General features: G+C 47.5%; 1 protein-coding gene, 2 long non-coding RNA genes and 7 other non-coding genes across 10 annotated transcripts; all 10 read right to left on the minus strand.

The window, feature by feature from the left end:
• Positions 1-22704: 22704 nt before the first annotated feature.
• MIR450B (microRNA mir-450b) lies at positions 22705-22762 on the minus strand. The gene has a single exon (NR_162648.1). It is a non-coding gene; the product is annotated as a microRNA mir-450b (primary transcript).
• A 107-nt stretch (positions 22763-22869) lies between these two features.
• MIR450A-1 (microRNA mir-450a-1) lies at positions 22870-22926 on the minus strand. The gene has a single exon (NR_162646.1). It is a non-coding gene; the product is annotated as a microRNA mir-450a-1 (primary transcript).
• Positions 22927-23039: 113 nt separating this feature from the next.
• MIR450A-2 (microRNA mir-450a-2) lies at positions 23040-23096 on the minus strand. Its single transcript, NR_162647.1, has one exon. It is a non-coding gene; the product is annotated as a microRNA mir-450a-2 (primary transcript).
• A 475-nt stretch (positions 23097-23571) lies between these two features.
• On the minus strand, positions 23572-23630 carry MIR542 (microRNA mir-542). The gene has a single exon (NR_162681.1). It is a non-coding gene; the product is annotated as a microRNA mir-542 (primary transcript).
• Positions 23631-26539: 2909 nt separating this feature from the next.
• Positions 26540-27242, minus strand: LOC127484907 (uncharacterized). Its single transcript, XR_011385487.1, has 2 exons — positions 26811-27242; positions 26540-26606 (listed from the first exon to the last, which is right to left on the minus strand). It is a non-coding gene; the product is annotated as an uncharacterized lncRNA (long non-coding RNA).
• An 11-nt stretch (positions 27243-27253) lies between these two features.
• Positions 27254-27310, minus strand: MIR12092 (microRNA mir-12092). Its single transcript, NR_162730.1, has one exon. It is a non-coding gene; the product is annotated as a microRNA mir-12092 (primary transcript).
• A 1153-nt stretch (positions 27311-28463) lies between these two features.
• Positions 28464-28527, minus strand: MIR503 (microRNA mir-503). The gene has a single exon (NR_162668.1). It is a non-coding gene; the product is annotated as a microRNA mir-503 (primary transcript).
• Positions 28528-28796: 269 nt separating this feature from the next.
• On the minus strand, positions 28797-28855 carry MIR424 (microRNA mir-424). The gene has a single exon (NR_162639.1). It is a non-coding gene; the product is annotated as a microRNA mir-424 (primary transcript).
• Positions 28856-28997: 142 nt separating this feature from the next.
• Positions 28998-31821, minus strand: LOC108178768 (uncharacterized). Its single transcript, XR_011385488.1, has 3 exons — positions 31343-31821; positions 30582-30631; positions 28998-30247 (listed from the first exon to the last, which is right to left on the minus strand). It is a non-coding gene; the product is annotated as an uncharacterized lncRNA (long non-coding RNA).
• An 18531-nt stretch (positions 31822-50352) lies between these two features.
• On the minus strand, positions 50353-54627 carry PLAC1 (placenta enriched 1). The gene is made up of 2 exons (XM_002720396.5): positions 54542-54627; positions 50353-51193 (listed from the first exon to the last, which is right to left on the minus strand). The coding sequence occupies exon 2, from the start codon at positions 51132-51134 to the stop codon at positions 50508-50510; it is 627 nt and encodes a 208-aa protein (XP_002720442.1). The 5' UTR covers positions 51135-51193; positions 54542-54627; the 3' UTR covers positions 50353-50507.
• Between the last annotated feature and the right edge of the window lie 15483 nt (positions 54628-70110).

A 70110-nucleotide genomic window follows, 5' to 3' on the forward strand; every position in this document is an offset into this window, starting at 1 on the left:
GGAGAAAAGTGCTTCTCTGAATATATATACATATATGTGTATATATATATTTATATAGCTCTGACATTCAGATTGAACTTGGTGTTTTATATGCTAGGATGAAGGGGAGGGAGGGAGGAAATGGAAGGGCAGGAAAAAGGAAAGGAAAGTATGTGTGGGAACTCTGTTGAATACAAACAACGAATGAACCAACCCAGGTAACTTTGGAACACAGTATTGAGACTGCATGGATAGAGACAAAAAAAGAATTCCAAATAGATTATAGATTTTTAACTCATTATACTAGTTCAAACTAGTTTAGAACTAGTCTGATTAGACTTTTTTTTTGTTTGCAGAGGCACAGCTTAGCACTTCTGAAATATTTTCTGTACATTACAGGGTTGGTTATGTGGACAAAGGGAGCCATGTTTCGTACTGCTAGAGAGAGGAGCTACAATCATGAAAAAAGGAGGTAGGATGAGACTAACCCTGTGACATTGGATTGGAATAGGAGATAGCACTGTGCACTCCTCATTTTTAGTAAATGTAGACAGCTGTATGTATAAGTAGAAATGGATGTGTGTGTGGATGTTTTACTTATTTATTTATTTATTTGAAAGGCAGAGAGAGAGGTCTTCCATCTGCTGGTTCACTCCCCAGATGGCTGCAACGGCCGGAGCTGTGCTGATCCGAAGCCAGGAGCCAGGAGCTTCTTCAGGTCTCCCACGTGAGCGCAGGGGCCCAAGGACTTGGGCCATCTTCTGCTGCTTTCTCGGGCCATAGCAGAGAGCTGGATGGGAAGAGGAGCAGCGGGGACTCGAACCGGCACCCGGATGATATGCTGGCACTGCAGGCGGCGGCTTTACGCACTGCGCCACAGCACCGGCCCGTGTGTGGATATTTGTGAAGCATGTGTGTGTGCACACATTTATATATATCTTTTCTAGCTCTGTCCTCTGAGAAGGCCGGGAATCACTGACTGCAGTAGCACATGAAGCAGACAACTAGCCCCCAGATGCTGGTTCTAGATATGATTCGCTGTTAAGAGGAACCTGAGTTCCTTACAGAAATGCTGTGATTAGCTGTAGGGCAAGGAAAAATACAACGTGAGCAGGAAAAGTCTTGTGGTTTCAGAAAGTAAGCAAGTGCTTAAAGAATAGGGAAATGGCGGCCAGCGCCGCAGCTCACTAGGCTAATCCTCCGCCTAGCGGCGCCGGCACACCGGGTTCTAGTCCCTGTCGGGGCGCCGGATTCTGTCCCGGTTGCTCCTCTTCCAGGCCAGCTCTCTGCTGTGGCCAGGGAGTGCAGTGGAGGATGGCCCAGGTGCTTGGGCCCTGCACCCCATGGGAGACCAGGAGAAGCTCCTGGCTCCTGCCATCAGATCAGCGCAGCGCACCAGCCGTGGCGGCTGTTGGAGGGTGAACCAACGGCAAAAGGAAGACCTTTCTCTCTGTCTCTCTCTCTCTCTCTCTCTCTCACTGTCCACTCTGCCTGTAAAAAAAAAAAAAATAGGGAAATGGCAAGGAGACATAAGAGGTAGCTTAAAGAGGCTTCCAGTGGCCAAATCAGACCATTTGGGTATAAAGCAATGATAATGAAGGATTATAACTGAGCCCATTAAATGAACTGAGCCCATGAATTTGTGCTAAAGCAAAAGAACAGAGAAGAGAAAGATCTTTCTGTCGCTCCCCCTCTTCGTGGAGGAACGACACTAAACCCTGCCTAGGCTTCATATCCGAGTCACGGCACCATTATGTCATTCCCCCTCTTCGCGGAGGAACGACACAGGACCCAGCATTGTTCTTTCGTCTGCTCGGCCCTCCCCGGGTTTGCTGCTGGTTCTTCCCGGGTTGGCGGTTCCCCCTAGCCACTTTCCCCACTTCCACGGGGGAGTGGCATACCACCGGCCTGCTCTCTCGGGGGCTGCACAGGTGTTCCTCTTAGATGTTCCTGGTGCATGTTGTCTCTCTCCTCCTTTATAGTCCTCTTCCACCAATCCCAACTCTGCTACCCACACGCTGAGTACACTGCTCTCCTCCAATCAGGAGCAAGATCAGCTCCTGCAGCTCAGTCAATCAAATTGGCGAGAGGCAGCTGCGTAGAAGTTGTTACTCCCTTCTCAGCGCCATATTGTGGGAGAGCAGATGCATAGAATAAGTCTTAATTCCAGTAACAGTCTAGTCCGAGTTGCTCCCCACACTTTCTTACAGTAGAAAATTGATCAAAATGTGTAAAAGAAATGATGGAATTAGAAACTCACTATTTGGCAACCATCATAGTAATAACTGATTTTGGCATGAATCATCATTGGGTGCTCAAAGTAATAGGTGAGGGGTTGGCGCTGTGGTGTAGTGGGTAAAGTCACCTCCTGCAGTGCCGGCATACCCTATGGGCACCAGTTCAAGTCCCAGCTGTTCCTCTTCCGATCCAGCTCTCTGCTATGGCCTGGGAAAGCAGTAGAAGATGACCCAAGTCCTTGGGCCCCTGCACCCACGTGGGAGACCTGGAAGAAGCTCCTGGCTCCTGGCTTCAGATCAGCGCAGCTCCAGCCATTGCAGCCATCTGGGGAGTGAATCAGTGGATGGAAGACTTCTCTCTCTATCTCTGCCACTGCCTCTCCATAACTCTGCCTTTCAAATAAATAAATAAATCTTTAAAAAAAGAAAAGAATCCAGTGGGATGGAAGATGGATTGGGTAAGCATAGAAGAAACTAGGATGCGCATGTGCTTTGCAGTGGGTGTGTTATACTGCACACTCTCACTTCTATGTGTGTTTGAAAATTCCCAAAACACAAATTTGTATTAATTTTTTTAAAAAAGTTTAAATTTATATTCATTTGAAATTCAGACACAGAGAGAGAGGGAGAGAGGAAGGGAGGAAGGGAGGGAGGAAGAGAGAGAGAATCTTCTGTCCACTGGTTCGGTCTCCAAATGACTGCAACAGTCAGAGCTGGACCAGGCTGAAGTCAGGAGCTGGGAGCTCAACCTGAGTCACCCACGTGAGTGGCGGGGATGCAAGCACTTGACCATCACCTGCTGCCTCCCGGGGTAAGCACTGGAATGAAGCTGGATCGCAGGCGGAGTAGCTGGGGCTCAAACTGGTCACTCTGATATGGGATGTGAGTGTCCTGAGTGATGACTTAACCCTACACTAAATGCCTGCCTCCAAAAAAACTTTTAAAGGGCAGAATATTATGAAGACTTCATAGAAATAAATTCAAAAATTGTAAACTTACCAAATTAAACCAAGAAAACAGAAAATATGAAAAAATGCAGTAATCATTAAAGAGATTGGATTGATATTTGAAAATCTGTCCCCACAAAAGATCTTCTATTATGACTGGTGCCTTTGCCATACATGAGATCAAATGCATTGTTCAGTATAGTCCAAGCTTGCACACCTCATTTAGTCATTCAACAAGCACCTAATGAATACCAACTACGGGTCAGGCACTGTTCTACGTAGTAGGAATACATCTGTGAGCAACAACAGCGAAAATCCAAAGTGTCTACTCTTGTGGGGCTTACAGTGTAGAATAAACGCAAATAAATTTCACAGTATGTTAGAAGGAGAATAGTACTATGGGAAAGTGGAGCAGCATGAAAGGGAGACTGAGAGGCAGAAGGGACAGGCTCTCACTTGAAATAGGGCATGCAAGGCCCAGATTTTGACCTTGAAACACTGTTTCTCACTGAAAGGAGCAGGGCTCCTTGGAGAAACGGGTAATTCAAGGTCTGGGTCAAGAAGTATACAAGGAGATCCTGGAACATTCTGTTGTAACAAAAGGATAAAACAAAAAAGGGACAAAACTCAGTGAATTAGTTACTGTTGGAGGATGCTAGCAAACCAGTTTATTATTGATTTTTAAAAAGGTAAATATAAGGAAACATAAAAAGAACTAAGCATTTATGCTGTTTTTTATATGAACTGTACCACTGACTACTCAACTAGTACATGAGGGGATAATTCTTTTTGTAGAAGTGTCCTGGATAATAAATAAGAAAATAATAATTCTATTTTTAAGATTCACTTTATATGAAGAAAGTTGAACGTCTTTTCATTTGATTATTGTCTATAGCCCTTGCCTACATTCCTGCTGGATTATGTATGGTCTTTTTACCTTTTATTTGTCAAACTCTTTATTTAATAGAGCCATGAAGCCTTTGACTACAATGTAAATTAAAAATACATTATCTCAAAGTTAAAAAAATTATGATGTCACAAATGATTCTAAGCAATGAAATAAGTAAGAGAGTCTACAACATTTTGATTTTACCCCTGATGACCAGCTTGCTATATAAAAAGATTAAAAAGTAAAACAACTATTGAATCAATCATCAATGCCTTACTGCATCACAGAAAGACAAACAAGCTGAGCTTAGGGACTTCGTGATGAAAAACATACCTCAGTCCTTATTTGTCCCCCAGAGCTGCCGTAACGAAGAATCAGAAGTGGGACATCTTTAATTCTTCAGAGTTGTGCAGGCTGGAAGTCCAAGTGCAGGTGTCCAGCAGGGCCAGACTCCTCACAAAGGCTCTAGGGGAGGATGCTTCCTTGGCCCTGCCTAGCTGGGTGCTGGCAGTCTTTAATGCTCCTGGACTTACAGCAGCAGAATTCAGTCTCTGCATGCATTTTCGCATGGCTGTCTTTCCACCGTATGTTTTTGGATCCGAATTTCCCTCTTATAAGGACACCAGTCATACTGGTATTGGGTTAGGGTCCAGGGTCACCTCATCTCAGCTTGATTACATCTGCAAAGACCCTAGATTCATGACTTTTGGGGGACACTTCAATCCAGTATAACACTATCCAATCCAGTATGCAAAAAAAAATCACCCTTGAATCTATTCAAGCCTCTAGAGTCAACTAAAAGTTTACAGTAAATGCAGGGGACCACCTAACATGTTAAATGGCATCGCTAGGATGCAATTAGCCAACTCCAGACTGTGGTGAACTCTATAGGACAAACAACCTGGTATCTTCAACAAATGACAAGAAAAAAAGACTTGAAGGAAGCGCCTGTAGGTAAAAGAGACTTAAAGAAATATCAACCACTAGTGATGACTGGATCTCATCTGGATCTGAATGTGTCCCCCAAATTCATATGTTGGATATTTAATCCCCAATGTGGGGGCTGGCACTGTGGTGTAGCGGGTAATGTTGCTGTCTCCAGTGCCGGCATCCCATATGGGAGCCGGTTCTAGTCCCAGCTGCTCCACTTCCGATCCAGCTCTCTGCTATGGCCTGGGAAAGCAGTGGAAGATGGCCCAAGTCCTTGGGCCCCTGCGCTCACGTGGGAGACCTGGAAGAAACTTCTGGCTCCTGGCTTCAGATGAGCTCAGCTCCAGCTGTTGCTGCTATCTGGGGTGTGAACCAGCGAATGGAAGATCTCTCTCTGTGTCTCTACTTCTGCCTCTCTCTCTGCCTTTGTCTTTCAAAGAAATAAATAAATCTTTTTTAAAAAATCCCAATGTAACAGTGTTGGGAGGCAGAGCCTTTGGGAGGTGCTTAGATGGTGAGGGTTCTGCCCTCGTGACTTGTCGCTCCCCCATTCGCAGAGGAACGACACAGGACCCTGCGCTGTTCTTTTGTCTGCTCGGCCCTTCCCGGGTTTGCTGCTGGTCCTTCCCGGGTTGGCTACCGACCCCTCCACCTCCGTGGAAGGGCGGTTCCCCCTGGCCACTTTCCCCACTTCCGCGGGGGAGCGGCACACCGCTGGCCGGCTCTCTCGGGGGCTGCACAGGTGTTCCTTCAGATAGATGTTCCTGGTGCATGTTGTCTCTCTCCTCCTTTATAGTCCTCTTCCACCAATCCCAACTCTGCTACCCACACGCCGAGCACGCTGCTCTCCTCCAATCAGGAGCAGGATCAGCTCCTGCAGCTTGTCAAACTGATAAGGCAGCTGCGTAGAGGTTGTTTGGTCTCTTTCTCTCAGCGCCATATTGTGGGAGAGCAGATGCATAGAATAAGTCTTAATTCCAGTAACTTAGTCTGGTCTCAGTTGCTCCCCACAGTGACTGGACAAATGCCATTATAAAAAGAACTTCAGGTTACTCTCTCCTGCCATTCTGCCTTCTGGAATGTGAACATGAAGAAAGAAGGCACAAACCAGATGCCAACACCTTCATTTCTGAGTTCCCACCCACAAGAATCATGAGAAAACAAATGTCTGGTCTTCAGAAATTACCCAGTCTCGTGCAGACTGTTGAAATCTTTACTTAGTATATACTAAGTTGATCTTCTGTATATAAAGGTAATTGAAAATGAATCCAGATGAAGAATGGGATGAGTGAGGGAGCGGGAGATGGGATGGTTGTGGGTGGGAGGGAGGTTATAGGGGGAAAAGCCACTATAATTCAAAAGTTGTACTTTGGAAATTTATATTTATTAAATAAAAGTTGAAAGAAATACAAAAAAGTCAGTGGGAAAAAAAAGAAATTACACAGTCTCAGGTATTCAGTTATTGCAGCACAAAACAGATAAAGACAGGAAGTCTTCGGGTTTAGACGGCATCATGAGGATGGAGCTCCATGATGGGATTCATGCCCATGCAAGAAGACATTGAGTGCTCTCTCGCTCTCTCTGCAAACACCAAGGAAGACCATGTGAGGACTGAACCCAGAAGAGAGCGGTCACTAACAACCCAGCCTAGCTTTACCCTGCTCGTGGACCTCCAGCATTTAGAACTGTCAGAAATGAGTTATTTAGGGGCCGGCGCTGTGGCATAATGGGTAAGGCCGCTGCCTGCAATGCTGGCATCCCATATGGGTGCCAGTTCGAGTCCCGACTGCTCCAGTTCCAATCCGATCTGCTATGGCCTGGGAAACCAGGAGAAGATGGCCTAAGACCTTGACCCCCTGCACCCACGTTGGGGACCTGGAGGAAGCTCCTGGCTCCAGGCTTTGGATCGGCACAGCTCCGGCCGTTGTGGCCAGATGATGGCGTGAACAAGCGGATGGAAGATCTCTCTCTCTCTCTACCTCTCCTTCTCTCTCTGTGTAACTCAGACTTTCAAATAAATAAATAAATCTTTAAAAATAAAAAAGAAATGAGTTATTTAACCTACCCTGTCAATGGTATTTGCTGATAGCAGCTCCAACAGACTGAGACCATGCGTGCCTTAAATCTATATGCTTGATCATCTTTGACTATGTGTTGAGCATTAGGATTTTTCTTTATAAAATTTCTTTTATTTCTTGGGGCTAACACTGTGGTGTGGTGGGTAAAGCTGCCACCTGCAGTGCTGGCATCCCTCATGGGTGCCAGTTTGAGTCTCGGCTGCCCCACTTCCAATCCAGCTCTCTGCTGTGGTCTGGGAAAGTAGTGGAAGATGACCCAAGTCCTTGGGTCCCTGCACCCACGTGGGAGACCCGGAAGAAACTCCTGGTTCCTGGCTTCGGATCGGCCCAGCTCTGGCCATTGTGGCCATTTAGGAAATGACCCAGTGGTTGGAAGATTCTCTCTCTCTCTCTTTGCCTCTGCCTCTCTGTAACTCTGCCTTTCAAATAAATAAATAAATCTTTAAGAATTATTTTGTTATTGTCCTTTTTTTCCTCATTTTTCTTTTCACTATCTCCTTAAAAAAAGAGAGAGAGAGACTTATTTATTTATTTGAAAGGCAGAGTTACAGGGCGGGGACAAGGGTGGGGAGATTCACTCTCCAGATGACCATAATGGCCAGCTCTGGGCCAGGCAGAAGCCAGGAACCAGGAGCTTCATCTGGGTCTCCCACGTGGGTTGCAGGAGTCCAAGCACTGGGCCATCTTCTGCTGCTTTTCCCTGGCCATTAGCAGGGAGCTGCATCGGGAGTAGAGCAGTCAGGACATGAATTGGTGTCCATATGGGATGCGGGTGTTGAAGGCGTCAGTTTTTCCCATTGCACCACAATGCTGGCCTCTATTATCTCCTTTTTACAAGCCCTTGTGTCAAGGATTGGTTTTCTTTTTTTCTTAAAGATTTATTTTATTTATTTGAAAGACAGAGTTACAGAGAAAGGTAGAGACACAGTTCACTGGTTCACTCCTCAGATGGCCGCAACGGCTGGAGCTGCGCCGATCCGAAGCCAGGAGCTTCTTCCGGGTCTCCCATGTGGGTGCAGGGACCCAAGGACTTGAGCCATCTTCTACTGCTTTCCCAGGCCATAGCAGAGAGCTGGATCAAAAGAGGAGCAGTTGGGACTCGAACTGGCGCCCAGTCCAGGGCTTTAGCCCGCTGCACCACAGCGCCAGCCCCAAAGATTGGTTTTCAATATATCGTGTGAGTTGTCCTGCTATGTATGAAATTCCAACCCAGAAGCAGTTCCTTTACAAATGATTCAGCATCAGATTCCCCATAAACATGCATTGTGATGTGAACATTTGTGTTTTTTTAAAGATTTATTTATTTATTTGAAAGATTTACACAGAGAGAAGGAGAGGCAGAGAGACAGAGAGAGAGGTCTCCCATCTGCTGGTTCACTCCTTAGTTGGCTGCAACGGCCAGAGCTGTACTGAAGCCAGTTAGCCAGAAGCTTCTCCTGGGTCTCCCACATGGGTGCAGGGATCCAAGCACTTGGGCCACCTTCCACTGCTTTCTCAGGCCATAGCAGAGAGCTGGATTGGAAGTGGAGCAGTCGGGACTCAAATCGGTGCCCATATGGGATGCCAGCACTGCAGGTGGTGGCTTTACTGCTATGCCACAACACCGGCCCCAACGTTGGGTTTTAATGTAAAGAAATATGGTCACGTGCTGCAGAATAATATTCCAGGCAATGTCAGTCCACATATGTGATGATAGTCTCCTACGATTATGCCACCAATGACTTTACAACTGCCTTAAACTAGCGTGTGCACTCTGTGATGTTTGCACACTGACAAAACTGCCTAAGGATGCATTTGTCTGATCGTATCCCTGTCATGAACTGATGCATGACTGTGATGGGAAGCCTGGGTAGAATTCTATTCCTCCTAAGATTTTTATTTGTTTTCTCCAGGTGCCTGGGCTGCTAGCTATCTGCAATGAACTTAACCCAATTTCAAGGGATGAGATTTTCTGGGTTACTCAGATGCATGGAAGGTGGCTGCATTGCATGGGAGAGCCAGTTTACTCCAAAGGCACCCTTAATTCCTGGGATAAAGCCTTTCAGGAAAGCACCCCCGAAGCAGGGGATGACTTATCACAGTCTCCATTTTTGGCTGATGCTGGGTGCTGCCTTCTGTTTCCTATTCCTGGGAGGCTACAAAACAAATAAACAAACAAACAACAACAACAACAAAAAAAAAACAACTCAGGCTTTCAGTTTTCTCTTCCAAAAAATTCTCCCTCAGCAAAAGTGGCCCCAAGATTTAGGCGCCTCTTTCTGGCTTATTGTCCTGTCTTGGATCTTGGTTCGGTACTTTTTTTTATTTAATGAATGTATTTTTTTCATAGCAACAACTTCAGGAATACACTGGTTCTTTCCTCCATACCCCACCCCCCAACTCCCATCCCACCTCCCTCTCCCTCTCCCATCTCCTTCATTATGGTTCATTTTTAGTTTGACTTTATATACAGAGGACCAACTCCATGCTAAGCATAGACTTCAACAATTTGCACCCACGCACACACACACAACATATAGAGTAGAGTTTGGGAACAAAATTTGCAGTCAATTCTCATAGTACAACTCATTATGGATGGAGGTCCTATATGGGGAGTAAGTGCACAGTGACTTCTACTTGTTCCTTTAATAATTAACACTCTTGTTTATGACGTCAGTGATCACCCGAGGCACTTGCCATGGGCTGCCAAGGCTGTGGAAGCCTTCTGTGGCCATAGACTCCATCGGTATTTGGACACCACCATAAGCAAAGTGGATGCTCTCTCCTCCCTTCAGAGAGAGTACATCCTTTTTTGAGGACTCTTTTTTCCGCTGAGGTCTCACGGGGATCCTCTGTGTAGGATATTTTTGGTTCAGTACTTTCTATCTTGTTAAGTAATTCATACTTTTGAGAATATTTTCAAATGATTTTGACCCTCCTTTGATGTTTTCCGCAGGAGTGTTCATTTCACTTATATAGCTTGCCATTGACAGTAGCTGAAGTCTTTCCCCCTTTGGTGGCGAATGTACCACCGCACCACCAAAAAGCTCCCACACCAGAGTGCCAGTAGCTTCCTGAGAAAGCGTGCAGAAGAAGTAATTTTTGAGGACTTGAATGTCTGAAAATGTTTATATTCTGTCCTTACATTTAATCAGTACTTTTGCTGCATATAGGATCGTTGGTTGGATATTAATTTCCTTTCACAATGTTGACAGCATTGCTTCCTTAACTACTAACTGTCAGTTTGTCTCTGGAAGAATCTGAAGTTATGCTGGTCCTTTATATGTAATAGAGGTTTTCTCCTGGAAGCTCTTAGAATCTTCTCTTTATCCTTGTTTTTGAAATTGGCACCATTAGGTGATTTGATATGGGTTTGTCTTATTCCCCATGCTAAGCGTGAATTGCATTTATTCTTTCTTTTTGTTGTTGTTGTTGTTAAAGGTTTATTTATTTATTTGAAAGGCAGAGTTACAGAGAGGCAGAGGCGGGGTCGAGAGAGAGAGAGAGAGAGAGAGAGGTCTCCCATCCGCTGGTTCACTCCCCAATTGGCAGCAATGACCGGAGCTGTGCTGATCTGAAGCCAGGAGCCAGGAGCTTCTTCTGGGTCTCCCCACACAGATGTAGGGGCCAAAGCACTTGGGTCATCTTCCACTGCTTTCCCAGGCCATAGCAGAGAGCTGGATCGGAAGTGGAGCAGCCGGAACTCGAACCAGCACTCAAATGGGATGCTGACACTGCAGGCTTTACCGGCTACACCACAGTGCCAGCCTCCTGAATTTATTATTTCAAACTGTACATTCAACTTCAACTCAGGGTCTTGCGGTGGATTATGTCTTTGATGATATTCTCTTGCCTTTTTTCCTGGCCTTTTCTGTGCTCATATTATTAGTCGCATTAGAACAATCCTTTAGCATCCCTTTCTTTTCTGTTCTACTTTCCCGATGTCTTTTTTTCTTTCTGGTCTGTTTTCCTTCTCTGAACTTTTGTCCTATTCATTAAGAGATCCTGAACATTTAATTTCTGAAAGTTTTTTTTTTTTAAGATTTATTTATTTGAAGGCAGAGTTACAGAGAGAGAGAGAGAGACAGACAGAGAAAGATCTTCCATCCACTGGTTCACTCCTCAAATGACCACAACAGCCAGAGCTGGGCCAGGAGCCAGGAGCTTCTTCCGGGTGCAGGGGCCCAAGCACTTGGGTCATCCTCTGCTACTTTTCACGGGCCATTAGCAGGAAACTGGATCAGAAGTGGAGCAGTCGGGACTCGAACTGGTGCCTGTTCGCCCACTTCACCTACTACACCACAGTACCAGCCCTGAGAGTTGTTGTTTTCTTGAAAGCTCCCATGTTCCTTTCAAAACACACAGGTTATCTTATGTCCCAGAGGCTATTCTGGACTTTTTGCTGTTGTTTTTGTGTGTTTGCACTGTTTCTCTTGCATTTGAGTTTCCTTTTTCTATTGGTTTGCTTTAATAGTAGAGGGATTTGGGTAATGGCTTGGCCAGGCAAGGGCCAAGGATGAGGCAAGCAAGGAATCCAGGATGCAGAATGTGTACAGGCCCTCCCTCCCAGCACTTACCTGGCCTGAGGGCCCCTGGGTCCTGATCTTGGCTGTCCACCTGTCGGGCTGAGGAAGTGGAGTGCTGAGTGCTGATTGTAAGCTCTGTGGCGTGGGTGGGCCCTATCTACCGGCTTCTCTCTGAGATGACTGGACCAGGTCACAGCCATTTCTTTCAGGCATCTCCAAACGTAGAGTTGCTTAATTTGGGTTCCTTTTTTTTTTTTTTTTTTTTTTTTTTTTTTTGACAGGCAGAGTGGACAGTGAGAGAGAGAGACAGAGAGAAAGGTCTTCCTTTTTGCCGTTGGTTCACCCTCCAATGGCCGCCACGGCTGGCGCGCTACAGCCAGCACACCGCACTGATCCGAAGCCAGGAGCCAGGTGCTTCTCCTGGTCTCTCATGCGGGTGCAGGGCCCAAGGACTTGGGCCATCCTCCACTGCACTCCCGGGCCATAGCAGAGAGCTGGCCTGGAAGAGGGGCAACCAGGACAGAATCCAGCACCCCAACCGGGACTAGAACCCCGGGTGCCGGTGCCGCAAGGTGGAGGATTAGCCTAGTGAGCCGCGGTGCCAGCCTAATTTGGGTTCCTTCTAAAGTGCAGGCTCAGGGCAGGAGTTTGGCGTAGCAGCTAAGATGCCCATGTCCCACATCAGATCGCCTGGGTCTGACTCCTGATTCTGCTAGAGCAGGTAGTTTATTTCAGTGTTGTTCCCACAGTTGGAGTGAGGGAGCCAAGACACCGACACAGGGAAAGGAGAAAAGGCAATACAAAAGTGCCTTATTAAGGTCACCGCTGCGGGAAGCAGGGATTTGACTGTAGCAGGGCCTCCTTGGAAGCCTCCCAGGACTGTCCATGGAAGAACAGGAAGGTAGATCATTTATTTAAAGCCCAGCTCCCATGCCGCCGCGTGGTGGAGGAGCCACCCTGGGGCGGTAACCAACCACTCTTGCAGCCTGCACACAGCGCGGTAGGCTCCCATAGCTTTGAAACTGAAAGTGGAGAGACCTAACCCTCGCTAGAGGTCAAGTGCTGCCACCAAGAGGTCACACCGATCTTGTGCTCAGCGGTGCAGTGCGCCTAGGCAGTTGGAATCAGCAGTGTCCCCAGGGGGAAGTGACAGGAAGTGGTGACTGCCTGGAGTAAAATCTAATCTCCCTGTGGGGATGTAAGGTGGGCTTCTTGGAGCTGGGGGCTGGGGGGACAGAAGCTCCAGTGGCGATGGGAAGTTATCTCTCCTTTAGGCTTTCTTTGAATTGTTCCTCTTTGACTTAGGCTGACATCACTCCCATCCCGAGCTATGTTAGGTCAACACCTGAAGACTCCATCCATAGATCATGCCAGTCCTTCTCCTGCGTATTGGTGCCATCTTCAACCCACCTGGGCCAAGACTCGGGCCATGCCACACTGCCCTCGCCATGTATGCCCTCTGAATTCTGCTCGGGCTCTGAAGTAGTGCTCTGGGCCACCCACTGAACAGATGCCCTGTTACGCACTCTGCTCAGGCTCTGACACCCTAGGCCAGGCCATCAGCACACACGGACAACCTCCTGACACCACCCAAGGTCTCGTACCCCAGACCGGGCCCCTTTCTTCCCCTCCTAGCCTGCCTGGCTTCTGACAGCCCACACTGGGCCTTCCGGGACATGGCTGCCTTCCTCAATCCACCCAGCCCCAGACGGTCCTGCCCCATCTGCCTCAGTCCTTGAAACAGTATGGAGGCTACTCCCCCCGCCCCGGGTGAACCCCCCACCCCCGACTCTGGGCTCTGGCTTCTCATGCCAAGCCACCTGGGCTGGATGCTCTCACGTGCTTGCCTTACCCAGTTTGGCTGCTGATTCCCCAGGACAGCCTGGTCCCATGTGGACAATTGACTTACTCCACTCGGACTCCAGCTGCCTCTCGCTGGCCGCCCCTGCATGGGTGCCTTCCTCATCCTGCTGCAGTTCTCACGCCTCCCACCAGGCTGCCCAGCCACATGAGCACCCTCGTTTCCCTACTTTGACTCGGATGACACCACCAGACCATCCTGGGTGGACACCCTTTTCTCATGGGTGGGCATCAGTGTGCCACACTGAGCCTTTCTCTCGCCCTGGACACCATTCCAAACGTTCTAGGAGTCCAGCATCCTGGCCCAGGCTGCCACCACCTGTGGACGCCCTCCTCGGGCTCTGCTACTCCACGTGGATGACGTCACTCTCAGCTCCAAGTCATTCCCCTGGGGGGCCAAGGTCATCAGCCTATTCAGGTTCAGCCTCCCTGTGATGGACAGACTCCTCCCCACCCTCGCGCACTCAGAACTCCCCCCTCACGTTGTTTGGGTGCCAGATGGCACCCCTGCTGTGCAAGCCTTCCACACCTCACGTGGCTCTGCCACTCAGTGCCCCCTCACCCCCTGATCTTGCTTTAACTCCCCCAGCCAGGTCAACCTACTGCACGGATGCCCCCTCCTGCATGGATCCCCTTGCTTGGGACCCCCAGGTGTAGATGGTATAGATGCTGTCCTCACCTACTGGACTTCAGCCTCACCACAACTGGCCAACCCCATCCCTGCTCAGACTTCTCTTCTTTTCTTTTCTTTTCTTTTCTTTTCTTTTCTTTTCTTTTCTTTTCTTTTCTTTTCTTTTCTTTTCTTTTCTTTTCTTTTCTTTTTTCTTTTCTTCCTTCCTTCCTTCCTTAGATTTATTTATTTATTTGAAAGTCAGAGTTACAGAGAGGCAGAAGCAGAGGGAGAGAGGGAGGTCTTCCATCCACTGGTTCACTCCACAAATGGCCACAATGGCCAGAGCTGGGCCAATCCAAAGCCAGGAGCCAAGTGCTTCTTCCGGGTCTCCTACGTGGGTGCAGGGGCCCAAGGCCTTGGGCCATCTTCTACTGCTTTCCCAGGCCACAGCAGAGATCTGGATCAGAAGTGGAGCAGCCGGGTCTTGAACCGGTGCCCATATGGGATGCTGGCGCTGCAGGTGGCTGCTTTACCCGCTAGGCCACATCGCCAGCCCCTCAGACACCATTTTCATTGAGTAGGCTCTGACAATCCACAGGATGCTTCTCTGACAAGACCCAGTTCACACTGTCGAGCCTGATTCCTACTGTCGGAACATCTCATGTGGATGACTTGCTCTTCCTGGCTGGGCTTTGACTCCCCATGGGGGCCCTTCCCCCATTGCGGGTGACTCCCTAGTAGGGGCATCCCTGTGCAGGGACCTCCCTCCTCACCCCCCCCAGATTCCTATGCCCTCCACTCCAGGTGTTCCTTTCTGTGAACTTCCTCTGTGTTCACTTGGATTCCATCTCTCCACATTGGGCATCACTCTCCGTGCATACCCTCCGCACCTCACTTCGGATCTCACACCCAGTGCTCAACGAACACTGTGCGTGTGTGCGTGTGTGCGTGTGTGTGTGTGTGTGCGTGCATTCCTCACCCTGGTTGGGCTATGGAACCAGTCAGGAGGCCACTTGCCTGCCTGGATAGCTTCTTGCTTATAGCTGTGCTCTGGCGTCTTGTGCCATTTGTGCCATGCTCCTGTGGCTCCCTGCTCTTCCTGCCCAGGCTCTGTCAGCCTGCCTTGTGCGCGCCTCCTGCAGGGATGTGCCACACAGCTCAGTGTCCCACAGCGTGCAGTTCGCCAGGCTGCTGAGAGAACAGCCGCCTCCCGCTCTGTGGCCTCTGGCACTCTACCCACACTGCTCCCTGAAGTGCCCTCTTCTGGCTTGTGATGGCTCAGATCATTTAGACGAAAGCGCGACATCCGAATCCGCTCTACTTAACTAAACATATTGCCCACTATAGCAACCTGTTTGAGACACTCCAGACAAATACATCCTTAGAATCAGTGTGCATTGACTGATTGCTGTTTAGTCCCTAGAAAAAGGGCGATATACCAGTGGTGAGGAACTGTTCGAGTATCATCTAGGTTGTTATTCACTTAATATTTTTTCTTTAAATGAATTGACTTTCCAATACATATTTCTGTTTCCCCATTTCTTCTTTGGTGATTTTATATACATATATATATATCTTATAAACTTGACCATTTTAACCATTTTTAAATATTTATTTGATTTATTTGAAAGACAGACTTACAGAGAGAGAGGTAGAGACAGAGAAAGAGGTCTTCCATCCGCAGGTTCACTCCCCAGATGGCCACAATGGCCAGAGCTGCGCCGATCCAAAGCCAGGAGCCAGGAGCTTCTTCCAGGTCTCCCACGTGAGTGCAGAGGCCCAAGGACTCCAGCCATCTTCTACTGCTTTCCCAGACCATAGCAGAGAGCTGGATCAGAAGAGGAGCAGCCAAGACTAGAACCAGCACCCACATGGGATGCCAGCGCTTCAGGCCAGGATGTTAACCTGCTGCACCACAGTGCTGGCCCCCATTTTAACCATTTTTAAGTGCGCACTTCACTGGCATTGAAGCACATTCACATTGTTGTGCAATCATTACCACCAACCATCTCCAGAACTCTTTCTTTACCCCAAATGAAAACTCTGTGTACCAAACACTGACTCCTCTCTCCCTCCGACCCCTGTTCCCTGGCAAGCAGCATTCTACTTTCTGTCTCTGATTTTTTTAAGATTTATTTATTTATTTGAAAGGCAGAGTTACAGATGCAGAGAGAGAAAGGGGGGGTGAGAGAGAGAGAGAGAGATCAATTTTCCATCTGTTGGTTCACTCCCCAAATGGTCACAACGGCCCATCTGAAGCCAGGAGTCAGGAGCTTCTTCCTGGTCTCCCACACGGGTGCACAAGGACTTGGGCCATCTTCTACTGCTTTTCCAGGCCATAGCAGAGAGCTGGATCGGAAGTGGAGCAGCTGGGACTCGAACCGGTGCCCATATGGGATGTCGGCACTGCAAGCGGCAGCAGCTTTACCCGCTACACCACAGCGTCAGACCCATGTCTCTGATTTTTGACTACTCATAATCAAGGATAAATTCGAGAAGTAGAATCATACAATATTTGTCCTTTTCTGTCTGGCTTATGTCTTCAAATTTCGTCTGTGTTGTAGCATGTATCAGAATTTCTTTTTTCTTTTCTTTTCTTTTCTTTTCTTTTCTTTTTTTTTTTGACAGGCAGAGTGGATAGTGAGAGAGTGAGAGAGAGAGAGACAGAGAGAAAGGTCTTCCTTTGCCATTGGTTCACTCTCCAATGGCCGCCGCGGCCAGCGCACTGTGGCCAGTGCACCGTGCTGATCCGATGCCAGGAGCCAGGTGCTTCTCCTGGTCTCCCATGGGGTGCAGGGCCCAAGGACTTGGGCCATCCTCCATTGCACTCCCTGGCCACAGCAGAGAGCTGGCCTGGAAGAGGGGCAACCGGGACAGAATCCGGCGCCCTGACAGGGACTAGAACCCAGTGTGCCGGTGCCACAAGGTGGAGGATTAGCCTAGTGAGCCGCGGTGCCGGCCCAGAATTTCTTTTTAAAAAGAAAAAAACATTTATTTATTTTATTTGAGAAGCAGAGTTACCGATAGAGAGAGGGAGAGACAGAGAGGTCTTCTATCTGATGGTTCACTTCCCAAATGGCTGCAAGAGCCAGTGCTGGGCTGATCTGAAGCCAGGAACCAGGAGCTTCATCTGGGTCTCCCACGTGGGTGCAGGGGCCCAAGCACTTGGGCCATCTTCCACTGCTTTCCCAGAAACATTAGCAGAGAGCTGGATTGAAAGTGGAGCAGCCAGGACTTGAACTCGTGCCCATATGGAATGCCAGCACTGCAGGTGGAGGCTTAAATTACTATGCAACAGTGCCAACCCCCAGAATTCCCTTTTTTTTTAAAAAAAATTATTTGTTTGTTTACGTGAGAGGCAGAGTTACACAAAGAGAGGGAGAGACAGAGAGACACCTTCCATCTGCTGGTTCACTCCCCATATAGCCTCAATGATTGGGGCTGGGCCAAGTCAAAGCCAGGAGTCTGAAACTCCATTTGGGTCTCCCACATGGGTGGCCGGAGCTCAAGCCCTTGGGCCATCTTCCACTGTTTTCCCAGGTGCATTAGGTGGATCAGAAGTGGAGGAGCAGGGACTCAAACCAGAGCTCATACTGGCTGCTGGCGTTGGGAGCATAACTCTCTATGCCATGCTAGTCCCAGAATCTCTTTTTTTAAGAAAGATTTATTTATTTATTTGAAAGTCAGAGTTACACACAGAGAGAAGGAGAAACAGAGGTGGGGGGGGGAGAGAAGAGAGAGAGAGAGAGAGAGAGAGAGAGAGAGAGAGAGATAGAGATGTCTTCCCAATGTCTTCTCCAATGGTTCACTCCCCAATTGGCCACAACAGCCAGAGCTGTGCCTATCCGAAGCCAGGAGCCAGGAGCCAGGAACCAGGAGTCTCTTCCGGGTCTCCCACGTGGGTGCAGAGGCCCAAGGACTTGGGCCATTTTCTCCTGCTTTCCCAGGCCACAGCAGAGAGCTGGATCAGAAGTGGAGCAGCTGGGACTTGAACCAGCACCCACATGGGATACCGGCACTGGAGGCAGCAGCTTTACCCACTACGCCACAGTACCGGCCCCATCCCCAGAATTTCTTAACTTTTTAAGGGTGAAAGGTACACAGGTCATCCATTATATGGATATTGGTTCATTCATTCATCCATTGGTGGGCAGCATTTGGGTTGCTTCCCCCTTTTGGCCATGATGAATCATACAGCTATGAACATTGCTGTGCAAACATCTATATAGAACTTATTATGACATCAACATTACGCCATGAGAAATGATAACTCAATACTTGCAAAAACTCATTGAAATGTAGAAATTAAATAGGTGTAGGGCCATTTCTACTGCTACTCTCTATAGCAGAGAGCTGGATCGGAAGTGGAGCAGCTGGGACTCGAACCGGCACCCATATGGGATGCTGGCACTGCAGACGGTGACTTCACCTGCTACACCACAGCGCCAGCGCCCGGCCATCCTCTTCAAGAAGTTTGTTTTTTTTTTTTTTTTTTTTTTGGACAGGCAGAGTGGACAGTGAGAGAGAGATGGAGAGAAAGGTCTTCCTTTGCCGTTGGTTCATCCTCCAATGGCCGCCGTGGCCAGCGCGCTGCGGCCGGTGCACCGTGCTGATCCGATGGCAGGAGCCAGGAGCCAGGTGTTTTTCCTGGTCTCCCATGGAGTGCAGGGCCCAAGCACCTGGGCCATCCTCCACTGCACTCCCGGGCCACAGCAGAGAGCTGGCCTGGAAGAGGGGCAACCGGGACAGAATCCGGCGCCCGGACCAGGACTAGAACCCAGTGTGCCGACACCGCAAACGGAGGATTAGCCTAGTGAGCCGCGGCGCCAGCCATTCAAGAAGGTCTTTTAAAACTGAGGCAACATGGAGTCACAGCCTCTCCATCCCTTTCATAGTCGCTGCTCCCAACCTGGGCCAGCCTCACATCTAGACCCTTGGGAAAGATCATGTGATCCCTGTGTGCAAGACTTTCCAAAGGCTCTCCTTCATTGATCACAGTCCCTAGACTAGCATGTAAAGTCTCTGGGGCCTGGCAGACAGCACTGTTTCAGTTGCAAGTGACAGATGCACACCTCTGCCTAGCACATAGAGGTCATGAGAGCAGGGTCTCTTTCTCTTTTGTTCACTGCTCTATTTCTAGACCCTGGACTGGCACATGGCACTTAGAAGGTACTAGATTGTTTGTTGAATGACTAAATGAAACTAGCTCAAACACAAAAGGAACAGTATGTGTTCCAGTAGCAGAGGAACCTGGCCTCAGAGTCATGTGGGTCTGAGGACTCATGCAAAATCATTGGCTCTCCCTCTTTCTCTCTTTCTTTCTTTGTCTGTTCCCACATGTGTGTTACTCTCATTGTGTCCTGCTGGGCTTCCTCCAGCGATGGATGGCAGAGCAGGGTGAGGGAAGGCATAGCCACATACTGCTGCAGGTTAACCAACTGTGAAAGAAAGAGCCTTGCCAGGGGCCGGCGCTGTGGCATAGCGAGTTAAGCTGCCACCTGCATCCCATATGGGTGCTGGTTCAAGTCCTGGGTGCTCCACTTCAAATCCAGCTTCCTGCTAATGTGCCTGGGAGTGCAGCGGAAGATGGCCCAAGTATTTGGGCCCCTGTCACCCACATAGGAGACCTGAATGAAGTTTCTGGCTCCAGTTTTTAGCCTGGCCCAGCCCTGTCCATTGTGGCCATCTGGGGAGTGGCCAGCAGATGAAAGATATTCTCGCTCTCGCTCTTTCAAATAAATAATTGAATCTTTAAAAAAAATAAAAGGAGACTCTCTCCAATGTATAAATCTCGGGCAAGTGCTCCGATTGGGCAGGCTGGGGTCACATGAGCCCTCTCAATGTGGAAAGAAGGAGGGGGACAGTATGAGGGGCCCGACATGGATCAAGAGTCTCAGCGGGAGGCTCAGTGGTTTACTGGGACCGACAGCCCTTCCAGAACCCCACGACTGCAGTGGAGGAGGGGCAGCTCACCAACGGAAAGAGCCGGGAAGCTCTTATCAGCAAACAAGGAGGACTGGGTACTGGCAGGAAAAACAAACAAAAAGCCAAATGTCCAGAGACAAGTGCATAAATCCTCCCTTGCAATGAGACCGGAGTGGGAGGCCTGGGACAGCCTGAAGGAGGCTGCAAGAGACTTGAGATGATGTTTGAGATCTCAGTTTTATCTTTATAAATCAGTGTAGTTTTTTTTTTTAAGCAAAAAAAAAAAAATGGTAAATTCCTCACTATTGAATCAAATCTGTGCTCTTGTAAGCTGTGCCATGTGTGGTCTCTTGCTCTTTGTATTCCTTGGGACACTGTCTTTTACCCGCAAGGGTCTGCATAGGGCATGTGAAGAAGACTTTAAAAAAAAGATTTATTTATTTATTTGAGAGGCAGAGTTATGGAGACAGAGGGAGAGACGGGGAGAAAGAGAGAGATCTTCCATCTGCTGGTGTACTCCCTAAATGGCAGCAATGGCCGGAGCTGGGCCCATCTGAAGCCAGGAGCTCCTTCTGGGTCTCCCAGATGTGTGTAGGGGCCCACGGACTTGGGCCATCTTCTACTGCTTTCCCAGGCCATAGCAGAGAGCTGGATTGGAAGTGGAGCAGCCAGGCCTCAAACTGGTGCTTGCACATATGGGATGCTGACATTGCAGGCAGTAGCTTGACCAGCTACCCCATAATTCCAGTCCCAAGACTTTATTTTTTAAATAAACATCTTTTAATTACATTTTCCACAAACCTTTAAAAAAGATTTATTTGTTTGTTTGTTTGAAAGGCAGACTTACAGACAGAGGGAGAGACAGAGAGAGGGAGAGATATCTTCCATCTGCTGGTTCACTCCCTAAAAGGCCACAACGGCTGGGGCTGGGTCAAGCAAAAGCCAGGAGCCTGGGTCTCCGTCTGAGAGTGGCAGGGTCCAAGCACGTGGGCCATCTTCTGCTGCTTTCCAGGTGCATTAGGGAGCTGGAACAGCAGTGGATGGAGCAGCTGGGACTCAACCCGGCAAAGCAATGCTCCTGGCTCCTTCTGTGCCTGCCACCCCTTCCCTGCACCTTCCTTGGCATACACCCAGTTAGGTGGCGTGCTGTGTTTGCTGGCCAAATACTGGGATATTTTATTGGCTCTGAAATTCAGGGGCTGAAGCTTTTCTCATCGGGAAACCAGATTTCAGATCAGTGCTCAAATAGGGGGCTATTTCTCTCTTTCTCTCTGTGTGTCTGTTTCTCTTTCTTGGGTCTGGTAGTGAGACCGTCCATTTAGGAAAGGACCCCCCCCCCACTCTGTTCCATACTCTGTCTCTTAGGGGCCAGCATGAGGTCTAGCAGAAGACCGCTTGAGTGATTCAGCTTAGCAAACCAGGTTCTCTGTGTGAGCTGCCCTGGCTCCTGATGGTCGAACGAAGCCCCAGCAGATCTCTGCCCTCTACCGGGTGGCAGGCAGAAGAAAGGACTTGGGTGTTCAAGGCCTCTCTGCGGCATCGCCTTAACCCCTGCTTCTCTCCCCATGAGTGACTAGGACAGAGCTAGGCGCCCACTAGATAGACCGTGATGCGGAGAATGCAGTGGAACAACATACTTCCGATGATAAGCTTAAAGGGGAGCACACGCATTTAAGCAAAAGCACAGGTTTAGCAGAAGAGGGGCCCAGCACCAGGAAATTGGAAGAATGGTCTCCAGGTGTCTTTGTGGATGGACAGTTTGGTCTCGCAACTGCGGCTTCTGCTTTAAGGAGTATGACGGTTGCCTTTTGAAAGGAAAGTGCAGTAGTCACATGGAACTTGCCGGAGTGCCAATAATTCTGTAGTCTCCCGGAGTGTTTCCGAAAGGTTGGGAGGGACCCAATTCCTCTTCCTGTGTGGTGTTTCTGTGCAGTGCAGCCCAACTGAGCAGCGCTCAGGCCCTTGCTGGGGGCCTTGGCACACCCTGGGCCGGGTTGTATCTGTCTTGTCGGGACAGGAAACACCCACATTGGGGTATCACGTGTTCTCCAATACTTCGGTTGTCATGGAGCTTGGCAGAATTTGTGGAGAGGGTCTGCGTGTGCAAAAATGTTAACTAAAGGGAAGCAGGCTTTCTGCAAGGTGATTCCTGACTCACGCATGTCCCAAATTGGCCAGTGTGTCTTCAGGCCCTGGGCAAGCGTCCAAGCACCGCCTTCCTGAATTGCTTCTAGCGGAAAAGGAGCCGGTTTCAACTTTCTACACTTTTTAAAGCGCTGCCTCGATTAGACGGGAGATAGCAGCCTGTTCAGCAGTATTACTATTATTACTCTGTCATGGCTATATTTGTAAATTATACTCTTTTTCCTTTGCCAAAAGCAAATGAAAATACATGTTGCGCTGTGAAGCCACCTGAAGCTGCAAAAGGTTTTCCCAGACTCATCTGAAATGAACTCTAGGCCCATGGCTGCCCACGTAGGAAGGCTTCTCCATCCCCAGATTATGGGTTCATGCTTTCTTTTGGGGGGGGATTAAAAAAAAAGGGCAAATGCTTTTAAAAAAATAAGTTTAATTATTTCTGTAGAAGTAATGCATTTTGTTGTTTACACAAGTGTTACCTGGAAAATACACAACAGTATACAGAAAAAAACAATCCGCTATAATCTTAGAACCCCAGGAATAACTATTAAAGTTTTGGTATATTTCCTCCTAGCCTTTTCTCTACATATCGATACAAAACTATGGATGCAAAATGTCCCCAATACACTTAGATTACATATTCAGGAACATATTGCAAAAATAATTCTGCACCTTGCACTTTTATCACAAAAGCAAACCACATATAACCGCTGGTAGACTTTCGGTTTATTTCCTCCATCCTTCTGTCTGTATATTGATACAAAACTATGCATGCAAAATGTTCCCAATATAATTATAGTGCATATTAGGAACACATCGCAAAAACAGTTTAGCATCTTTCTTTGATCTCCTACAGTGCTACAGCTCAGACACAATCACTTTTAGAGTCCAGGCGCTCTCCTTCCTAGTCTTTTGTCCGTATTATTGATACAAAACTATGAATGCAAAATGTTCCCAATACATTTATATTACATATTAGGAACACATCGCAAAAATAGTTTAGCATCCTTCTTTGATCACTTTACTACAGCGCACAGCTCTGAGACAACCCCTAGAGAGTTTTGATCCTGTTCCATTTTGTTACATACATTGTATTTACCTAATCCTGTTATTGGTCATGTGGGACGTTCCTAACTGCCACCCTTCACAATACTGGAATGTGCATCTTTGTGTATTCTTTTTCTGGAACTTTCTGTCCACGGACTTTGTTTTTTCTGGACCACACACGTGGACCCAACCTAGTCAAGATGACCCTGGGTCTATAATGCGGACAGCTAGTGTTTTTCCAGTTGTTATTTGCTTGAGCATAAATTCTTTAACATCCTAGCATGAGTATCAAATCATATGCCCTAGGCAAGTTTCAATTCATTAAATAGAAATGGAAGGTAACGAAGTGCCGTGAGAAGGTACCCTCCTGACCTTTTAATCGATCCACGTGGAAGGCTGTGGAGACGAGTGGCTCCCAGACCTTTCAGTTATCAATCTGTCACAAGTGCACAGTGGTATCTCGTGACATGATGATCCCCGAGATGTCTGAGGCCTGTGCACCCATGAGCCTAAATGTCTCTATCCCCCCGTGATCCCCAAAAACTTTTTAGAGAATTATGTTTGACAACATAACTGAAAACATGCAACAGTAGAGAAAGGAAAACTTTAGCTGGAATCCAACCGTCTTGAAGCAACATATTTATTTGTTCTGCAGATTCCCTGTAGTTGCTGCTCCTCCTTTTCAGTCATGGTGGTCATGTGATTTTTGTAGCTCTGAGCTTTACAACTTGGTACCATAAGCATTTCCTAGATGTCTATGTAGTCTTTATATAATTATTATTTCTAATGGCTCAGAAAGATTCTACTGCGTGACTAGATTAAATGAATCCCTTCGTTTGCATATTCTGTTTGTCTCCTAAGATTAGTTTGGTTGGTTCTATAGAAAATACCAAATATGGGCCAGAGGCTTTACATGAATTTAAATTTAAATCAAGCTTTTTTTGGTTTGTGCACAGCGACTTGTACACAGCTGGGTGATTTACAGTCACTAATTTACAGTAATCCTGAGTCCCGTCTTGGGCCTCACCTAGAAAGTATCCAGGATGGAGGCAAAGCTTATCCTGGTCAGTTCCACCTGGAAGTTCTCTAACTAAACATACTCCTTCAACTCCATTCCCTACCCTGGTCCTTCCTGTGTACTTGGCCCTGGTGAACAGGTAATGAATGACATAAAGAAGCAGGACAGGTCTGCAAAAAGAGGTCCTGGGGAAAGCCACAGGCAAATCTTTCCCCTCCAGAAGCCTGTTTTCTTGTCTACATTTTTTTTTTTACTGCCTTGCTGTATTTATCTTTCAAGGGGTTTGCGAATAGCGAATAGGAAAGCATCTGGAAAAGCCTGATAGAAAAGCAAGATGTTGGAACCGTTAGGATTCTGATGATTGCAGCTCCGTGGCCAGGCCCTCTGACAGTCTGGTCTGGACAAAAGTGGGGGTGGGGGTGGGGGTGGGAAACAGGTGAAGGGGCTGCCTTGGGAGACTCAGACTTCAAGGAAACCAAGACTCTCAGCGGGCCACACCAATGACCTCAGCTCCTTGATCCTAGTGGTGAAGTCACCGGCCCCAACTCCCAGCAGCTGCCTAGACTGTAGAACTCAGCCTTAGAAGGCGAGTGCGCCCAGCTGGAGCAGTCACAGGAAGTGGGAGTCTTTCAGGGCTCCTCCCTAATGGCTCAGTTTACCATCCCCACCATGCTTTAAGTCTCTTTGAACTTGCCAAAGAGATCAATTGTGGAGGGGAGAAGATGAGGCAAAGGTGGCAGACTGGTAAAATACTATGAAGGAGCTGGAAGATCCTTGTTCATTTACTAATAGGGAATGACTGGGGTGTTGAGGGGCAGGGAGATAAACATTTTCTGCAATTGGTGTATCCAGGTTTTCATTTAAGAGTAATGTCATAATTCGAAATACAACTGCATATATAAAGTCCCAGGGTTACGAGTATCAGTAATACCACAGGTCAAAGGGAAAATAAATCTCTAAAATTTATACCAACTTGGATATAGCCCTTGACTCGTCTTTTAAATACTAATGAACTTCCACTGATTTGCTCCAAACACGGCTTTTGGAGGCTAATTTTATTTGCACCTTGCAGCCTCTCAAGAGAGCCGCCTGTAAATTAATTCCCACCTTGCAGGATCACGTTTTCTCCAAGCGTTGCCCTGAGCTCCAGAGTCCAGGATTCGGAGAACAACCCCAGCCCCCTGCCCCATCATCTGCCTTGATGAGATAGACGAAAGGTATGGTGTTTTTAAAAGCAATCAGCAAAATAATTTGCACTGCAGAGTTCTTATTAGTTTTTTTTTTAATTGGATGGTTGCCTGTGTTAACGGAAATCAAAAGCAGCATACACTCAGTCTCCCAGCGCTGGAGTATATCCAACTGTTTTCCTGTTTGGAGTTCCACTTTTGTCCTTGTCTGTGTGCGCACATAAATTTTTTTTTTTACAGAGTTGCAACCACTGCCTCTTTCTGTGGCCCTGGTTATTGGCATCTAGTTTTCCAAGTAACATTGACACACATCTGTTCAAATCAATGGACGCTCCCATGGTGACTGACTCATTTGGCGGGAAAGACAAGTTTGCTCGCCAATTGGAACAAAGCAGCATGGGTCTTAGGGAGCAGCAAGGAGAAAGAAGTAGTGGGCAAGATGGTTTTGACTTACAGATCATAAAACACTTTCCAATAACATTTTTAAAGGATGTATACTATGACACTCAGCGATTGATTCTCTTTTACTCCCCTATCGTGGGACCCTTTGATGGTTTTCAATATCTAGTGAGTTAAAAATGCATATAAATTATAGCCTTTACGAGATGGTTGTATTTTCTTGAAACAGGAGTCTTCTGTGTCCAGATCCCCGCCAAGAGTGTTGATGTAGTGTTCCTTTGTTGGGGGAAAGGGGGAGGGGTATCAGTACTGCTAACTGGACATGCTAGATGCCTTCAAAAATATTCCTGGGGTTGAAAGTTTTTAATTCTAGTTCTCAATTCTAGTTTATCACAGTCACCTATCTTGTCCCACAACTTACAGAAACGTTGCATTTTCTATTTAGAGCTAGACTAAGGTTTTCTTACCTCAAGGGCTGAGTGTGTGTAATAAACTTTATATAATGCCACGTGCACACAGCTTCCACACTAACAAATAACACCTGTGTGTGTGCCGGGGGCAAGGGGGGAGAATGAGAAAAGAATGAAAAGGTGCCTCGTTGAAGGTGGTAACATCGGGTCAATTAATCAGCCGACTATCAGTTGATTGACTTTATACAAGTCTCCCACACATGATGATGTACATCTCGCAAGGTTGAAAAACAATTTAAAAGAATACCTTAGGGAGCTGTGAAAGAGAATTTATAGTCTGGAACGAATTGCCATCTTCTTAATTGACACAGAAATGTTTGGCTAAAATATTGCTTTATTCACGTTTTTGTCCTTGGAGGAGAATCTAGGCAGGCTCACAGCAACTTCAAGCGTGTAAATAAAAGTGCAAGGAATGTTTTAAGTCAGAAAAGAGCACCCATGCAGCGCAAGCTCGGCGCCTTTTGCCCTCCCTCCCCCCTCCCCCAGCAAAGGGTTGCTGGGATCCTGGAAGGCAACGCCCCCAAAAGTCAGGATCGCTAGCTTCCCGCCCTCCACCCTTCGCGATCCCGAGCCGGCCGGCGCCTCACCTGGATGCTGCAAGCGCCCACAGGAGCCGGTTGGCGCGCGCACAAGGTCCTCCGGGAGGGCTGGGTGCTTCCAGCGCCGGATGGCACAGGGCCTCTTTCTGGCTTGAGGGGGAACCGTGCAGGACAGGGAGAAAGGGAGAAGCGAAGCTGGTGAAAGGCAGAAAGGGAGTCCTAAGGTGCCTCCCCCCACAACCCCCAAGTGCAAAGGCAAGCGGGTGCGGGAACCTGTTTGCCATTCGCGCCTGGGGATTGCGGGCCAGAGGGGCCTTAAGCCGGTGGGGCGGGAACAGCGCGGGGGCTCCTAGGCTGAAGAATCGCGGCCGGTGGCTAGGGAAGCCAGCTCCCAGCAAAGGCCGCTGGGTCGCGGTGTCCCTGGGAGCCCGAGGGTCCGCGCTGGCCGGAAGGGACCCAAGCACTGCCCAGGCGCAAGGGAGTCTGGGAGAGCGGGTGTTTCGGGCGGCTAGAGCCTGACTCCCGGCTCTGGACTACCCGGAACTCCAGGCCTCCCCAAACTGGAACTCTTCTGGGGGCCCACGCCGGGTCCCCGCGAAGACCAGTTCATGTAGACAAGAGGTGCGTGCGTGCGTGTGTATTGTGGTTGTCCTTTAAGATGACCAAAAGCTTGGAAAGCATCCCGTGCCCTTCTTCCTATTGGCCAATACTCCTCTACCTGCCCATTCCCTAGAGCAAAAGAATCTCTCCAGGGATTTGCAAAGAATTAGCCCTTTTCTCTAGGCCAAGGGTCAAAAGCTCCTAGGCGACTCGGAATCTCGTTTTTGCACCGAAGTCTCAGAGGGCCAGCCCAGTGAGAGGTGAAGGCAGGCGGTGTGGCAGGGCAGCACCTGGGCACTAGTTAATTAGCGATCGCTCCCGGAGTCTGAGAGTCACCGAGACCCTGAATGGACAACTCAGGTGCAGGCACTTTCCGGGGAAACTGTCAAAAGTTCCTGTGAACGGTCTGCTACAGGGCCAAAGCTGTCCTTGGGGCAGCGCCTCCCGGGTGGGATTCTGGGACCAGATTTTGGGGGAGGGGAACAAAAAGCTGAAAATGCAGAGCCTCATTCTGGAGCCACTCCCTCAGATCCCTGCTCTCCCGGCAGGCCTCTCACTCCTCTCAGAGCCGGTCAGCGCCTAGTGCTGCACAGGCCCTTAAGGCCTCAGCCTCCTCTGATCCCACTGGGGTTGCCCGCAACACAGCCAGCGGGGGGTTGGGGGGGAGGGAGAAGGGCCCGCTTTCATCTTTCCTAACCTCCAAAATCCTGTCCCCACGCAAACCTGGGCCCGTTTACCAGGAACCGCAGGGCCTTGGGGACCACTGGCAGTCCCGTTCCCCGCCTCCCCTTGCTCCCTTTTTCAGCCCTTGCCCCTCCCGCCGCCCCCCCCCCCTCCCCATATCGCTGCTGGAGGCTGAACGCCCGCTACCTTCTTTGTCCCGGGGATTGTTATTCTAAGTGATCCGGAAGGGACTGTCAGTCGTTACCCTTTTACCTAGGCAGGGATGCTTAAGGAAAGCATCGGTCACACCCACACATTATTCCGAGACAGGCTGAGGTTTTATGGAGTCTAGCCGCTCCCCTGGAGGGCGGGCGCACGCTGCAGGCAACGGGCCACGACTTACCTGGCGGGTGAACCCGTGCAGAAATCCCAGACTTACCCTGGCAGCAGAAGCAATACTCCAGAAGTCCTATAGCTCACTGCAGTACTGTTCCCGCTGCTAGGGCACGGCTGAGTGCGGGCACCGCGGCCCTCCGGGAGCACGCCGCGCCCCCGTACTCCGCCCCCCGCCGCGGGCCCACCCCATCCCCTGCCCCGCAGGGCAGGGCAGCCCTCCCGGGACAAGGGCCTTGCAAAGAGAGCAGACGGATCCGAGGGACTGAGTTCCCAGCCCACCTACCTGCTCCCGAGCCGGCCTCGGCGGGAAGCCGGCACTCGGCGGCAGGAGCACGAGTCCGCGGACTCCCGCCTTCTATTTTCCCCGCGAGGGGGTATAGCAGCGCCTCACGTTTTGAATGAATCATAGCACTTCAAAACATGAATTGCTGCTGCATCCCCTCGGAGTCAACGAAGGGGGGGTCTCGCTCCTGGGTACCTGCGGGTGAAGAAAGACTCCATGATTGGGAGCAAGCCCCGCCCCACCCCGCCCCACTGCGAGGAATCAAAGCCAAAACTCGGGACTGCGACGCATCTCTTCAATGGATGTACTTTTAATGACTTCGCCATTTGACTACCAGGATCTGCTAGTGGACTGGAGGGTGTGGCTCTCAATTTTTTTTTTTCCTCGAGGATGAGTCTTGGAAAAGTATAGTAGTAAAAAGCAGAGCCTCGGCAAATAGAAATTAGGGTGGGAGAGAAGCTGACTTCGGAAAGGGGACGGATAATAAGATTAAGTAAATTGAGACCATTTGGCAACATCTGGATCACTCTTGCCAGCTTCAAAGTCTTGATTGTAAGTCTCATGCATTGTCCCGGTTTGCAAAAACTTCTCATTTACTGGCAATAGTTACAGATGACTGAAAGGAGATAACCCCAATCTCTGGTAGCCTCAGCCGATTGTAACATCCAGGACACTGGCAAAATATAGATTCATCTATAGGAGCATCAGATGTCCCTTTTCAATCACTGCTAGTGTTTTCCTGCTTATAGTACACACCGTGCTTTGGATTACTTTAAGCGCACCAAAGAATGAGAAATTTGTGTAGATGGGATACTTGGATGTTCACATGTTAAACTGGTTACTCAAATTTTATAAATAATTTATACGTATCCGTGTCATACATCAAAACATCAATCAAAAAGTTTCAATGCTTGATGTCAAATTGCCACTTCCTGTCTCAAGCAGCTGCATAGAAACTCTTTCATGTCCTGAAATGGCCGACACTGTACATACCCCTTAATGATTAACTCGTTAAATACCACTTTTCCTTTTTAAAATGGACACCGATCCGCACTAAGTTACATGCACACCCCTTTCATTTCAGCAAACTATTCAATTAAGCATAAGACAGAAACAAAACAAAACACCCTGAAGCCCTCAATCACAAACCTGAAGGTTAAAATAACAAAACAAGGACAAAACTCCAATGGTTTTGAAAGTTAAAATACATTTCCGTACAAGTAACAGAGATTTCAAAGTACACAAGTCTAGTAAGTGTTTTGTTTCTTTAAAACTTTTATCCCTTTTGTAAAAGTGGTACAATGAGTGTTAGGTGATCTATTTATTAACAAAATGTGCACAGTATTTAAATGAAGCTAAGTACAAAATTCATAACACCAATATACTTTCCTGTCAGGATAAACAACCTCATTAGTAAGAACCCCACTCCCTAAATTGGGGGCATTAAATGTCTCTAAATTCCATCTTGTTTTTGGCTATGATATTTACAAACAACTTTTGCATTGAGCTTTGGGATTAATGGAGGGAAACGTCGTTGGTTGCCCTTAAAAAGAAAAAAAAAGAGAACATATTTAGCAAATGTTAAATTGTACTTCAGACCCCCACAACTTTCTCCCAAATCTTTTCTGTTCCAGACACACATGTGAGCCGTCACCTCAGATGTTAAAGTCACCTCTACATTAACATTTCCTTAGTTGACTACGGAGAAAAACAAAAGTTCCATCCAAATAACAGCACTGTGCCTTCCAGATTGATTTGGTCAACTTGCTGGAATTGAATTCATTTATGGCTTGCAATAACCCCAACGACTTACAGCCCTAAAAAGCCACCTCACTCCCCTAGTTTACGTATTTCCCCGGAGACCGAAATTTACTTACGAAAAGCAAGCACAAAGAGGCTTCTTGTCATTTCAGGAGAGAGTCATTCGCTGATACAATAGACAAAGAATCGATACCTTGGAGTTGCCATAGCCCCACCCCCTGCTTAACTGTGCTGTGTTTGGCCAAATGATTTAAGAGCCAAAGAATCCGCCTCTTCCTCTACTCAGATTTTACAACGTTTTGTCTTTTAATTTTGTAGGTGTTCCCCCTCCCCCGTACCCCACACCCCAAACACACGCTGTGCCTTCCCCAGACGCATTCAATCCAAACTTTCTCAATGTCAAGTTTCGCACAGCGAAAACTAAACAACCTTGGACATTTTAATTTGGAAGAGACAAAGCAAAATCAATCATACATTGCTTTCCAAGACATATTTTACTACTGGCAAATAAGAGTCACAAAAAGTCCACTCAGATTCGGTCAAAATCAGTCACTTCCGACCCCGGCGGGGCTGGCAGTCGGTCGCTACCCCTTACTCAGTTTTCTCTCCCCGCCCTTCCATGTTAGTTTTTTTTTTTTTTTTTTTTCAGCCCGTTTCCTAAGAATTTTCCCCGTCGTACTCATTTGCTAAACACTTTAAAGCTCGGTTTCGCCCCGACCCTGGTACCCAAACTTGCCTTCCAACCCCCAAAGCGACACAGAACTGCTTTTTTTCCCCCAGAATTATCACTAGATTTTGTTTTCAGTTTGCCATAAGCAACGTTACAATCGGGAAAAACACAAACCAGCAAGTCCCTTTTTTAAAAATCCCATGTCACCTCTGGCTCCACTTGAAAATGGCGCCGAAATCGAAGAACTTCTTAAATTTCATTGTAAGCTTTTTGCAAAGGTTTCTGGGATTTTCCTGCGAAGCTGCTTCGCTGCCGTCAGAGAGCTAGCGAACGGGCCAGCAAGCCGGGGCGGGGTGGGGGGAGGAAAAGAACGGTGGGGAGGCAGAGAGGGAGAGACAGACAGACCAACCGACAGCCAGCGAGGGAGAGGGACCTGGGCAGGCAGGAGGGCTGGGACTTGCGAGACAGCGAAGTTGCAGGGCGCGAGGTGGCGGGCACCGCGCAACCAGGACGAGGAGCCGGCAGCCGGGGTCGCGGGCAAGGAGGGCGCGCTCTCGCTCTGGCAGTGGCCGAAACTCGCAGAGCAGCGTGGCGGAAGCAGAGCAGGCGGAGCGGTTGGAGCGGACGGAGCGGAGCCGAGCGAGGGGCTGGAGCTGCGCGCACCCAGGGAAGCGCGCCGGGCAGCCAGCAGCCAGCCTCCTGGAGTGGCCCTAGAAAAAGCCGGCTGGGGGGGCGTGGCCACGCCGTGCTCACGCTCCCCGCCCCCCTGCTCCCCTCCGCTCCTCTGGGGCCCGGGGGCGGAAGGGGGGAGGGGAAGAGAGGGAGCAGTTGGGAAGCAGGGGTGTGCAGGCGCTGGACGCCAAGGCGTTGGCTCTTGGCCAGGGAGGGTCGAGAAGGGCACGAGGGCGCCCAGAATAGCCTATACAGAGCTGAATAGCGGCAGCGGGGCTGGGGTGGGGTGGGGTGTCAGGGAGAAAAAGGGGGACGTTGGAAAATGCCAATGCCAAGGGCACAAGGTAGCGCAGCGTACACCTAGGGACCAGTTCGATGGACGCGAATCGCGCTCACCGGCCCCTCCTACAGTTCTTTGGGCTGCCGGGTGGGCGCAAAGTGGTAGAGCGAAGCCTCTGGCACTGGGCTTCGCAGCGGTGCCTGGAGAAGTTTGGGGGGCTCACACCGCGTGACTGTAGCTCTCACCACGCCTTAGACTCCCCTGCGCTGCTAAGCTCTCCGACACACAAGGCCATGGTCAAAGCCATTCCCATATGCGCTGGCCCTCCTCCTTGGGGGTGCATAGCACGGAGGGAAGGCACTATTGTTTACACGTGTGCACGCAGTTCAAGAAGGGAAACTGAGTAAGCTATTAGTGATGATGTTATTTCGTAAGTGTGAAAATGCTATTGAAGGCAAATAAGAGGATATTCTTATTCCTAGAAGATGCACGCTGAAGGGAAGAGGGGTGAAATGTCACGTTGTCTGCATTTTTCAAATGATGCAGCTAGCTTTCGCGCGCGCGCGCACACACACCCACCCACCAGGGAAGGGAGCCCGGGAGGGGGGGAGGAGAAAGTAATGTGTGTTAACAGTTGTTGCATGCGTGTGTGTGTGTGTGTGTGTGTGGACAAACGCTTGTACTGTTCTTTCAACTTCGCTGGATATTTGCAAAATGTCATAATAAAAAGATTGGAGGCACTTTTGAAATAGGGCCTGAACACTAAGAAAATGTTTCTCTCTCCCTGTCCCGGGTGGGACAAATCTGCGAGAAAGCAGGGCTCAAACCCGGTGGGTCCTGGACAGAAAGAGCAATGGGTAGCGCTGGCCCGCAGCGGCCACAGCCCAGGCCACTGGCTGCGGGCCAGAAGGGGCCAGCGCACCTCGGGGCAGGTGGGCAGCCAGGCGTATCGAGGTGCCACGGAGCTGCGGGGGCGCGCTCGCCTCGGGAGGTGGGGAGGGGGCAACCGGAGGCTTCCCAGGCGGAATTCAGCTACGCCAGCCGCAGTCAGGATCGGTGGGGGTCCGCCCGCGCCACTCTGGAGCAAGGAAACCCCGGCGCTCCGGGAACAGAGCCGCGCGCGTCCGCCGCTGCCGCCGCCCGTGTACCCCGCACTGTCCGAGGGACGCCTAAGTGGTTGTGGCCTGTAGACAGCGCTCAGGGTAGCCAAGAACCGCGTGCAGGCGCTGGAGAAAAAAAAAAATTCAGGTGTGGGAAGAAAGTAACAGTGAAAAACAGGCACGCACGCTCACGCGCGCAAGCAGTGTGCAAAAATAAATGCACTCGGCGTTGGAGTTTCGGCAGCTACTTAACTCTTAGATGTATGTTACTGTAATTTTTCTGTAGAACGCCTGCAAAATCGGAAACCGAATTTCTTTGCAGCCTGCGTGTGCGCGTTCTTGCAGGGCCTTTCGCTGGCGTCCGTGGCTGTTTTGGGGAGGAGGGGGTGGGAACGAAGGGAAGGGGACTCTTCCGGGGTCTGCAAAGCTGTTTGGAAAAGTTCACCAGAAAGATTGTACAGATCAAGAGTTTCTTTGCAGGAAACGTTTTCAAACGGCTGAGATTTCTACGGGCTTCGGTGCGCGAGCAAAACTCTTTAACTACTAAGCTTCACTTTCCGTATTACCGGCTTCAAAACCCTTGGTAGACAGGGCCAAGTTTGCCGGACTGGGAGACGTGACGGAGCAAGCTTCTAAATCCTCAGATCATTTATAAAGCTCCTGAGTCCTTGAGGTGAAAGGCTTGACTGGGTTTTTGAGGCTCGGCGGGCCCCTTTGCTGGAGCCGCAGCCTGCAAACATTCATTTTCCTACCTAAATGAGTTAGAAGGGCAGAAGACTCCAGCGCTGGAGATGAAAGTTGAGTGTGTGGCATGTCCTCAACAGAAAAAAAAAAAAATCGCAACAGCTCTCTTTATTAAACGCCTTTTGCTACATCAGCAATTTAGAGAGCCAGTTGAATATTGATGAATTCTTTGAGGGTGAGTAATATGGCTTCCAGGCTGGAGAAAGTGAGGGAGGACCGGCTTAAGTATTTACTCAAGTGAACAATCTTCAAATATTTTTTCAAATAGGGTGTCTCAGGGATTTTCGGAGGACCTCTGAAACAAACCCTGATTCTACAAATGGCTTCCCCAACTTGACAAACTCAGCGGACATAAATTGCCCTAAGAAGTGCTGAGACACTCCTATGGGCACAGCTCAGCCCACCCCCCACTCCCTCCTCGGGGTGTCAGGGAGGCCCCCAACTGGCAATCGGGCAACTTCTCATTGGGCAGCTAGGAAGCTGAAACGAAATGCACACCATCTATTGTTGTCACTTCGAAAATTTTGTTTCAGAGCGGGTATTTTCAAGAAAAATGAACATATTTGCTTTTCCATTTTCGTCCATGAAACATTCAAGTTACCTTGATAAGAAATCATTACAGTCAGCTGTGGGAGGAGAGGTTCGCAATGGCTTTAAAGTGCGCTGAAGGCGCAGCTGAGAAAAATAAATCAGCCCTAGGCTGGAGATAGCAAGGAAGTTATGCATAACGAGGTATTTGGAGTAATTTCTGGAAAGTGGTTTCTGTGAAACAATGGCGACAGAATCTCTGGACATAGATACCAGGGCATCATTTGAGCCGAAACTTTTTTTTTTTTTTGAATCATCAAGAAAATTTCTAGGACTTAACATTTAAATTTTAAATAGCAATGCCTTTTATGATTATGTTTTTCATGAAGGCCTTGAACTAGGGAAACAAGACTTTCTTTATGTTGTAAATATCCAGAAGTCTTCAGCGAGATAAAAATCAGGATAGAGTTACAGATTTAACAGAAAGAAAACAACTGGAATCGTGTTGTGAAGCTTCTAGTGTGTTGTTTGCAGAGGCTGTTTTTTCTGGGTTCAAGCAGAGGGTAGTGGACTAGCAGTGCTCGCCCCGCTATCACGTTAAACCGAAGGGAGAGTGCTTTTGGTAGTTTATATTTTTATTTTAGGAACTTACGATAAAAGATCATTCTTTGCAAACTTAGAACTTTGAGGGAAAAAAAAAGTTTCAACCTTAACTTCTCCCACCCCATGATGTCACCAGGAAAAAGTAGAATGAATTAGTAAAGTTTTCCTTTCTGCCAAAGAGGAGCTTAGTAAGTCATTGATGGCTGCTGCTTTTGATTTCTCCATCTCTTTTCCCTCCTCAAAGACACAGAGTCACCGCCTTCAAAGCTGCTAGGATTTCGTCTTTAAACACAGTGTGTTTTTCTTGTTGGGTGTGTACTCTTATTGTCTTAATTACCCCTGGATTTTGGCCCATTAAATCGAAGACTATCTCAGATGACAGACATGATGAGACCTTTGTGTAAAGGAGGGCCACAATGAAGGGGTGGGAAGGGGTGCGGGACCGCCTCATCTCTCTCTGCGCTGTGCCGGGCCTATAGTGTCACTGGCCTGTGCTACGAGCAGGACTCGCTGTGGTTTGCACAGAGTGTAAACTCAGAGAGTAAAGCTTAATGATAATGGCATAGAGATGGAAAACTTATCGTTTGTGTGCACGGTGGACAGAATGGAAGTTCAAGTGCAGTCTTGGATTTGGCCACTTGCATTTCCCATGACAACTGTGGTCATCAGTTTCTAATCTTCCACTGCTAGCAGTTTCCCTGACCCTCACCTAAATATGAGAAAGAGAAAAAACAACTCCAATATGTATCAATGGCAGCAGGGCTGATGTCATCATGTGAAGGGAGGCTGAAGCGCATTCGGGACACTTGGTGGTTCCATTTATATCCAAAACAGAAAAAGGAAAAAAAAAAAAAAACCACAAACCTCCAAAGTGACCTGCACCAAGGAGGTCCTGTGAGAAAGGACAGAGCTCCCGCCAAGTCTGAATGACGTCATTTTCAGGCTCTGGCTTTGTAAAGGGGAAATGCTCCTGGGGGCAAATACTATCTTAAGAGCTGGGTAGAGAGAAGGAAATTGAAGGGTGCTAAGGGTTGCTATCTTTGTTTAAAACCCAGACGGGTAGCTCTGTGTTTTCGAAAGCATGAAATATTTTGTTGAAATACAGGAGGGAAACTCCACGTGTGGAACTGGAGCATTTACACAAAAGATGTTAACACTGAATTATCCAGAACTCACTTGCAGTTCTTGTTCTTGTCTTCATGCATAACTAGTCGCATTTTTAAAAACAAGACTTAGCAGGTAGATTTTCTAGGACTGGTGGAAAATGCCTTTTTTTTTTTTTGCCTCCCATCACTTAAAATAATTCTTGGGTTTGTACTGAGGTGGGATTTTGCAGTAGTTAATGACCAGAGGAAGTGCCATCCATTGGCATGAGAAAGAAAATGGAGATCTGGACGGAGTTTTTGATTTTAGCATTTGCCCTAAATCCAGGGCTCAGCGGCTTCTTGAGCTCCGAGTCCCTAGGAGTACTGAGACCATAGGCAGGGAAAAGTGAAAAGAGTGAGGTGGAGGGTAAGGGGTAGGGCGAAAGAATGAAAGGAAGGAAGGAAGGAAGGGGAGGAAAGAAGAAAACACAAATTAAACCTTCTCTTCCTACTGTGTGTCCTCAAGTTCAAACCCTTAACTTGCCATCACTGGGTCATCAAGTGGACTCCCCAACTGATCCGTCAGTGGAGTTTTGCCCCTCTTCCAGTGGTCCCCTGAGTTCTTCTTGGAGAACACAATTCTGATCATATTAATCATATGATGTATATGATATACATAATGTAATCATATGATCATAACTAATAAAATCACACGACTAAAACAAATTTATTCCTGAGTGTGACATTCAAGGCTTTCTTCAACCTGGCTCCAGTCTGTCTGTCTGGTTACACTCATTACTCTCCAGCCACACTTTCTTTTTCTTTTTAAAGATTTATTTATTTATTTGAGAGTCAGAGTTACACAGAGAGAGGAGAGGGAGAGAGAGGCAGAGAGAGAGAGAGAGAGGTCTTCCATCTGCTGGTTCACTCCCCAATTGGCCGCAATGGCTGGAGCTGCGCCGATCGGAAAGCCAGGAGCCAGGAGCTTCTTCCGGGTCTCCCACGTGGGTGCAGGGGCCCAAGGACTTGGGCCATCTTCTACTGCTTTCCCAGGCCATAGCAGAGAGCTCCAGCCACACTTTCTGCCTGCTTCCCTGTCCGAGATATCCATTCCTCCCTCTGCCTCATTCTTCAAGGTCTAGTTCAAATGCCACCACCTCCCAGAAACCTTCTCAGATGGCCTTAGAGTTGGAGTTCTTACTTCTGCCCTGCCCTGACACAGCTCTCAGATGAAGCTAGTTCTTTGGAGACTGTCTTCCTAATAGACAGTGATCTCCCAGAGTAGGAACACATCTGCCTATAGGGATCTTCTCACTTTGCACGACAGCACGCATTGGCTGGTGTCCGATACCTGTCAAATGCACGTGTACCTGAGAATGGAACCAGAAAACGGAGGGAGTAGGAACTAGGTGGAGTGCTTGTGGTAAAAATGATGGTGAACACCCTCAGCACTTGGCTTGGGTGACCTCCATTGCCCTTGGTGCCCCCTGAAGGTCACTCGACTCAGATGGGACACATTGGTTTATCAGCAGGTGGTCTGGGACTAACATTTGGAACACATCCCCGGGCATAACAGGGCACCAATTTGCTTTTAAATTAGCTGCTCAGTACTATGAAACCTCTCCTGAGGAACTATCAACATCATGTTACACTTTTGAGCTTCCTGATGATCCCTGAGGGAAAGGTGGGGTGTAGATGAAGGGGCCAAACAGCATTTTCAGAGGCCTGGAGGTGGAGGGGAGCTGGACACAGAATCTCTTTTGGTTTTCCGAATACATATTTTACGTTTTTATTTATTGCATTGTATTTGAAAGGCAGAGAGAGAGCGAGCGAGCGAGCAAGCTTCCATCTGCTTGTTCACTCTCCAAATGCACTCAACGGCCACAGCTAGGCTGGGAGCCAAGAGCTCAACATAGGTCTCCCACATGGGAGGCAGGAATCCAGGTGCTTAGGCCATTGGCAAGATGCTTCCCAGGGAACGCATTAGCAGGAAGCTGGGCTCATATGGGATGTGGGTGTCCCAAGCATTGACTTAACTGCTGCACCGAACAGGTGCCCTGGGCAGAGGATTTCTACTAGGGAGCTAGGTGGAGACGGAGCTGGAGAAGTAGAGTGAAGTCAGATTATGGGGTGGCCTAGAAGTAGGCAGAAGAGATTTGACTTCAGGTGCAGGATGATAGGGAGTCTTTAAAGAGCCTGGAATAGGGGCATGGGATGTAATAAAAGCAGCATTTTCATAAGGCTCCCTTCCCTTACATGATAACCCTCTGAAATATGATAAAGCCATGACTGTATGAGCAACTGGAATATCCCATGCTCCATGTCATACGGGAGTGAAACTTGGGAAAAGCATGATTTATTTTATGCCCACTATGTATCAGGGGATGTACCAGATTCTCCCTCTGCCAGCTAGTCTCTGCTTTCCCGTCTCACACAACTGTACCTGCACACACCAAAAGTCTTGATTACAGCATGGTTTGAATTGAATTTTAAAGCCCATCAGTTTCCTGTTAAATCAAATCACTCATAAATAGTAAGTTTTGAAATGCCAGTAAAGATCATGGAAAAACAATCAATTGAAAGGATCCAGACATTTACCATCATGTACGGATTTGACAGAGAAATGAAAGCACACACCTTCTGAATTGAGGCTGTTTTTTGGTGGCAGTAGAATTTCAAACTGGAGAAATTTCTTTTTCATGGGCAGTTTTCGAAAGCTGTCATCCAATATTTTCAGGTAGTTAAAACAGCACTGAAAGTAACTTGGGCAATTCAGCTAGTCCCTGCACTTGCTGTAACTCAAATATCACAACATAGCTTAGGTGTGTTGTGCTAGCATCCAAAGGGTGTGATTTCTTGCCCTTAGTGGAACAAAAGTTAAGCAGATGAGCTGTGAGATGAAAATGAGAATTATTGTTTTTGTATTTTGAATCCTAAAAGAGCAAGACTTTTGGAGAAATCACTTTATTTTGATTGTTGACTGTAAATCATTACTGGGAGTTGATGGAAAGACAGTAATGCTTACTTTTGGGTCATTGTGTTCTTTTTTTTTTTTTTTTTGACAGGCAGAGTGGACAGTGAGAGAGAGTCCTTTTTTTTTTTTAAAGATTTATTTATTTGAAAGGCAGAGTTACACAGAGAGAGGAGAGGCAGAGAGAGAGAGAGAGAGAGAGAGAGAGAGAGAGAGTTCTTCCATCTGCTGGTTCACTCCCCAACTGGCCACAATGGCTGGAGCTGTGCCGATCTGAAGCCAGGAGCCAGAAGCCTCTTCCGGGTCTCCCACGCGGATGCAGAGGCCCAAGGACTTGGGCCATCTTCCACAGCTTTCCCAGGTCATAGCAGAGAGCTGGACAGGAAGTGGAGCAGTACTCAAACTGGCGCCCATATGGGATGAAGGCCAGGGTGTTAACCCACTGCGCTACAGTGCCAGCCCCAAGGGTCATTGTGTTCTGAACCTGACTTACCCTTGGTAGTAGGTGGGGAGGGGACTGGGGTTTCTTTAACCCCAAAAGAAACCAACATTTGCTTTGGGACTTGTCCCTCCTTTCCCTACCCGAGGTTTTCCGTTAGAGCTTTTTCATAGAAATACAGTTTGCAAGAGAATGGATATTCTGTGGGCGTTACTCAGAAAAGAAACTTTTCTTTAAAAGCTGTGTTCTTGTTTAAGTTGCAGACAGAGCGGAAAAGAATTCTTGCTAGAAAGAAGTATTTAGCTACAAGTAAAAAATTTAAAGTTGACTTTAAAAGGTGAATAATTTACGTTAGTATGGTGTTTACATAATAGTGTGTGTGTGTGTGTGTGTGTGTGACAAAGTTAAAACAACATTGAAAGTAACTTGGGCACTTTAAATATTCCTTCTAGTATAATTGCCTGCAAATGGTACAGTTCTAGACAGCTGGCAGGGATTTTTTTTATTCTCCTTTTTGTTTGAAAAGTGGTATTAGCATGACGTCCCTGACGCAAGGCAATCACCTCCCCCTCCCCGCCTGTCACAGAGTATCTTCAAATGAATGCTGACAAAGCCTTGTAGCTAAGAGCAAGCCTGTCACTTTGCTTCCGGAAACCTGCACTCTCCTACCACCTCCCCAGGCCAAATGAGCCCCTCTCAGCTACTGGTGTCTCCTAATTCTGTGAGCTACTCTGATCTCACGCATTACTCTTCAGGTAAGTCACACCAACTTCACCAACGGCCAGCCCGGATGGCTGTGAATCTGATAAGAACAGAGCGAAACCTGAAGTAGCAAGTGGTAGGGAACCTATGGAAATCAATAAGCAAAGCCCTTTGCCTCTTGTCCTGGGAAGCTGGATAGGAATAGCTTATGCATACATGTGTATGTAATACATGTGTATACATTACACACACACACACACACACACATATTATAGCCTTCATTCCAGGGGCCCATGAAGATACCAACATCTTCTGGATGCTCAAGTCCCTTGGTATTTGCATAAAACCTATGCACATTCTCTCATATACTTTTAAATCATCTCTAGATTACTTATCATACCTAATGCAGTGGAAATTTTATGTCAGTAAAATATAGTTGTTATGCCATATTGCTTAGAGAACAATGACCCCCCCAAAAAACCTGTGTAGGTTCAGTAGATGGATTTTTTTTTACATATTTTTGATCCTTGGTTGGTTGAACCCACATTTAAGAAGGGCTGGCCATTATTACAAATATTTCTTCCTCCCCCAACTCTAAATTATTTTAGAGGGTTGTCAACGTGATCTGAAACACATTACAGGATTGTGGAAAGAGTTTAGCTGATTACTGACGTGGGTAACAGTGGAAACAACATTAGAACCTGTACCCACTATGATCATTTATATTATTTTTCTTTTGGCTTTACATGTTTCCATCCATGTCCGCTTATAAGAATAAGTAAAAGCTTCCTATGGACCGATTTCACCCAGCAGTCACTCCTGGAATGTGTAGCCTACAGAACTTGTTTTCCCTGAAGAAGGAAAATGTGACTGAGGCAGAGGTACAGTGGGGACCTACCATGTATGTTTCCCCCAAGTCTGTGTCTTGCCATTGATCGCATTTGCCTAAACCAGTTGAAGAGTGTTGTGTGCTGGAGTTTGCAGTAGGGTTGGATGGAAGGAGTGGTGGGCAGCCTGTGTGGTGGGCCCCAGTGAGCCCAGCCTCCTGGTTTTCCTACCCTGTGCGATCCTATCTCCTAGTGTGGGGGCTCTTCTAACAAGTAGAACACAGCAGGGGTGATGTGATGACCCTTCCTAGACAGGGATACAAAAAGCCTGTGGCTTCTGACTGGGGCTCTGTCATCCCCTACCCGCCCCCCTTCTCCTTTCCCTTTCCTCTTCTTCTTCCTCCTCCCTTTGCCCTCCCTTCCTTTCGCTCTCTTCATAAGGACACTTGGCACAGTCTACAGAGAAGGCCCCAAGAGAGGAACCGAGCTCGCCCACCGACAGCCACTTGAGTGAGCTTGGAAGTGGATTCGCCAGCTCCAGTTGCGTGTTGCAAGCACTGGCCACAGCTTGACTGTGCCTCCTGAGACAGCCTGAGCCACAGGCACCCAGCTAAGTCCTGTCCAGGTTCCTGACCCACAGAACTTGTGAGACACTAAAAGCTTATTGTTTGGGGGTAATTTTTGTATTTAGCAACAGGTAGCTACTATAAGTCTTGTAATTGTATAACCAAAGTGAGTTGATAAGCTGAAATCTGACCTCATTTGTTTTCTTCGGAAAAAGCTGTAGAAAATTGCAAGACTGGAAGTCTCTCTCCCTGCAATAAACAACTATGATTACAATTTAAACAGGATATTATAGACATCCATCCTAAGGATTAGCACTAGCTAGAACTGAAGGGCGTTTCTGGAAAAGTCAGACTTCTCTTTACAATAAACACTTGTCCCTTGATAATGTATTTCTTACTGTGTGTGGGGGGGGGAGGGAGGGAGAAAACAGCACTTTAGTTTTAGTTTAATGCTTGATCAGACTTTCATTATTGGTGAAGGAATGGAGGGATGGGAGTATTTTTATGCGTCTCCAAAATGGGGAATAGGTTACAATTAGGGATAAAATACTTTTTGCCCTTTACATTTACAAATAGTTTACACGTTTCTTTTTATCTGAGAGGCAGAGAGAGCTCCTATGTGCTGGTTCATTCCCCAAATGTCCCCAAGCTCTGCAGTGGGGCCAAGGGTTGGAGCTAGGATCTGAGAACTCAGTCTAGGTCTCCCACATGGGTGGCAGGGACCTAAACACTTGCCCCATCACTGCAGCTTCTCCGGGTGTGCATTAGCAGGAAGCTGGAGTCAGGAGCCGGACTTGAACCTAGGCACTCTGATACGGGTGGTGGGCATCTTAAGTAGTGTCCTTACTGCTATGCCAAACGCCTGTCCCCGGTTGTTTATTTTTTAAAATTTTAAGCCTGGATTGAATTTCTGGCTCTCCATTTCTGGCTTCTGTTGCATTGTGGGCATTTGGGGGAGTGAACCAGGGGATGTGAATTCTCTCTGTCTCTGCCTCTCTCTCTCTCTCTCTCTGCCTGTTAAATAAAACAGAAGTTTGATTTGCTATTTTCAGGATACAGGAATAAAATTTAAATGTTACTTTGAGTCTCCTTTTATGGATGAAAAATCTCATTATGGCTCTAATTAATTAAATATTTGACAAGCAATTTTCATAACAAATGGTTTCAGACATTTTTGCCTTTCCCTGAGATTGAAAGATGAAAATGCTCATTTCTTTTGAAGGCAAGAAAACATTTCTTAGTATTATCATGAATATGATTAACATTGATGGGTTTTTATAAATCATGTCACCTAAAAAATTAAATGAACATTACAACAACGAAGGAGGAAAATACTCTTTTGGAGTGTCATTTCAAGTGGCAAATAAATCAGTCCATTAAAAATGCGTTTTTTTTTTCTTAAATTGTTTTTATCTTCTTATCTTTACAATGGTTCTTCTGCTTACAGACTCCCTAGCACTTTCTCCGTGCCAGTCAACTGGATTGAGTGCATCCTGGGTAATTTCACCAAGTACTATGTGAGGGAAAAGCAAAACAAATAGGAAGCAGGCTCTCCCAGCCTCAAGAAGCGTATGCTTGAGTTGAGAAGTTCAAATATGCACCTGGAATGGTCAAGGTACACTTCTGAACAACGATATGTCCAAATCAACAACTGTAGATTCCTATTGAATTTTGAAAAGTTATACCTACTTCTATTGAGATGTTGACCTATATAAAATATGATTCTTGGCCACAATATTTCTTTGTATCCTTTCTCTTTCTATTCCCTTTATCTAGAACGTTCTTCTCCTCCATCTTCACCTGATGAAATACTACCTCTCATTTAAGGTTGAGTTCAAAGACTCCTGATTCCATGAAGCCCGGGATCATTGCATCTTGGCTTATATGTTGCCATGGAGACTATAGCCCACCCAGCCCTCCTCTCTAGAATTTTAGGAGTCATACTTCTTCTATCTCTCTGTACTTCTACCCTTTTCCTGATGATGCTTTGGGGATTAAATGGGAGGGAATTTGGATTCTGTGGTCCTCAGCGCCTGCATTCATGGGATTCCCCCAAGGCACTATGCCCAAGTCATTACTTCTTGCTTCGGCTCTTGTTCCACTTCTTATGCTGATTCTTGAGCATATCCCATGTGGTTGTCACTAGCAGTTCAAACGCATTGCCTCCGAGCTAGCCTCACCTTCCCCCCTCTCCTCTACCCTCATTCCAGTTTCCTTACTCTAATCCAGAGTCTGCCGTGTCTTCTGAGCTTCAGAGGCTCTAACGGTGACATCTTCTTTGAGTCAGTCTCTTCTTCGTCACAAATATCCGTGAGCCATATCAGAGTGTGGGTTACGTTCTTATGTCCTCCGTGAAGTCTGTCCTCCCTGCTCTGGGGTCTGGAGCGTTCCATGCTCCAGGGTTGCCTGCACTACTCAGTTTATTTCTTAATTGTGAATGGGGCTTAAATTAACATTTAACTATTTCCTGTAGGCTTAAATGAATTAAGTCTTGTCTTTAAAAAAAAAGAGAGATCTATTGATACTTTTTCAGTTTTTTAAAAAAAATTCTGGCTCTTTTTTTTTTTTTTAAAGAAAAGATTTGTTTTTATTTGAAAGAGTTACGGAGAGGGAGAGACAGAGAGTGAACCATCCACTAATTCACTCCCCACATGGCTGCAATGGCCGGAGTCTGGGCCACACCAAAGCCAGGAGCCAGGAGCTCCATCCGGGTCTCCCATGTGGGTGGCAGGGGCCCAAGCACTTGGCCATCTTGCGCTGCTTTTCCCAAGCCAGTAGCAGGGCGCTAGATCAGATGTGGAGCAGCCAGGACTAGAACCAGTGCTCCTATGGGATGCTGGTGTCACAGGTAGCGAGTTTACCCTCTATGCCACCACGCTGGCCCCAAATGAATGAAGTCCTGTTCTCCACTGGAAATCATTCGAGTTTCCTTCTCTTCCTACCCTTCAACTCTTTCTGCCATCTGCTTTCCTTATCTCCTCTCATTTAGATTTCAGCAATAGCCCTCAGGTATCCTGCCTCCAGCAGAGTGCACTTTCCACCCTGTCTCAGTGCTTATGCTCACAAAAAATGCTCTTCTTCCTCTTCTCGGCTTAGTCAAGTCTTCATCTTCTGAGATCGGGGGTCAATGCTTACCTCCAGCAGCAAACCTTCACAGATCTTCCACTCCATGTGCAAGTCTCTCTTCTCTGGGACGGAGTGTTGAGTACAGAGGGGGAAGTGGATTTTGGTGCTAGAGAATCCTGGGGTTCAGACCCAATGATGTCATTTACTAATTATATAACCTGAATTTCTCTGAGCCTCAGTCTGCTCACCTATAAAATGGGAGAAATAATGTTTTACCTTGGATTGCTGCTGCAAGGGGTTAAATGAGGTCAGGTGTATGTGTCTGGCAGCTGATAATTACTATCATTACCATGGAGGGCTTGGTCTCTTCCAAGACTGAGCCACTACGCAACTCCAGTGGGTATCTCTGTGAATATTGCCCCTTAGGGTTGGGAAATGCTCAGCTTGTCTATGGTAGCCCAGCTCTAAGCTACCTAGGGTTGATTGTTTGCTAAGCCGCTGTTTGTATTTTAGTGCTAAGCCTCTGAAGAGAGGATGGGACAGGGATGGGTTCTCTTGTGCAAGGTCTCTTGTACTGCCCCTTCTCCGTCCCCCCACAAAGCTGCCTCCATCACATCAGGCGAGACTACTTGCACTTTCTTGGCCAGTCTTAGCCAAGGTCCTTGTGTTTCTACATGGACCCATTTGCTGGGGTGGACTAGCTTCTATTGCTGCCAGTTCCCTAGGCTTCCTTGCTTGGCCCCTTACCCTGGTGGGGCCGGGTTAGTGTTCTTTACCATTGCATCCTTAGTATCTAATGTAGCACCTGGCACAAAGCGCAGGCTCATCGAACATTTGTTGCCTGATTACATTGCTTTCCAGGGTTACTTCCTGATTTCCCTCAAGAAGGAGCAGAGGATTTTTAAGTGAACAGCTGTATTTCTCCAAATGCCACGACTGAATGCCTAATACCTACTCAGCTACTGAAGAACATTGCCTGTATTTACAGGTGCAAATAGTGTGCCCAAACCGTGTCTGGTTCTTTTTTAAAAAAAAATCAACTTATTAGTATTGACAAATGATTTTTTATGCTAATCACATACAACATGATGGCTTAAAATAGTCAACTTGGGTGCAGGCATTTGGCCTAGCAATTAAGACATCTGCATCAGAGCTCCTGGTTTCAAGTCTCGGCTGTGCTTCTAATTCCTGCCGCCTGCTAATGTGTCCCCTGGGAGGCAGCAGGTGATGGCTCAAGTACTTGGGTCCCTGCTACATCCATGGGAGACTCAAATCTAGTTCCAGGCTCCTGGCATTGGCCTGGCCTCGCCCCAGCTGTTGTGGGTATGTGGCAGAGTAAACTAGCAACTGGGGGCTCATTTTCTCTCTCTCCCTCTCCCCCTCTCCCTCTCCCTCTCCCTCTCCCTCTCCCTCTCTCCCTCTTCCTCCCTCCCTCCCTCCCTCCCTTGCTCCCTCCCTCCCTCTCTCTCTCTCTCTCTCTGTCTTGCTGGTTGGCTGTCTCTGTGCCTATCAAACAAACTTTTTTAAAAAATATTTTTGGAAGATTTATTTATTTGAAAGTCAGATGACAGAGATAAGGAGAGAAAGAGAGAGAGAGAGAGAAAGAGAGAGAGATCGATCTTCCATCTGCCGGTTCACTCCCCAGATGGTTGCGATGGCTAGGGATGAGCCTGGCCAAAGCCAGGAGCTTCTTCCGGGTTTCCCACATGGATGGCAGGGGCCCAAAGACATCTGCTGCCTTACCCAGGCTATTAACAGGAAGCAGGATCAAAAGTGGAGCATCTGGGACTTGAATTGATGCCCATATGACATGCTGGCATCTCAGGTGGCAGCTTTATCCACTATGCCACAACGCCGGCTTCATCAAATAAATTTGTAAAATAACAAAATAATCGGCTTCTTAATAGGTGGGTGGCCTTGGGCAAACTTCCTAAATCACTGTGCCTCCGTTTTCTAATTTGGAAAATGGGTATAATGAGAGTACCTTTCTCATAGGGTTGTGATGAAAATTAAATGAGATGCTTTTATTCTGTGGATTGTTTTCTCTACATCATTCCAGATCTGGCTCCTTTATCACATTGAAAATTCAGGTCAAATGACAAGGGCTTGGAGCCCTTCCCTAACCACGCTAGCCCTTTCTTCAGTTTTTATCCTATCACATTGTGAAAGTTCTCCAAAGCCTTTGCAACAATCTGACTTTGTTTATGTTTACTACCTGTGTGACCTCAATTTCTTTTGAGTCCTTTTTTCTTTATTTGACAGGTAGAGTTAGACAGTGAGAGAGAGAAACAGAGAGAAAGGTCTTCCTTCTATTGGTTCACTCCCCAAATGGCCGCAGCAGAGAGCTGGACTGGAAGAGGAGCAACCGGGACTAGAACCTGGTGCCCATATGGGATGCTGGCGCCGCAGGCGGAGGATTAACCAAGTGAGCCACGGCGCCGGCCCCCTTGAGTCCTTTTTTACTCATTGCCATATCCTCAGTGCCTACAGCAGAGCCTGGGTGTTGTAGCACTCGTTTTGCTGAATAATTCACTTATCTTTACCCCTCCAAGCCCTTGAGAAAGCAAATTGGGAGGACGACTTCGTGGCACAGTGGGTGAAAGCTGCTGCCTCTGGTGCTGGCATCCCATACGCATACTGGCTCAAGTCCCGGCTGCTCCACCCGGCTGCTTCACTTCCCATCCAGTTCCCCGTTAATGCACCTTGGAAAGCAGTAGAAAGATGGCCCAACTGCTTGGGCCCCTGCACCCAAATGGGAGACCCAGAAGCAGGTCCAGGCTCCTGGCTTCAGCCTGGCCCTGCCCTAATCGTTTCGGCCATCTGGGGGGTGAACCAGTAGATGAAGATTCTCTCCTCCCACCCCAACCCGTGTGTGTGTGTGTGTAACTCTGACTTTCAAAATAAATAAATAAAATCTGGGGCCGGCACCGTGGCACAGTGGGTTAATCCTCCGCCTGTGGCACTGGCACCCCATAAGGGTGCCAGTTCTAGTCCCAGCTGCTCCACTTCCAAATGCAGCTCTCTGCTGTGGCCTGGAAAAGCAGTAGAGGATGGCCCAAGTCCTTGGGCCCTTGCACCTGCATGGGAGACCAGAGGAAGCTCCTGGCTCCTGGCTTCAGATCAGAGCAGCTCCAGCCATTGGGGCCATCTGAGGAGTGAACCAGGGGAAGGAAGACCTTTCTGTCTGTCTCTCCCTCTCACTGTCTGTAACTCTACCTCTTAAATAAAATCTTTTTAAAAAATCTGATGGGAAGCCATGCTCAATAGAACACCATGTTTGTGCATTTTAAAAAAAGTGAATTAGACAGGCAAACTTTGTAAAGTTTTTCTGATCATCTATGAAAGTATAACAAAAAAGTCTGTGGAAAATGGAATTAAAGGTTTGAGGTTTTTTTGGTGCAAAATTCTTTGTAATATATGGTAAATGTTTTTTTTCTTCTTACTGTTTGTTGCACTCTTTACTTAGTGTAGTGTTGATTATATGAGTATAAAGTAAACTGAAAGTAGATCATTGTGAAAATTAAGAGAGGGAATAGGAGAGGAAGGAGGAGGAAGGGTGGGAGTGTGAGTGGGAGGGAGGGGAGGGCGGGGAGTATCAGTATGTTCCTAAATCTGTATATACAGAATACATGAAACTTGTCTACCATAAATAAAATTAGAAAAACTATGCATGGATTTCAAAGATTTTTGCACCAAAGTAAACTCATATCTTCTATTTTTAAAGGTTTTTAAAAATAGCATATTTTTAATTTACATTGTCATTAAAGGCTTAATGCTCAACTAAATAAAGAGTTCAACAGAAAAAAGTCAATAGTTCAACAGAAATATAGGCACGACTATAAACAATAAGCAAATGAAGAGATGTCCATCTCACTCATGTAAATATTAAAATATTCACAGACTGGGGCCTGCACTGTGGCACAGTGGGTTAAGCCATGGCCTGCAGCATCGGCACCTAATATGGGCGCCAGTTGAATTCCTGGCTGCTCCACTTCCCATCCAGCTCCCTGCTAAATGCGCCTGGGAAAGCATCGGAGGATGGCCCTAGTGCTTGGGCCCCTGCATCTATGTGGGAGACCTGAGAGAAACTCCTGACCCCCGGCTTCGGCCTCGCCCAGCCCTGGCCATTGCAGCCATTTGGAGAGAGAATCAGCAGATGGAAGACCTTTCTCTCTTTGTCTCTCTGTTTCTCTGTCTCTCCTTCTATCTCTGTAACTCTGCCTTTCAAATATATAAGTAAATCTTTAAAAAAAAGTAGTCACAGACCACTAGAAGTATAGTAGTATATCATTCTTAAGAATTTTAAACTTAGGGCTAGTGCTATGGATACCAGTTCAAGTCCCGACTGCTCCTCTTCTGATCCAGCTCCCTGTTAATAGCCTGAGACAGAAGTTAGAAGATGGCCCAGTCCAGGGCCCCTGCACCTATGTGGGAGACCTGGAAAAAGCCTCTGGCTCCATGGCTTCGGATCAGGCCAGCTCTGCCTGTGCGGGCATTTGGGGAGTGAACCAGCAGATAGAAAATCTCTGTCTCTCCCTCTGCTTTCAAATAAATACATAAATCTTTTTGTAAAAAAGTATGATGGCACTTGGGCCATCTTCCACTGCTTTCCCAGACCATTAGCAGGGAGCTGGATTGGAAGTGGAGCAGCCAGGACTTGAACCAGCACTCATATGGGATGCTGGCGCTGTAGGTGGAGGCTTAACCTACTACACCACAGTGCCGACCCCTAATCATACTTTTAATTTGACCTTTTCTTGAACTTTTTGAAGTGTTCTGTATGTTTGGGAGATTCCTTTCCAATTATTATCTATCTGTGACTAAAGTCTGAGATTCAGGGGCCGGCGCTGTGGCATAATGGGTAAAGCCACCGCCTGCAGTTTCGGCATCCCATATGGGCACCAGTTCAAGTCCTGGCTGCTCCACTTCCGATCCAGCTCTCTGCTATGGCCTGGAAAAGCCATGGAAGATGGCCCAATTTCTTGGGCCCCTGTACCCGTGTGGGAGACCCGAAAGAAGCTCTTGGCTCCTGGCTTCAGATCAGCGCAGTTCCAGCCACTGCGGCCATCTGGGGAGTGAACCAGCCGATGAAAGACCTCTCTCTCTCTCTGTCTCTCTCTCTGCCTCTGCCTCTCTGTAGCTCTGCCTTTCAAATAAATACATAAATCTTAAAAAAAAAATAAAGTCTGAGATTCAGCTGTTGGCCTCAGGAACTTACTATTTAAAAGCTGGTAAGATGTGGAATGCAATTTAAACAATTCTTAGAACCATTGACAATTTATAAATCCTTAGCGTGGCCTATGTTTTCCGTGCATGAAAAGTGACAGACGTGGATCAAACTAAGAAGGCATACATCTGGCTCCTTAGTAGTTTAGAGCGTTAAGTGAAATGGGGCTACAGGCGGAGCAATTCTACTGGGGAAGGCTTTCTTCGAGGGCCTTAAAGGAGAGAGAAATATCCTAGAGAAGGAAGACCAGATACTAAAGTTTGCAAAGCACTTAGAACAATGCCTGGACCAGAGTAAAACCATATATGTTTATTAAATAAAAATGTCCAACTGCTATTTTTAATGCCATTAGAATTTTTATTTTCTTTTCAAAAACTTTATTAAACATATAAAAAAAAACCCTTTTATTCTTGACATTGTGATGGATCGACCGTTCTGCAAAGTGGTCATAAGAGAGCCACAAGGGCACTTATTCATCTGACATGAGTAAATACTACATAGAATTCTAGAAACAACATTTTCATGAGCCCCTCCCCCACCCCCGCGCACAAAGATATAGGGATCAAGTCAAGTAAGCAGAAACATCCTCAGAAATATCGACAAAGGGAGAGGACTGCGCAGGAGGATCCTCCTCAATCTCTATTTCGTGATACGGAGCTGGGGGGCGCTCTTGTTCAGTGACGACACAAGGTAGACAAGCATGGTCAGTCACTTCGTCAGAGTCAGACTGTGCCAAGGTGAACACCTTGTGGCCTGTGTCATCAGTGGAGGCCGTGGCTCCTCCTTCCCCGGCCACTGTCATGGAGGCAGGCACAGTGAACCAGGGTGATTTCTGAGGAGCAATACACGACACTGGGATCGCATACCGAGAGGATGTGCCCACAGAAGCGTAGTGCATCTCAGTGCTGTAGATAACCATGTCTTGGGAGATGGCCTTGGCCTTGATGCCACATTCGGTAACACGGTAGGTGAACTGGTAGGCGTGTGGCTGAACGTGGTTGGCAGGGCAACCCAGGCCCAGGTGTAACTCATAGAAGTGTACGTACACATCGTTGTTCAACATGAAGGGTTGAACCGTGACCATGAACCAGTCTATGGAGCACAGCACAGTCATTGGATTTTGTCCGGAACAGGCTGAAAACACAGAGGTCAGGAAGACTGTTCCTGCTACCAACTGGACAACATTCATCTCTGCAGCCGATCAAGTTAACAACCCACAGGAAACAGGAAGGTGTCCAGTGAGGATTTCTAGAGCACACAAAGACACAAGAGACAAGTCATCTTAATTCCTATTGAAAGTTCAAACATGATCCCACCCTCTTTTAAGCAAAAGGCTAATCTTAAAGTATTAAAAAGAGGAAAACATTCTTATGAGAGGGAACTGAATTTTAATCTCATTGTTGGAACTCTTGCGTTTACAGACAACAGAAATGGCTTCTTAAAGCCACTTTACCATGCTGTTTTGATATAAAACACATATCCCTCACATGCAAAATGATTAGAGTTTATAGGGATCAGGAGTGGTGCACCTCTGTGTGTAACCCCAACATGAAATGGGAGACAGTTTATTTAATTTTTAAAATTTATTTTTATTTCTTTGAAAGGCACAGAGATAGGTAGAGATAAAGGCAGACACACAGAGAAAGATCTTCCGTCCACTCATTCATTCCTCAAACTCTCCTAATAGCCAAGGCTGGCACAGGCCAAAGCCAGAAGCCAAAAACTCCATCTGGGTCTCCTGTGTGGACAGCAGAGACCCAGGTACTTGCTGCCCATCAAGATGTGCATTCCTGCATTAGCACCAATCAGAAGTGGAGGCAGGATTCGAACTCAGGCACTCTGATATGGGATGTGAGTGTCCCAAATGGCATCTTAATGGCTGAGCCAAAGGCCTGCCCCAGGAGATATGGTTTAATTCAGCCTGGCAACACTTCCCGCTTTAAGGGCTACAATCTTCTCACAGATCATCTTAATGAACGACTCTATTGCTTTTGTCTTTGGTAAAGATTTATGTATTGATTTGAAAGGCAGAGTGACAGGGTTGGGGGACAGAGTGTCTTCCACCTGCTGGTTCACTCCCCAAATGTCTACAAATAGCCAGGTCTGAGGCAGGCCCAAAGTCAGGAGCCTGAAACTCCAGCCAGGTTTCCCACCTGGGTAACATGGACCCAAGTATAAGCCATCTTCCACTGCCTTTCCAGCTGCATTAGCAGGGAGTTGGATAGGAAGTAGAGAAACCAGACTTAACAAGTAACGACGTGGGCTGCCAGCGTTGCAAGCTACAGCTGTGCCCCAATACTGACCCTCAACCTTTTCACTGAATTTTTCCTTCCACTGCTCCGTTTTGCCACTGTAAGGGGCAAAACGGAGCAGTGGAAAGAAAAATGCCATGCCAAGAATAGGTGTCTCAAACATAATATCAAAAGCCATCCTCAGCTATCTCTCAGGGTCTGCATTAGCAGCAAGCTGGAATCTAGAGCTGGAGCTTGGACTTGAACCCAGGTACTCTGACAAACGCAGAAAGAGGGAGGGAAACATAAAAGGAAGGAAGGAAGGAAGAAAATCATCAAATGTTCAGCTCAGCTTTCATTTTAAAAGTGAGAAAGATATGAGTAAAAGAGCAAAGTGTCTAAAATTTGGAAGGGAATGAACTTGCGCAAGTGTAGAGATTCACTTTTGCTCCCTACTGAGATATGTAACCCCTGCATACATGAGTTCATTCTTTGGCTAGTATTTTTGAGTTTTCTATATGCATAACACTGAGCCAAAAATGCATCCCATGACACCCCTTCCCCCTTTCTAAAGTTGCAGAAATAGAGTTCTTTCTGTGTCTTCGATAGTGATGAATTAGCTGCATTCTTTGATGGGAACCAAGGCACAGTGGTCCTCTAGAGAAAGGTGTGCCTGCCTGGATGAAGTGCGTTGCTTCTGGGTGACACAGATGGTCTCTGTGGCTCTCACGCTTTGCTTCCTTGGCAGGGATGCTGGGGTGTAGAAGCCTAAAGGATCTGCTGGCCCTATGCCTCTACTCCTTGTTCACTCTGCAATGTCTCTCTTGGGACTACCTTCTTGTTTTTCACATAGCACATTTAGAAGCATCAGCAAGAAACCAACAAACAAAACCTATCCTGTTGCCCACCTCCTCCACCAAAACCTCAAACAAAATCAAACAACAACGACGAAAAGAAGTAAATCGCCATGCAAACTCTTCCTGGGTGATTAAACAGGTAAGCAAACCTCCACTTGTTGCAGAAGGCTGCCCGCTATTTTCTTTCTGCACAGTGAGCTAACCGCCGCCGCCACCTCCTGCACTACTGTCTCAGTTTAAAGAACACCTTGTTGCAAACACATTTTCTGCCCCTTCCCCCACGCCGCTCCTCTTTCCTCTGCCTCTCTCCTTCTTTCCTTAACATTTATCTCACAGTTTGGCCTAATGCACCCTGAACAAAAACTTCCTCTTTAAGTAGTTTCTGAGACAGTCCAAGGAAGCAATGCGTTCACTCCATTTGTGTTGTTTAAACCCAAAACTAAGACCCGAAGGCTTAGTTTGAAGGCTGTTCTTGCCCAGGCAGTTAAATGTCCCATCTTCTCTCCCTCCCTCAAATACTTGAGTGTTCTCTTCCCTCTCTCCCCTCCCTCTTGCGGATAATCAAAATAGAGTTACAAACAGCCTAGATTCTTCCAGAAGCAAGACAGTTGCTCCCCACCTCCAACCCTCCATGCCCAGCAAGAAGCCATTTTAGATTACCTCAGCCCCCATAACCACATCTTAAATTACACGGCACGGAATCCATCTCAAAGGAAGAGGGGTCAGCAACATGACTGGGTTTGGGAGTTCATTTAGGATAAAACCCCAGACTTGGACAGGACAGAATGTGTTTCCCTCTGATTCTCTTCAAGCCGGGAACGGATTACTTTGTGAGGAGAGCAGTAAATGCAGCTGTCCTTGCGTGTGACAGCATACCTTTGAGCTCAGATAAAGCCTAAAAAGAAAAATCAGTCCGTGGGACCCCTATTTCAGACTGTGTGTCTACAGTGAGAGGCAGACGATGAGGAAGGGAGTGGCACGCTCCTGCACAGGAGTTTGTGCCCGTCTAGTTTCATGCCACACTTCGGGAGCTTGCTCCCTGTTGTTAAACACAGATCACCAAAATGGGACAGTCTCCCTTCCCTCTGCTGCCTGCCATTCCCAAGGAAGGAGAGGGGAGAGGTGTGTGTGTGTGTGTGTGTGTGTGTGTGTGTGTGTGTAGGGGGATGGTTATAATTAATTCACAACACACTGTGATTTCACATCAGCTGGCTTTTCTTACATCCAGCTGAAACGTGCTGGCCGAATGGGATCCTGGATAGGCAAGCGAAGGAGAAGGTGGGCTCTAGTTACTAGGGACAGAGGAAAAGAAAGCCAAGAGGCTAGAGATGGGAAGGGGCTGCCAGAAGACAGGGTGCCAAGCTGAAGGTATTTTTAGCCGTGGTTGGGGCTGTGCACAGCATAGGAGCTGTGGACAGAATTCTATTTAAAGTCTCCAGAAATCTTCCGAGTTGGGGAGGGGGTTGAGGACTGGGAAAGAAAAGAAATGCATCGAAGGGAGTGCTCACCTTTGGGACTATTGTCCAGCTTCTTGCTGAGGCTCCTGGGCGGTTAGAAAGCAGGTCTCGGGGTTTGCATTACCACAAGCCCCACTTAGACTGGATGGGAAATTAACCCTGTGATGTTCCAGGAACAGCGCCTTTAGATACATTTGTATAAGCAAGCAGGACTCAGCTATTGGTACATACTGTGCTGAACCCAGCTCTAGAGACAGGGCGGGCAGCGGGCAAACCCCCTGCTGCTAATAACACCTGCATGCAAAATGTTTGCTTTCCTTGCAGCTACAGAGCACAAGTAGCTTTCTGTTTTTCTCAATGTGGTTTATGCATATACATTTCCCATTAGCTCCTTTAATGGAGTTTCCTCCTTCCTCCTCCTTTTTTTTTTTTCAAGAACTCCCTAATAAACCTAATTCTTAATAAACTCTTTACATTTAAAAACATCATCGAACTTTTGGTTTGGGACATAAGAACTCTATTTCTTCTTTTTGTCCCCCTCCCCAGAATCAAAGCTATTCTTTTAATTAAGTTCAGAAGAATCCAAAGTGTTTACGTTTAAGAGATACCTACATCAGTCACTGAGAAGGATTAAATTAGATTAGCAAGGCAAGACTGAGATCCAAGACAGCCCACTTTTCTTGATATATACAGGAATGGAATAGATTGAGCAAACACACAAACAGACAGGAAAGAGAAAAGAGGAGCTTCCACTTAACCTCCATCTTTAACTTTTTTTTTTTTTGCGCTGCAAATGCTGCTTATAAAGTTCAGCTGCTGGTCTTTTTTTAAGCGGACAAAGCATAATTGTATATACAGTTGTCGTGCAGTATCTGCAGAGAACGGGTTCCAGGGCCCCTCACAGATTCCAAAATCTGCAGATGCTCAAGTCCCTTATGTGAAACAGTGGGTGTAGTATTTGCATGGAACCTACCCACATTCTCCCATATATTTAAATCATCTCCCAATTCCTTATAATACCTAATACAGAATAAATGCTATGCAAACAGTTTTATGCTGTGTTATTTAGAGAATAATGACCCCAAAAATGCCTGTAACATGTTCAGGACAAATGCAATTTTTTTGGACTATTTTCAACCTTTGGCTGGTTGAATCCGGAGATGGGGAACCCATGGCTAGAGCGGGCCAGTTATGTTTATGGGCTATACTATGATACTGTGATTTATGCATGCATTGTGGGATGGCGAGATCGAGCTAATTAGCATCCACACCTCACATCCTTCCAGAAGTAGAAGGTGAACTGGTGATTGCCAGAGACTGGTGGGGGTGAGCGGGGGAAGGGGAGGCCTTAGGCAAAAGGCACAAAGTTTCGGTTAGTCCAGGACAGTACGTTCTAGCACTCTATTTCTAGCACACCCCCGTCGACTATGGTTGATGCTAAGGTATATTTCAAATTTACTCAAAGTAGATTTTAAATACTCTCACCACAAAAATCCATCTTAAAAAACGGCGTATGAGAGATTCAGGATTGGTTTACACACAGAGCATTTTGAATCTTGGGGGTCCTCGGTGAAGGAGACAAAGGCTGAAGTCCGAATGAGTTTGGTGATGTGAGTGAGCGGCGTGAGAAGCGTAAGACAAATCTCTTGAAAGCAGCCAGGCTTTTGCCTCGCCATCCCCTCGGATGTCGTTAGAGACACGTATGAACTCTTCGCATGGAGCGTGGGGAGGGGAATTAGCTAAACATTTCCACATCTGGTTTGGGAACGGTTTGGAAAAAGCACTCACTCCATAGGTTCCAGGAAGCTTTTTGGGTCGACCGTTATTTATTTTGAAAATTCAGTATGCTCGTGACAGCGCAGTTATCATTTGTATATTGTTTTCCCAGAATCTTGTTGTCAAAACAAAAGGAAACAGAGGGGAAAAGGAAACTCTGAAGCAGCCTGCAATTATCTCAGGGAAATATAACTGTCAGGGCTTTGATTTGCAGCGTAGTTTGTTCGTTCTCTTGCAGCGGATTTGAAGGAGAATGGATCTGAGTCGGAACAGCGATTCTTTTACACAACCAGAACGGGAAAGAGAATCCTAACACTTTTGTGAGCTGTTTCCTTTGGAAACTCAAGTCATAACACTCTGACTTCTCTCTGCTAACTGTCTCAAGGTTGGCGAGCCTTTTGACATCAAGGTTCTTTGTCAAAGCCCGTTTTAAAGAATTAGTTGCTTCACTGCTCTCAAAGAAAGCGAGGCTTGTGAGTAATACTAACGATGTTGAAGATACATGAAAGTGAGTTGAAAAATGAAATAACCGCTTTTGTAGGATTTACATGAATTCTACAGACTCTGGGACCAGTTCAGTTTTGCAACCCCACGAAGCACAGCGTTACAGTTAACCACACATTATTCACCCTTTTGCCTGGAAGAAGAATTATGAACTGCTAATGCTTAACAATGGCCATTTTCTCAACAGAGGGAAACACCTTGACTGAGCCTAAGACACGGCTTCATAAAAATTAAACTAAAAAGCAGTCATTAAGCATTCCGTTTCGGATGCTAAAAGTAACTGCAGAAAAATTGGGAGATATAGAAAAGAAAAAAGGAAGAAAACCTCTCACACCCCCACCCCCCACAAAACTGCTCTTACATTTTTGAATCAGACATTTCTAATGTTGGGGGGGGGGAGAGTATATGTACGTATATATACAATTCAAAGTCATTTTAGAAAAAAAGAAGTCAAGGCTTTTTGAAAGCTGTTTTTAATTTTTGACATTGAATTTGAAAGCAATCAAAGCATTATTTTTGTTTGGGCCATCTGGTTTTGTTCTTATAATCTGTTAAGCTATCAAGCATAGTTTAAATGTCATGGTTCATCTGACACACACATGAAGGTTGTGAAATCAGTAAGAATCCAAGCTCCTTGTAAGAGAGAAATTTTCATTGGGTCACAAATTTGGTTCCTAAAAGGTAAGCAGCCCCGTGTGAAATCAAACCGTACTAAGGCTACCCAGAACGGGGCTAAACCATGCCATGACCGAATAGAAATATTTCTAAATAAATACTGAAAGCCATACTTGAGGGGAAACTGCAAAGAGCAAGTCATGGGAACTCCTTCCCTTTCGTGCAGAAAAGCTGAGCTCGTTTAATTTCAAAGTTGAACCAAGGGATGCATTTCATCATGTCCACAAAATGTCAGAAAATTCCCAAGCGCACTCCCCAATTCAGTTTATTTTTAATGTAACGATTTATTTGAGTTTGAGTCTTTAGAAAACGACACCCTTTGCCACAAAGCACCAGAGCACCTTGTCATTTGAAAAGACAAGGCAGGTTTGTGTCTGGGCAGAGCTTGCAGGTCCACAGCAGCCACGGCCACATTTTGAACCCATTAGGAGTTTCTGGAGGTGTGCCCACAGTGGACAAAGGGCCGTTGGCCTGAGATGATTTCAGGGTGTTACCATCAGAAGGCAGAGCGTTCAATCAGATGCTCCTTCAAGGGCTGCGCCACCTCTTTGATACACCTGTGTCAACAAACGAGGGCTCGAGATGGCTTCCAAAAATGGTCAGGCGCATTCCTCCCTGTCTTTCAAAATCGGGAGTTTTGGGTACAGGTCTCCTTAAAGCGAGGTGCACGTATATGGCCCCTTAAGGGTGGCCTAAATCCAAATCAAACCGCGGTTGACTTTATAGGCTGTTTGGTTGATTTTTAACTGGCCTGACCAGTATGCATCTTTTCAAAACCCAAAGCTAACTTGTGTATGCTCCACCCAGAGTGTGGCCACTTGGTGCGTGTGTGTACGCCCTGACTGGGGCCATTCACCATCCCTTGGCTCCTGAGAGGTAGAAAAGGGTTAGAAAAGGTTCCTTTGATAGGAAGGCTGTTGGTCATTTTTAGGGAGCCTACAATTTGGGAGGCATGTGTGCATGTTGGAGCAGGTAAGATGAATTGCTCTGTGGCCAGAAGAGTAAATCAATCTCTCTCTCTCTCTCACTCTCTCACTCTCTCACTCTGTCTCTCTCTCCCTCCCTCACCCTCCCACACAAACTGAGGAGAAGGAAACCCCCACATTTGCTTCCTGCTGTTGCCCTGAGATCCTCCAATTGCTCCCCAATCCTTAAACCTTGGATTGTAAATTCCTTAAGGAACTTGGTTGGGTCTCTTTCTATCACAGAATCTTGTTTTAAGATTTATTTATTTACTTGAAAGGCAAAGTTACAGAGAGAAAGAGAGAGAGGAAGAGGCAGACAGAGAGAGAGAAAGAGAGAGAATCTTCCATCCACTGCCTCTCTCCCCAAGTGGCTGCAACAGCCAGGGCTGGGCCAGGCTGAATCCAGGAGCCAGGAGCTTCTTCCAGGTCTCCCACGTGGGTACAGGGGCGCAAGGACTTGGAGCATCTTCCACTGCTTTCCCAGGCCGCAGCAGAGCTGGATCAGAAGTGGAGCAGCTAGGGCTCAAACCAGCACCCAAGCTGGCACTGCAGGCTGCAGCTTTACCTGCTACACCACAGTGCCGGCCCCTAGTACGGTATCTTATCCCTAGGAAATAGTAAATGCTTTTTGAGTGTAAGAATGAAGAATTATTGCCAGCGCCGGGGCTCACTAGGCTAATCCTCCGCCTTGTGGCGCCGGCACACTGGGTTCTAGTCCCGGTTGGGGCGCCAGATTCTGTCCCGGTTGCCCCTCTTCCAGGCCAGCTCTCTGCTGTGGCCAGGGAGTGCAGTGGAGGATGGCCCAAGTACTTGGGCCCTGCACCCCATGGGAGACCAGGATAAGTACCTGGCTCCTGCCATCGGATCAGTGCTGTGCACCAGCCGCAGCACGCCAGCCGCGGCGGCCATTGGAGGGTGAACCAACGGCAAAGGAAGACTTTTCTCTCTGTCTCTCTCTCTCACTGTCCACTCTGCCTGTCAAAAAAAAAAAAAAAAAGAAGAAGAAGAATTATGGATGGCTACTAGAAATCACCATGTACCCTGTGCCTCCCTATCTAGGACCTAAGGGCCTGAATCTGGTTAGTGCCTAACCCATCATGGTCACCTGCTCCTCTACTCCTAGTTGAAGGTCTGGGGTAGCAGTAAAGCCTTACTTGGTAGAGAGTCCAGGGCCCTGTAAAGGGTTCTGGCTTATCCACTTGTCCACCTGCCTGCCTGCTGGGCTTACTGATGCTAAGGGGTCAGGGTCTGCCCAGCCCAACCATGCCCATTGCCCCTTCAGTTAGCTCATAGCCAGCTACCCCTAAGGGAGCCAACACTCCTGTCCTCCTGTCCTCTTCTCCCCGATTGCTAAGGGAAATCAATCTCTAGAGAGAAGACAATGTGAAATTCTCCCCTCTTCTTTCCATAGGAGGAAGGCAAATGTTCTCAAGCCCCACCAAGGTCAAGTCCGGACATTCCCAGAGACAGCGTAACCGGACCTGGAGGCCTCAGACCCGCTAGGTACGGAAGAGTGCAGGCTGCCTGGGAGGGGCTTGCTGGCATCCCCAGGTTGGCACAGGCGCGGGGACACAGCCCCCTGGTGTTGCCTATCGATTCCCTCAGCCAGAAGCAGGAGCCTAAGCCCCAGGCTGAGTATCTGTTCCTCAGGGCAGATCTACATGTCCACCACCAGTGCCAAGCACAGGGGTCAAGTCACAAAATGCCGGAGGTGCCTGGGAAATCAGAGGTAACGTGGATTAAATGTCTCCTGCCCCAGGCTGACCCCAGCTCACTCTGGGCTGGGTTCTCCACTCTGCCATCTCTAGGCTAAGACAGTGATCCAGGCCAACTTCAAGTTTTGTTTCAGTGTTCTCCAGTCCGAGTGCTCCTGAAAGTGCTTTGCTTTTCTTTTTAACTAATTTAACTAATTTATTTGAAAGGCAGAGATACAGAGAGAGAGAAGAGTGGAAAGAGAGAGAGGTCTTCCATCTGCTGGTTCACTCCCCAAATAGTCGCAATGGCTGGAGCTGAACAGATCCGAAGCCAGGAGCCAGGAGCTTCTTCTGGGTCTCCCACGCAAGTACAGGGGCCCAAGCACTTGAGCCATCCTCTGCTGCTTTCCCAAGTGCATTAGCAGGGAACTGGATTGGAAGAGGAGCAGTTGGGACATGAACCAGTGCCCATATGGGATGCCGGCACTGCAGGCAGAAGCTTAACCTTCTAGACCACAGAGCTGGTCCCATGAAAGTGCTTTTCAACTGACCCCATCTCCATATACGATAGCATATGTTACTGGTGAATATCATCACCCATTTCTCTCACTTGTACTTTTTAAAAAAGATTTATTTATTTGTTTGCTTGAAAGAGTTACACACAGAGAGAAGGAGAGGCAGAGAGAGAGAGAGAGAGAGAGGTCTTTCATCTGCTGGTTCACTCCTCAATTGGCCGCAATGACCAGAGCTGGGCTGACCTGAAGCCAGGAGCCAGGAGCTTCCTCTGGGTCTTCCCATGCAGGTACAGGGGCCCAAGGACTTGGTCCATCTTTTACTGCTTTCCCAGGCCACAGCAGAGAGCTGGATCGGAAGTGGAGCAGCTGGGACTTGAACCGGTGCCCATCTGGGATGCTGGCACAGCAGGCAGTGGCTTTATCCAGTATGCCACAGTGCCAGCCCTTGTACTTTTGATATAACAGAGATTTGACCTGAGGTGTGATATCTCCCAGCAATCTCCTAGCAATATCAAAATGCTTCAGACAGAGTGTTGGCTTGATACCTTCTTTCTGCAAGTGGCATTTGGTTAAAAGAAATGTAATATGTTGATAGATCATTTGCATATTCTAATATATAAATATCCAACTATGTGATATAGAAATAAATATAAACAGGGTATCTATTATATTATTTCACTGATAATATATGTATTATATAATACTATATAACATATAAGCAACAAAAAGAGGAACCCCCCCTCTAGTAAATTGTTCCCATAACAAAGAATAAAGGACTTTCCCCTGAAGTTATTTGAAGGGCTAAGGCTTTGAACTTAACATCACTTGACTATAAATGTGCATGTGTGTGTGTGTGTGGGGGGGGGTTAATAGTGTCCTTCCAAAAATATATTCTGAAGTCTTAGCTTCTAGTACCTCAGAATGTGAACTTGTTGGGAAATAGGTCTTTACAGAGGCAATCAAGTGAATATGAGATCATTGTGGTGGGTTCTAAACAGATAGGACGGATGGCCTTGCACTAAGGGGACATTTGGGTACAGACAAACATAGAGCGAAGATAATGTGAAGACACACAAGGAGAAGATAGTCACGTGACTGGGGTGATGCATCTACAAGCCAAGCAAGGCTAAGAACTGTTGGTAGATACCAAAACTGGAGAGGCTCCGCTGCAGAGAACACGGCCCTGGAGACATCTTGATCTTGGACTTGATCTTGGACATACAGCCTCCAGACCTGTGAGGTCCTTGTCCTGGTCCTTGTTGTTTTCAGCCACTCAGTCTGTGGTACTCTGCAGCAAACTAATCACTACATTTCCCCCAACAAATGGAACAGACACTTAAGATAGGAACCCTCAGCTATCCATGTTCTGACTCTATGTCTTGCTACAAGCATCAGTTTCACTTGGGATTAGGAAGATGGTGAAATAGCAGGGGTGGAGAAGATGAGAAAGAAAGGAGGCTGTCGAGAGGGTGCTGGTGCTGGCCTTTGATGTCTACAGGAGAACCAGAATTAGGATGGGAGATTTTAGTGTGATACGAGGAAGAGTTTCCCAACTCAAAAGTCATCCAGGGGCTCTTGCTGTGGCATAGTGGGTAACGCCACCGCCTGTAGTGTCAGTATCTCATATGGACGCTGGTTCAAGTCCTGGCTGCTCCTCTTCCGATCCAGCTCTCTGATGTGGCCTGGGAAAGCAGTAGAAGATGGCCCAAGTCCTTGGGCCCCTACACCTGTTTGGGAGACCTGGAAGAAGCTCCTGGCTCCTGGCTTTGGATCAGCTCAGCTCCGGCTGTTGTAGCCGATTGGGGAGTGAACCAGCAGATGGAAGATCTCTCTCCCTCTCTCTCTCTACCTCTTCTCTCTCTGTGTAACTCTGACTTTCAACTAAATAAATAAATCTTTCTAAAAAAGTCATCCAAAAATGGACAGAAAATGCTGGTGTGAAACTGAGTTCTCTTTGTTCCCTTCAGGCATAGAGGTAGAGGCTGGATGGCCACGTGGCATGGTGGCTTGAGAGGGAGTTTGTCCTATACGGGAGGCTAAATTAGGTCTTTAAGGTTCTATCACCACATATCATCTGCGTGTGTGTGTGTGTAGTGGATGGAAGAACAGATTAGTGCATATATTATGAACCATGCATGGAAACACACACATGTACATATACCACACACATACGCAGAGGTTATTTATGTAGGTCTTCTCTTGGAAGTGTTACGATGTCATGGAAACCCAAAGGCTCCAAATCTGATACGTAGAAGATTATAGCACACTGTCTAACAGGGACCTTACTCCTTAGGTTTCTGTTGTGACTGGATGTGACTGTATTGGTGGCAATTACAAGGGGAAGGTGGCAGGGCAGAAGGGAGGGTGGCTGATGATACCGAGGAACATAGAAAGGGGCTTAGTGACCAGCCCCAAGGCCAGGACATTGAAGTAGCCTTTCTGAGCGTGTGGTCTGTAAAAGCCCTGCACTGGGGGGTTCTCTGTACAAATTTCTTGAAACACAGGGGAAAAGTTGGGGCTCTGCTGCTTGGACGCACAGTGTGCAGAGGCGCTATCGTAACTCTGGGGAATGCTCAAAAGTGTAAGTAGTCTCCATTTAATCTGGGAGGTAATAATAGTAATGACTTTAAAAAATATAGATTTTTGCAAAGTTTTAAGGAATTTTAGAACCTAGGGATTTAAAAAATGATTTAAATGTATATGGGACCATATGGCAACAACTGTCCAAAAATATGGCATTTTGCTTTCATTTGGGTATTTTCAAAATGTATATGTAGAGTCCTTTCCCTAAGAGAATTCACTTCTTCCTGTTATCCCTCCTGATCCTTGCAGCTCTCTTGTAAGGTTCCCAAAGGCAGGCATCACGTGTTAGAGCAGTGGAAATAGGGGCCCAGGAGGGCAGAGAACCTTGTCCAAGATCAAGGTTGGATAAGTCACTTTGGGCCTCAGGCCTTTCCACCAGCTTGCCCTGCTTCTCTCCCCCTTTACAATGCATACACGAGTGCAAGACATTATTATGAGTTAATCATTGTGAAGGGAAGGGGAAGGCCTGACGTGGCCCAGCCTCGAGATCGCTGCCCCAAGATGCCTGGGGAATCTCTGCTTCAGCGTCTGATAGCTGAGTCTGTCTGTCTGTCTGTCTCTCTCTCTCCCCCTCCCTCCCTCCCTTCCTTTCCTTTCTTTGATTGATTTATTTATTTGAAGGGCAGGGACTTAGAGAGTAAGGTCTTCCGTTCATTGGTTTACTCCCTAGATGGCTGTAATGGCCGGAGCTAGGCTGATCCAAAGCCGGGGCCAGGAGCTTCTTCTGGGTCTCCCACGTGGGTGCAGGGTCCCAAGCACTTGGGTCATCCTCTGCTGCTTTTCCCGGCTATTAGCAGAGAGCTGGATCGGAAGAAGAGCAGCTGGAACGTGAACTGGTGCCCATGTGGGATGCCAGCGCTGCTGGCAGAGACTTAGCGCCAGCCCTGGTGGGCCGGTTCTTTAGAAGAGGGGGCAGAATTCAGTCTCAAGCAGAGCAAACCAAAGCACACAGGGGCTCAGGGAGCAGCTTCCCTTGGCTGGGGGGAGCAGGGAGGAGCACCAAGATGGCAGCTGGCGGTGAGCTGCAGGTAGGAAACTTTCTAGAATAGACCAAGTGTTCAAAAAAGAGCAAGAAAGGAAGGAGAGCACGCTCAGGGCTTCACATGACCCCTGCGCCACAGGCCAGAGAAGGAAGCTCCCGCGAGACTCCAGCTGAGTGTGTCAAGTGTGCCATCCTGGATTTCATGGGGAGCAGGTATCCTAGAATGGATGACTCCCTCGATGGCACTTCGCACAGTGAAGGCAGTTGCTCGGCCCTGGAGGTTGCCCCGCGTTCAAGAAGAGCAGAGGAGGGGCTGGTGTTATGGCATAGCAGGTGAAGCTGCTGCCGTGACAATGGCATCCCATTTGGGTGCCTGTTCGTGTCCTGGCTGCTCCATGTCCAGTCCAGCCCCTTGCTGGGTTTGACTGGGAAAGCAGCAGAGGATGGCCCAGGTGCTTGGGCCTCTGCATTCATGTGGGAGACTTGGATGCAGCTCCTGGCTGCTGGCTTCAGCCTGGCCCAGCTCCGGTCATCACATTCATCTAGGGAGTGAACCAGTGGATGGAAGATCTCTCTATGTCTGTCTTTCTCCCCTGCCTCTGTAACTCTTGATTTTTAAAATAAAGAGGTAAATTAAAAAAAAAAAAAGAGCAGGGGCCGGCGCCGTGACGCAGTAGGTTAATCCTCTGCCTGTGGTGCCAGCATACCATATAGGCGCCGGTTCTGGTCTTGGCAGCTCCTCTTCCAATCCAGTTCTCTGCTGTGGCCTGGGAAAGCAGTAGAAGATGGCCCAAGTGCTTGGGCCCTGCACCCGCATGGGAGACCCGGAAGAAGCACCTGGCTCCTGGCTTTGGATCGGTGACGCTCTGGCTGTAGCGGCCATCTGGGGAGTGAACCAGAGGACGGAGGACCTTTCTCTCTGTCTCTCCCTCTCACTGTAACTCTACATCTCGAATAAAGAAAAAAAGCAGATATTCCCAGAGCTCTGTGTACTTGTTTATGAACCTGCCTGCCTTCTACTACACATAGCAGTTCCTCAGACAAATAGGCAGCTCTGAACCCCACTGCTCTGTGCTTCTGTTGAGTGCGAAGAGATGCAGATTACCTTCCCACAGGGCCCACATTCTGCCAGCCTGGAGCATCCTTGGCTGTGGAAGAGTGGAAGGAAGGATCAACAGGCCACTGGGATATTTTGAAACTTGAATATTTTGTGTTATACAGAGATAAAGACCTCTTCCGTGTATCCTCAAAAAAAGAAAAAAAAAACACTCTCCACTTTTTTTTTTTTTTTTGACAGGCAGAGTGGACAGTGAGAGAGAGAGAGACAGAGAGAAAGGTCTTCCTTTGCCGTTGGTTCACCCTCCAGTGGCCGCCACGGCTGGTGTGCTGCGGCCAGCGCACTGCGCTGATCCGATGGCAGGAGCCAGGAGCTTCTCCTGGTCTCCCATGGGGTGCAGGGCCCAAGCACTTGGGCCATCCTCCACTGCACTCCCAGGCCACAGCAGAGAGCTGGCCTGGAAGAGGAGCAATCGGGACAGAATCTGGTGCCCCAACCGGGACTAGAACCCGGTGTGCCGGCGCCGCAAGGCGGAGGATTAGCCTAGTGAGCCGCGGCACCGGCCAACTCTCCACTTTTTAAGGTTTTCTTTTTACTCCGAAGTGATGGGGACAAATACAGAAACTGAGCGTGCCCTGGAGACGGCTGCTCCTCAGAGGCAGCTGCCTGATTGCAGGGAGCGAGGTTCCTCTGCAGCGACAAAGGCCACTGACTGAGACTGTGCTAAGGGCTGTGTGCCCAGCATCTCACTGAAGCCTCACAGACACCCTGTGTGCTAGTTACTGTTATTTGCTAGCCTCTTTTTATGGAAGAAGACATCGAGGACCAGAGCGGTTAGGAAACCCATGAAGGACACAAAGCTAGAAAGTGGCAAAACCCGAGAGAAGCAGGTGCCATGCTCGTGGGACACCCATCGCCCTCTTTCTAGAAAGGAAACACGGGCGAGGCGTCCCGAAAATAAAAGCACAGGCTGATCGTGGGTATCAGGCCTAGCACGACGGGGGAGGAGGAGCAGTTAATAGCTTTTCAAGCAGGGGCAATAGAGAGAGAAAAAAAAAAAGAGGCATTACGGTAGAGACAAATTCAGAGGCACGTCGAGTAGATAATTCTGGATCACCATTTGTATTTTGTCACTCCTTATATTTGAGACTTTTGGAGAGCAAGCCGTCAGCCCTTATTTCAATGTAACACATTTATTCCATGAGCTGCACACATACGCAGAACATAATGAACCCCTCAGGACATGTTGTATATTCAGGGCTTCCCAATCTATTTTGACAAGGGAAATGTGCATGGCTTCTGTACAAAGCCACCAGAAATGGCAACCCCAAACTAAGGAGAATGGCCTGCTCACTCACCCAATAAATCTCCCTGGATGGAAAAACAGTGCCACGCATACTCAGACTCTTACATTTGTTACCGAAGTGGAGAATTAGATATTTCCAATATCACCCCGAGGACAATGACCGTGTCTCTTTCTGCTTTCAGTGTGACTTCAGTGCACGCTGGGTTTCACTTACCAGGCCTAGATGTTTGTGACACTAGATATATTCTAAACAAGCAGAGTTAGGCAGCTCTGATGCCCTGCCATAAGTTCGATTTTCACAAATATCTTAGTATTCACTTACAAAAGGAAAAATAAAAAAGCTCTCTTGATGAGCATGGCTGAGGTCCTTCTCATTCCTGGTCAAAGCCACCAGCTTGAGGGGCTGAAAAAAGGAATTGAGTTTATTTTCCCCAGTAATACCATCTGGTGGTTTCTCAGGCTCTTTACGAAGAATCCTACATCGTTTGAGCCATGAACTTGGCTCATAATAAGAGCTGAACAACTGTGGCACCCACCTGTTAGAAATCAAGACCAGGGTATTAAAACCAGAAGTGCTGGTCCATTAAAAGGGCCTGACCACGCTGCGTGGAAGGCAAACCTCTCCTAAACCCAGGGATTAGCGTGTGCACACTGGGACAATAACTGCAGCAGGTGCTCATTCCATGGGTTGTTCAGACTCATTTATCTGACTGCCTGGAGGTAGAAGCTGAAATAGAGTAAGTCCTCAAAGGGCACGGTCCCAAACAGGGCATGGGGAGCTCCGTGAGACCCTCCCTGTGCTTCGCTTGTTGGGACAATGGAAAGAGCAACTCTTGGCACAAAACGGTGCCGTGGGGGTTGTGCGGTGCAACTGGGGGAAAAGCGCTAATTCAAGAACTAGGATTGTGTTTGGCAAGAGACATGGACATTCGGAACACAACCTCACCAGTGCTCGGGGTTTAAATCTGGAGTCTCTAAAGAAGCAACACTGCCAAACGGATCACCTTATCGCTATTTATAAAATAAACTGATTTTCAGAAATGGGAGGAATTGTCTTTTGGCCCCCCCCCCTTTAGTTATTTTGCTGGTAGCCTGGGGGGTATTTTTTAAAAAGATTTATTTATTTATTTATTTGAGAGGAAGAGTTACAGAGGGAAAGATAGAGAGGTCTCCCATCCACTGGTTCACTCCCTAGATGACCGCAACAGCCAGAGCTGGGCCAGGTCAAAGCCAGGAGCCAGGAGCTTCATCCAGGTCTTCCACGTGGGTGCAGGGGCCCAAGCACTTGAGCCGGCCTCTGCTGCTTTTCCAGGCCATAGCAGAAGCTGGATGGGAAGTGGAGCAGCCAGGACTCGAACTGGTGCCCATAAGAGCAGCAGCTGGGACTCAAACTGGCACTCATATGGGATGCCAGCACTGTAGGCAAAGGCTTAACCTACTATGCCATAGTGCTGGCCCTGGTATTTTTTAAATGCCAAATTTTAAGTAGTATTTAATACTTCTGAGTACATGGTTGATGGTTTGACTTCTGACAACTCTGTGATCATTTAAGAATGGCTTGAAACTTTGTGCCGATAACATTCCTGTTCTGATGGCCTTTAGTGAACATGTCCTTGGGACTTACAGATTTGGCGAATTGGATTTTGTGGAGAAGAGACGATCTTGGCAAGGAGGAAAGATTCCGGACGAGGTAAGGACATAGTTCACTTCATGGACAGCAATGGGTGCAGTTTCTATGGTCAGACTCACGTGGATCCGAGAAGGCAGCCTAAGCTTGAGCCTGGGTAATCTAGTAGTTGAGTCGCTTTTATAGGCCACGAGAGACCTGGAATGAGACTGTGCTGTTTGTACTAGCTGCGTAACCTTGGCTATTACTTTCTAATCATTGTTTTCTTCGTTTGTAAAATGAAGATGCTAATACTAATGCTTCCGGAATATTTCAATAACACTTCATAGGGTTGCTGTGATTACTAAAAGAGACCACAAGTGTAAAAGTCGGGTAATAGTTCCTGATGTATAAGTGCTTGATAGGTGTTAGTTATTAATAAGATGGTTAATGTGTATATCTCCAATGCCCAGGCATTTTAAAAACACTGAGGTCGGTTGGCTGTAAACAAGAAAATAGACCAGGACGTCTCAAAGTGAATTCTATCTCTATGTGCAGGTCCACCTTTCCGTAGTCAACAATAACAATCTCGCATCCTAAGGAACACTTATTGAGCACTTCAGTGTTGGGAAGCATACACGTTTAATAATCACAACAATCCTATGAGGTGTTGTTATTGCTCAGACCCTCATTTTGCAAATGAAGAAAGCAATCCTTAGACATTAACAGCCAAGGTCACACAGCTAGTACAGTACAGTTTCACTCCAGGTCTCTCTCAATGCATCAAAGCCACTCAGCAGCCAGACTATTTTTTCTGTACCCAGGCCTGATAAAAACTCAAATACATTAGATGTTCAGACCTAAGCTGGAATTGGGGCTCCATTGCACCCTAGCTGTGTGACCTTGGGCAAGCCACTTTCCCCCTCCTGGCCTCCATCTGCTCGTATTAAACAGGGACAGTGATAACAGTGACCCAAGAGGATCGGAGGGTTGAATGAGGTCTGAGCTACTGCACGTACAGGGCCTGGCACAGAGCAAGTGTCCAGAAAATGGTAGCTATAGAATAGGCCTGGGCAGACAGCCTGGCTGCAGGGTTCCTCCTGCCTCAGCTCCCTCCACCTCCTGGTTAGTCCCAGCTGGAGTCCCATCAATCTGCCACTCTCCTCAGGGGTTGCCGGAAATTCCTGGCACAGATGTCTCCTACAGGGACGGATTTTGGATATTCCTCCATCCAGCCCTGTTACCACTGGATTATGGGGAGAGAGAGCAGGAGAGAAGAGCCATTGAGAGGGAGAGGGGAAAACAAACGTCTCCTGTATACTCCCGCCCTGGCTAGCCCAGGCTCAGGCCTGAAATAGGTGTTCGGTAAATACTTGAGGAATGTATGTACAAGTGAATGAAAAAAAGCGAGACGGCGGGCAGGCATCCGGGAAGGGAGAGAAAGAAATGAGGGTGGTGACAAACTTTTCCTGACCATATCGCCACAACATTCTCTCTCTCTCTCTCTCTCTCTCTCTCTCTCTGGGGCCACCCTGGCTATGGATCATGGCCCACCTCCTCAGCTATCTCCTTTTTACACAGGGTACATGTAACACCCTACCAGCTCCCTTCAAGATGCTCCCCTAGAAGCCGAGAGGCACCCCGCTTTGGCTTCACAGTACCTGAATTGCTCAGCTGTAGGCAGCAAACAGAGCTTCGTTCAGGACGCTCCATCGTGTAGGAGAGTTTCTTTTTGTCCTGAGACCAAGCTGTGGGGTGCCGGGCAACGAAGCCACTGCTCCACGTCCATTTTTTCACTTCACATGTGTAAGCAATATGCCTTCCAGGATTTGCTGCAAAGGATTTGCAAATGAGTGAAGCCACCTGTATACACAGGTGGCTAAACACAAGCCTTGAATGTGGATGAGAACCACTGAAGAGAGAGGCTGAGGATTATGCTTTTTATGGGCAACATTTT

Source organism: Oryctolagus cuniculus, chromosome X (genome assembly GCF_964237555.1).
Source record: "Oryctolagus cuniculus chromosome X, mOryCun1.1, whole genome shotgun sequence".
NCBI classification, from domain to species: domain Eukaryota; kingdom Metazoa; phylum Chordata; class Mammalia; order Lagomorpha; family Leporidae; genus Oryctolagus; species Oryctolagus cuniculus.

Excerpts from the sequence above, each read along its gene's own strand:
- PLAC1 (XM_002720396.5), bottom strand. The coding sequence starts at position 51,134 with ATGAATGTTGTCCAGTTGGTAGCAGGAACAGTCTTCCTGACCTCTGTG.